The sequence below is a fragment of the Capricornis sumatraensis genome, chromosome 12, assembly GCF_032405125.1.
Source record: "Capricornis sumatraensis isolate serow.1 chromosome 12, serow.2, whole genome shotgun sequence".
In the NCBI taxonomy this organism is placed as follows: domain Eukaryota; kingdom Metazoa; phylum Chordata; class Mammalia; order Artiodactyla; family Bovidae; genus Capricornis; species Capricornis sumatraensis.
In genome coordinates, this window is record NC_091080.1 from 27,806,636 (window position 1) to 27,878,724 (window position 72,089).

Genomic DNA, 72,089 nt, shown 5'->3' on the forward strand with positions numbered 1-72,089 from the left:
ACTTTGTGAACTGGAAGAACCGGCCTCCCCACTGCATTTCTGTCTGCCCACACTGTGATGACTCCGGGATAATTTCAGTTTGTCTTCTGAACATGCACCTTTTGTCAGTGCATGAATTACACACGTGTGATATACTGAAAAGAACACAATCATATGGTTCATCTATCAGGGGGATAAGAGCATGGGATGTAGAGCTAGACTGCCTGGACCCAAATCCTGGCTCTATGGTTTGCCTGCTCTATGAGAAATTTCTTCAGCTGTTCATGCCTCAGTTTCTCTACTGTTTATTCATTTATTCTGCCCACGTGGCATGTAGAATCCTAGTTTCCTGACCAGGAATTAAACCTGTGAGTCCTGCACGGGAGCATGGAGTCGTAACCACTGGACTGCCAGGGAATTCCAATTTCTCTGTCTTTGAAATAGATGTACATCAAAACCAGCCCTAAAGTCATCATGCGTACAAAGTGAGTTAAATTGTATAAAAGTGCTTGAAACAGTGGCTGGAATAAGTGCTCGACAAATGTTAGCCCAAATTGTGAAGGAACATAAAGAAAATATGAAGCTAATAGTTCTGGAATCCAGATTTATTTCCGTTAAGATGGTTTCCATTGAAAAATGGATTATATTTTAGTTCCTCCCCTGAAACAGAAGACTGGTATGGTACCAGGATACTACAAGATTAAGCAATGCTGCGTTTCTCTGTGTTTAGTTATTAAGTGGAGCTGCCTGTTACAAACAACTCTACTACCATTGTCTTGAGAGCTCTTTGCCCTTCCCCTAGGCAGTACTAAGAGCAATTTAATTTGGGGTTTCCTGTAATAGAGAAACCCAAGGAGCCAGGCGACTAGTAAAACCAGTAATGTGAGTTTATGGTGAAGAACATACAATACCAAAAATTACCAAGAAGAAAGTAAACAGGGAATCTAGTCTCCCTCCTTTCCAACCCCTGCCAAACACACACACACACATACATATACATACAAGGTAAATGGTAGAAGTCACAGCAAGAAGTCCATAGGGTCGGACTCAGATAGTCGGACTCAGATACAGCTTAGCGACGGAACAACAATAGCAAGAAGCTGGTGTCTTTCCTCCATTCCCCACCCTAATATAACGAGGGTGTTACTTTAGAAAGAGGCTGAAACTAGGAGAGTGCAGTGATGTGTTAGAAGAATTTTCTTGTCAGAAATACATAGTATTTAGAACAGTGCCTCGTACCTGGCTCTCAAAACATATTACTTATTACTGTTGTCATTATTCTCATCTATAGTTCTTCAGTTTCCAAACAAATACCCCACTTAGGAATTACATGATTCTACTTAGAATATAGAACATAAGTGTAAGAATTTTGTCTTTTTCATTCCACTGGGACCTTTAACGGGGCTTCTCAAGTGGTGCAGTGGTAAAGAAACTGCTTGCCAAGCAGGAGATGCAGGTTCGATCCTTGGGTTGGGAAGATTCCCTGGGGAAGCAAATGGTTACCCACTCCAGTATTCTTGTTTATGAAATCCCATGGACAGAGGAACTTGGCAGGCTACAGTCCATGGGGTAGCAAAGAGTCGGACACAACTGAGCAACTGAGCATGCCTGCCTGCACAAAGGACCTTTAACAGTCAATTACGTATTTTAGACACTCAATAAATGTTCACTGAATAAGTCAATGACTTAATTAATGAAATTAACCCACACAGCAGGTTAGCTAGGTTGCATGGGTAATTTTCAGATTGTTGATTTGAACGTAAATATCAGTTTTGAGTTTATGAATTTTATCATGAAACTGGTAATGGAAATTTGTCATTTTAATTTCTTGTGTTTTTATTATCTGAGCAAGAATTTTATAAAGTTTATTCCGATAAGTAGTAGGACATTTCAGCATGGGGATGTTGACCTGATAGCACAGTTGGTAAAAAATCTGCCTGCAATGCAGGAGATCCTGGTTCAATTCCTGGGTCAGGAAGATCCGCTGGAGAAGGGATAGGCTACCCACTCCAGTATTCTTGGGCTTCCCTTGTGGCTCACCTGGTAAAGAATCTGCCTGCAATGAGGGAGACCTGGGTTCGATCCCTGGGTTGGAAAGATCCCCTGGAGAAGGGAAAGGCTATCCACACAGGCATTCTGGCCTGGAGAATTCCATGGACTGTATAGTCCATGGGATTAAAGAGTCAGACATGACTGAGCAACTTTCACTTTCAGCATGGAATTACAAAACCTTGGGCAAGTGCATTATAACGAAAGTATTTCAGAGTGGGATCCAAGCATTGTGAAAAACTGTTAAGAAATGGTTTGCAGCCATCCTATATATTGCTCAAGAACTGATCATAGAATTTACACATCAAATGAAACAGAAGTATCATTTCTATGACAAATCTACACAAGATAGTATACGCCTGAATTAACTGTTGCATCTCCTGTGTTACTTTTCTGAGGTTGTATCTAACTTGATAAATGAATTAATTTGTCTCCTGTACAGTTGATATCAGCAAGCATTTGAAAATAAATCCATTCAGACCTTAAATTTAACTTTAATTATTGTAGATTGACCTGTAGAAACATAACACATTTATATTACAAACTATAAAGGTACTTACGTGACAATTACCAATATTACAGGTAATTAATGCACTAAAAGAAAAAGATAACTCAGTTGAAAAATGGACAAAAGAGGTTTACTTAATTCTCAATGGAGTATAGGATATCAAAATTGTACATATATCCTATTCTAAATGAGCCTTTAAATTAACTCTCTGTTTAGGAAACTTTATCTAAAATTACTTCATAAGACAATTCCAAATGGTTTTAAGATTTGAAATCCATCTCATAAACATGAAGAATGGCTTCCCTTTGGCTCCTGGTCATGATAAGCGCTGTTGTATTCTTCGGTCCATTGCACCCTAAGTGAAGGATACAGAAGCGAAGGCAAAGTCTCTAATGTCCACTCTGTCGCCTATGAATAGTAACAGCCAGCTGGTGTGAGCCCTAACTCTTTGGCTCTGGTCCTGATAAGGACTAAGAATTCCAAAGGAGATAAGTTTACAATCATTATAAGAATCTAGGCTAGCTATGCAAAGCAGACAAAACCAGCAGTTCTCAAACTTTCTGGTCTCAAAATGCTTTTACACCCTGAGACTTGTTGAGGATCCCAAAGAATTTTTGTTTGTGTGGTTTTATCTCTCAATGTTGTGTACCATCTTAATTTGAATTGAGAAAATTTAGGTTTACTTTAAAAAATAACTAAAATAACCTATCACATGTTAACATAAATAGTATGCTTTTATGAAAAATAATTATTTCCAAAATAAAAAGCATTAATGAGAAGAGTGGCAATGTTTTACATTTTTGCAAATCTCTTTAATGTCTGGCTTAAGAGTAGATGTTAAACAGTAAGATCTCCGTATATATTTCTGCTTTCAATCTACTGCAACATGTGTTTTGGTTCAAGGGTATGAAGAAAACATGTACAGATATGTAATTGGGAAAAGAGGGGAATATTTTGTTATTTTTATTATTTTCAGATAATTATGGATATTTGTCTTTCACACTACCCTGAAACTCAAAGGATGATAGTTCCTTAAAGATGTGCTGCAACGTAGAATCTGAAACTATGTCAGTGAATTTCTCAGACTGTAAGTTTGAAGTCCATTGATCTATTGCAACTGTTGAATGAATCTTTACCTATGCATGATTTTGTACAGGCATGAATTGATCATTTGGAAAAAAGTACTGGTTCACTGAGTTATGTATCATTTGCTGCATCCAAAACTTAGCTCCTGGGTTTCTTTCCCAAGCCTGCTCCTCCTGAAAGTTAATGCCACGTATACTTTCCTAGTTACTCACATCCCACATTTTCTTGCATATCCAATCCATCAGCAAATTCTATTGACTCCCCGTTCGAAATACCTCTAGAATCCCACCACTTCTCAGTCCTTCCATTAATACCACTGTTGGGCTTCTCTGGTGTCAAGTGATAAAGAATCTACCTGTCAATGCAGGAGACACAGATTCGAACCCGGGTCTGGGAAAATTCCACATGCCATGGGGCAACTAAGCCCATGCACCGCAACTATTGAGCCAACACTCTAGAGCCCAGGGGGCAGCAACTACTGAGTCCATAGTGCCACAACTACTGAAGCCCAAATGCTTTAGAGCCTGTGCTTTGCCACAAAAGAAGCACCACAATGAGGAGTCTGCACATCACAAATAGAGAGTATCCCCCGCTTGCTGCAACTAGAGAAAAGTCAATGTGGCAACAAAGACCCAGCACAGACAAATAACTAAAATTAAAAAAAGAAATACCACTGTTGTCCAAGTCACCATCATCTCTTACCTGCATTACTGCAACAGCCTCTTAACTAATAACCCAGCTCCACCCTTGCTCCCGGCAGCCAAAGTGGTCCTGTGAAAATACAAGTTAGATCGTGCCACTTTGCACATCTTAGGGTAAAAGCCAGACTTCTTCGAAATGGCCTGCAAAGCCATGGTCCAGACCTACTAACCACTCAGACTGAATCTCCTGTTACTCTCCCTTGCTTTTTCCACTCCAAGCATGCCAGCCTCCAGGCTCTTCCTGAAACACATCAGGCATGCTTCTGCCTTGACCTTTAGACAGTTGTCATTCATTCCAACGAGAATGCTCTTCACCCATAAGCTGCCTGACTCACTCTCTCACCTTAAAGTGAAATGTAAAAAGAGGAGGGGAAAGGTCAACATGTAGGCCAGGAATAGCACTGAAAGTATGTTGGCAATAATAATCCCTATTAAGAAAGGACCCAAACCAGATCCATAAGGCTTTCTGTAGGTAACTAGTAAGTTATGTAATTTGATTGTAGATACATAAATAGGTCATTGCTCAGGGTCTTTACATTTGATATTAAGATCAGGCAAGAGTTTCTTACCAGGATCACTGTAAGGTCACATGGGACATAATGGAAAACATATTTTTCAGTTCTACTGAGAAATAGATATACATCACTATATAAGTTTAAGTGTAGAGCATGATGGTTTGATTTACATATATTGTGAAATGATATCACAAAAGGTCTAGCTAACATCCATCATCCCATATAGATACCATAAAAAGAAAAAACAGTCACTATAATGAGAACCCTTAAGATCTACCCTCGTAATGACTTTCCTATACACCATACAGCAGGGTTAACTATAGTCATCATATTTTATATTATAGCCCTAGTACTTATTTAACATTAACTGGAAGTTTGTAGCTTTCAACCACCTTCCTCTAATTCCCCCTACCCCGGCTCTATCCCACTGCTCACCTCTGAAAATCACAAAACTGATCTATTTTTCTATGAGTTTGGTGTGTATGTGTGTGTGAAGCTATTGTTTCTGAAATGAATTTTTTACAATATCGTTCAGTCATGTCCGGCTCTTTGTGACCCTGTGGACTGTAGCCTACCAGGCTTCTCCTGGGATTCTCCAGGCAAGAATACTGAAGTGAGTTACCATTTCCTTCTCCAGGGGACCTTCCCGACCCAGGGATCAAACCCGGGTCTCCCACATTGGAGGCAGACGCTTTAACCTCTGAGCCACCAGGGAAGATGTACACTATCCTTAGAGTAAGTAAAAAAAGCAAACTGGCTATCTGAGGAGGCCTTACAAATAGCTGTGAAAAGAAGAGAAGTGAAAGGCAAAGGAGAAAAGGAAAGATATACCCATTTGAATGCAGAGTTCCAAAGAATAGCAAGGAGAGATAAGAAAGACTTCCTCAGTGATCAATGCAAAGAAATAAGAGGAAAACAATAGAATGGGAAAGACTAGAGATCTCTTCAAGAAAATTAGAGATACCAAGGGAACATTTCATGCAAAGATGGGCTCAATAAAGGACAGAAATGGTATGAACCTAACAGAACCAGATGATATTACGAAGAGGCGGCAAGAATACCATAACTATACAAAACAGATTTTCACAACCTAGATAATCATGATGGTGTGATCACTCACCTAGAGCCAGACATCCTGGAATGCAAAGTCAAGTGGGCCTTAGGAAGCATCATCATGAACAAAGCTAGTGGAGGTGATGGAATTCCAGTGGAGCTATTTCAAATCCTCAAAGATGACACTGTGAAAGTGCTGTATTCAATATGCCAGCAAATTTGGAAAACTCAGCAGTGTCCACAGGACTGGAAAAGGCCAGTTTTCATTCCAATCCCAAAGAAAGGCAATGCCCCCAAATGCTCAAACTACCACACAGTTGCACTCATCTCACACGCTAGTAAAGTAATGCTCAAAATTCTTCAAGCTAGGCTTCAACAGTACGTGAACCATGAACTTCCAGATGTTCAAGCTGGATTTAGAAAAGGCAGAAGAACCAAAGATCAAATTGCCAACATCTTCTGGATCAGAGGAAAAGCAAGAGTTCCAGAAAAACATCTATTTCTGCTTTATTGACTGTGCCAAAGCCTTTGACTGTGTGAATCACAACAAACTGTGGAAAACTGTTCAAGAGATGGGAATACCAGACCACCTGACCTGCCTCCAGAGAAATCTGTATGCAGGTCAAGAAGCAACAGTTAGAACTGGACATGGAACAACAGACTGGTTCCAAATAGGGAAAGAAGTATATCAAGGCTGTATATTGTTACCCTGCTTATTTAACTTACATGCAGAGTACATCATGAGAAATGCTGGGCTGGATGAAGCACAAGCTGGAATCAAGATTGCTGGGAGAAATATCAATAACCTCGGATATGCAGATGACACCACCCTTATGGCAGAAAGTGAACAGGAACTAAAAAGCCTCTTGATGAGAGTGAAAGAGGAGAGTGAAAAAGTTGGTCTAAAGCTCAACGTTCAGAAAACTAAGATCAAGGCATCTGGCCCCATCACTTCATGGCAAATAGATGGGGAATCAATGGAAACAGTGACAGACTTTTATTTGGGGGGGCTCCCAAATCACTGCCTGCAGTCATGAAATTAAAAGGCACTTACTCCTTGGAAGAAAAGTTATGACCAACCTAGACAGCATATTAAAAAGCAGAGACATTACTTTGCCAACAAAGGTCCATCTAGTCAAGGCTATGTTTTTTCCAGTAGTCATGTATGGATGTGAGAGTTGAACTATAAAGAAAGCTGAGTGCCAAAGAATTGATGCTTTTGAACTGTGGTGTTGGAGAAGACTCTTGAGAGTCCCTTGGACCACAAGGAGATCCAACCAGTCCATCGTAAAGGAAATCAGTCCTGAATATTCATTGGAAGGACTGATGCTGAAGCTGAAACTCCAATACTTAGGCCACTTGATGCAAAGAACTGACTCATTTGAAAAGACCCTGATGTTGGGAAAGATTGAAGGCAGGAGGAGAAGGGGACGATAGAGGATGAGATGGTTGGATGGAATCACCAACTCAATGGACATGAGTCTGAGTAAACTCTGGGAGTTGGTGATGGACAGGGAGGCCTGGCGTGCTGCAGTCCATGGGGTCGCAGAGAGTCGGACATGACTGAGCAACTGAACTGAACTGAACTAGAGTAAGTGTAGTGTTAATACTCCCATGGAGCTGTTGCATGTAGCCCTCAATTCAAAGGTCAATTTAACTTAAGAAATAAAAACAAAACAGAGCAAAAAATAAATAGACATTGGAGAGGTGGGGAGAATAATACACTGATAACCCAAATACCCAGGATAGTACAGAGATTTACTTTGGAGCCTGGATTAGGAGGTGAACTTAATGTAGGTCTTTTTATCTCTTGACCTGGAACATCATTTATCTCTCATTTAATAAATTTTAAAAGACGGCAAGCTGAAGGTTTAATTGTGACCTTGAAAGAAGCTAGTCTGATATTGCCAGTTAAAGATCAACTTAGGGCTTCCCTGGTGGCCCAGTGGCTAAGACTCCATGCTCCCAAAGCAGGGGACCCGCATTCCATCCCTGGTCAAGGAATGATTGAGAGATCGAACAGGCCACAGCTGAGTTCTCATGTCACAACCAGCTAAGACCAGCCATAGTCACATACATAAATACATTTAAAAAGAAGAAGAGGAACCCAAAAGGTGTCTCCAGATTCTCCCAGTCACTCTTCAGTCCATCCTCCATACGGGAGTAATCAACGCAGATGTTGTTGTTGTTGTTTAGTTGCTAAGTCGTGTCTGACTCTTTTTTGACGCCATGGACTGTAGCCCAACCAGCTCCTCTGTCCATGAGATTTCCCAGGCGAGAATACTGAAGCAGGTTGCCATTTCATTCTCCAGGGGATCTTCCCAACCCAGGGATTGAACCTGCGTCTCCTGCTTGGCAGGCAGATTCCTTACCACTGAGCCACCCGGGAAGCCCAAATATAGCAAATTCAGCATCACAATAGCTTTTAGAGGTGCGGTTGTATTTCCAAGTATAAAGACCATCAGTGGTTCCTTGGCATTCCAAATCTCTTCATCTCCCAGCTCCTTCCACATTCTTACACAGTCTGGAGACTCACTGAACTCCTTACAGTTAGAGGTCTTTTGCAATTAAAGGTCATGGCCCTGAGGCCAGTGTACATGCTGTTCCCTGTCTTCCTCATCACTCTCTGGGCAACTGCCACCTCATTGGCTCTTAGGACTTAACACAGTGCATACCTCTTCTTGGAACCCTTTCTCAACTACCTTTACCTGCCTTTTCTCACACTCCACTCCCAACCAGGCTGAAGTTGAAGCTGCTGTGCTGTGTATGACTTTTCATGGTACATATCACATTATACTGAAATCACTCAAGGGTTTGATCTTTTTTCCTCTGAACTTAAGTTCTTTGAGGCGAGGCAAATTTTTATCTTTGGTGCTTAATTCAGTGCCTGGCAGCTGGTCAAAAATGAACTGTTGAATGGATGAAGGAATTCAACACAAAATATCTATTGATTGAATGTCAACTCTGCTCAAGCAGCTGTGGATCTGGGCACCTGGGAAAACAATGGAAAGCAAAAAATTAACACAGCATCACCTCTCATATGGCTTATACTCTGCTGGACGAGCAGGCATGAGCTAAATACCCACAGTAATGAATAAATAGCTGAAACTAAACTGTGTGTTTTGAAGATGAGGAACACAGTTTAACGAGAGCAGTTAAAAAGGACCCTGATCTAGACTATTATGTTCTGTTCATATTTGTATGGTTTTAGATGGAAAAGATGTGAGTATATTTAGATTGGATGGGAACAATTCAACTGAGTGAAAGAGGTTAAATAATATACAGGAGAGAAGACAATTAAATAACATCACACTTCTGGAGAGGGTATCTTACAACCCTCGTGGAGGGACGGGCCTCTTCTGAAGCCACAAGAGGGAGCATTGAGAGTGGATACGGAAGTAGCAGGGTGGCAGGTTTTGTACCAGAAAACTGAATGAGGTTTGATCCAAAAGCTTGGATTTTCTGAGGGAGAGGAGTCACAGCTGTCTACTGGAAAAAAAAGGCAGAAGGTGAGAAAGTCAGAGCTCTGAAGAGACTGGAGAGGCTTTGAAGCTTTCATCATGGACTGTAGGAAAGCAAGTCAAGTGAGAAGCCTCAGGACAGTTGGGCTGTATTAAGAAGAACCCATCTGAAGGAGGTGATGCTGACTATATACTGACAACAGTCTGCCTATTATGCCATTTTCTCCAGCAGACACGGAGGCTCAGGGGCAACCACAGAGACAGCGCACAGCTGGTTTCACTCCGGGCTGGGTTTTTGTCACATGGAGATGAGAAAGTGCGAGTGGGTGAAGGGAGTTTAGCATAATGTTAAGAATGTTATGGAACTAAGAAACCATGGAACCCAAGGAGAGAAGCCTGATGGATTAGAAAGTGGGAGGGGAGTCAGTGGACCAGGAGGCCCAAGGAGGAAGACCAGCTGCAGTGAGAGTGGATAAACAGACGGCGGGAAGGAAGGACACGGCAGAGCTGGAAGACAGCGGGTGGAGCAGCTACCCTTGATCACATCCTCCAAACACAGACCCTCTTCCACAGAACATAGATACGAAGAGATAATGAAACAATGCTAGAGGAAACAGCATGAAAACGAGGCAAAGAACCAAGCCATCAATCAAGTGCTTCTGAGTTGTACTTATTTAGCTTCCATTTTGCTTCTCTGTCAACCGTGAGCATAGTAAGCCCCAGGCCTCAGCCCACACACTACCCTTTCCCAGGTTTCTTCTCCCCAGTGTTGAGCCTGACTGGGCTGTTGAAGAGGGAAGGACACAATTACAGGTCCTTACACATTCATCAGGGGGCTTCCCTGGTGGCTCAGTGGTAAAGAATCTGCCTGCAATGCAGGATTCGCAGGAAACCCAAGTTCAATCCCTGGGTCAGGAAGATCCCCTGGAGGAGGGCATGGCAACCCACTCCAGTATTCTTGCCTGGAGAATCCCATGGACAGAGAAGCCTGGTGTCGGACATGACTGAAGTGACTTAGAATGCACACATTTATCAGTACTTAAATTTGTTACTTTGGAAATAGTTTCAAATGATGGTAAGAGTTGGGGTGTGGCTATAGGAGCTTGTAACAGAAGTGGAGAAAAGGCCACTGAAAATGAGGAAGCCAGAGTCTTGGAGGGTCATCCATAGAGGGGGATGGCACATGTGGTAGAGAAGGCCGTGAGTTGAGCATCAAAGTCTTCATTGAATGACAGAGTACAACCACAAGGTGGGCATACGACAGGGATTTGAAGACAGATGGGAGAGCAGATCAAAAGGCATGAACCTTAGTAAAGGAGAATTTTTTTGCAGGAGAGGGAGTAATGGTCTGGAAGAGGCAGTGAACAGAAGGCAGACAGAAACTTAGTCCCTCAGTGGGTCCAACTCTTTGCAACCCCACGAACTGTAACCCACCAGGCTCCTCTGTCCATGGGATTCTCCAGGCAAGAGTACTGGAGTGGGGTGCCATTTCCTTCTCCAGGGATCTTAACTCAGGGATTGAACTGGTGTCTCCTGCATTGGCAGGTGGATTCTTTAGCACTGGGAATGCTGATTCCTGAGGCCAGTGGAATCTAAGGGCATGAACAGCCAACATTTAATCTAGGCAAAGGCACACATGAGAAGAACATTCCCTAAACTGTGACCCAGTGGACTGTATCAGCCCAAAAGGCATGGCGTTCAGGTCTGCCAAATGCACCCTCCAGGTTCATTGTGACCTTGGCTGGGAAAGTGCTGACCCAAGGATGAGTCAGATTTCAGTTAAGACAAGGAGATGGAAGGGATGGCAGAGAAACGCTGATTAGGGTTTAGCCCAGGGTACAGTCTAATAAAAAGTCACTCACTCACTTAAGAGAAAACTTAAGACTAGCTCTCTCTAAGGTTTTATCTCTCGATTGAAACCTGGATGGACAGGCTGCATCTTGTTAACCACAGGGCCCAGCACTATCTCTAGCAGATAGCAAGTTCCTGAAATATGCTTGTTAAAAGTAGGAATGAATTTCCTGTTACCACAGGTGTAGTATGGAAGGGAATGGGGGACTTCCCTGGTGGTCCAGTGGCTAAGACTCCAAGCTCCCAGTGCAGGAGGCCCGGGATTTGATCCCTGGTCGGGGAACTAGCTCCCACATGCCACAACTAAGAGTTCATGTGCCACAAGTCAAGATCCCTTGTGCCACAAAGAAGACTCAACACAGCCAAATGAACAAATACAAATTTTAAAAAGGAAGGGAAATGGGTGAGAAAAAATAGTGATACACACGTTACACCTCCATCAGTAGAAATAAGGTGTGGATGTGACTGGTGATAGAAGCAAGGTCCAATGCTGTAAAGAGCAGTATTGCATAGGAACCTGGAATGTCAGGTCCATGAATCAAGGCAAAATGGAAGTGGTCAAACAAGAGATGGCAAGAGTGAACGTCGACATTCTAGGAATCAGCGAACTAAAATGGACTGGAATGGGTGAATTTAACTCAGATGACCATTATATCTACTATTGCAGGCAGGAATCCCTCAGAAGAAATGGAGTAGCCATCATGGTCAACAAAAGAATCCGAAATGCAATACTTGGATGCAATCTCAAAAACGACAGAATGATCTCTGTTCGTTTCCAAGGCAAACCATTCAATATCACAGTAATCCAAGTCTATGCCCCAACCAGTAACACTGAAGAAGCTGAAGTTGAATGGTTCTATGAAGACCTACAAGACTTTTTAGAACTAACACCCAAAAAAGATGTCCTTTTCATTATAGGGGACTGGAATGCAAAAGTAGGAAGTCAAGAAACACCTGGAGTAACAGGCAAATTTGGCCTTGGAATGAGGAATGAAGCAGGGCAAAGGCTAATAGAGTTTTGCCAAGAAAATGCACTGGTCATAGCAAACACCCTCTTCCAACAACACAAGAGAAGACTCTACACATGGACATCACCAGATGGTCAACACCGAAATAAGATTGATTATATTCTTTGCAGCAAAAAATGGAGAAGCTCTATACAGTCAACAAAAACAAGACCAGGAGCTGACTGTGGCTCAGATCACAAACTCCTTATTACCAAATTCAGACTTAAATTGAAGAAAGTAGGGAAAATCGCTACACCATTCAGGTATAACCTAAATCGAATCTCTTATGATTATACAGTGGAAGTGAGAAATAGATTTAAGGGCCTAGATCTGATAGATAGAGTGCCTGATGAACTATGGAATGAGATTCGTGACATTGTACAGGAGACAGGGATCAAGACCATCCCCATGGAAAAGAAATGCAAAAAAGCAAAATGGCTGTCTGGGGAGGCCTTACAAATAGCTGTGAAAAGAAGAGAGGCGAAAAGGAAAGGAGAAAAGGAAAGATATAAGCATCTGAATGCAGAGTTCCAAAGAATAGCAAGGAGAGATAAGAAAGCCTTCTTCAGAGATCAATGCAAAGAAATAGAGGAAAACAACAGAATGGGAAAGACTAGAGATCTCTTCAAGAAAATTAGAGATACCAAGGGAACATTTCATGCAAAGATGGGCTCGATAAAGGACAGAAATGGTATGGACCTAACAGAAGCAGAAGATATTAAGAAGAGGTGGCAAGAATACACAGAAGAACTGTACAAAAAAGATCTTCATGACCCAGATAATCACGATGGTGGGATCACTCATCTAGAGCCAGACATCCTGGAATGTGAAGTCAAGTGGGCTCTAGGAAGCATCACTGTGAACAAAGCTAGTGAAGGTGATGGAATTCTTATTGAGCTATTTCAAATCCTGAAGGTGATGCTGGGAAAGTGCTGCACTCAATATGCCAGCAAACTTGGAAAACTCAGCAGTGGCCACAGGACTGGTAAAGGTCAGTTTTCATTCCAATCCCAAAGAAAGAAAATGCCAAAGAATGCTCAAACTACCACACAATTGCACTCATCTCACATGCTAGTAAAGAAATGCTCAAAATTCTCCAAGCCAGGCTTCAGCAATACATGAACCGTGAACTCCCTGATGTTCAAGCTGGTTTTAGAAAAGGCAGAGGAACCAGAGATCAAATTGCCAACATCTGCTGGATCATCAAAAAAGCAAGAGTTCCAGAAAAACATCTATTTCTGCTTTATTGACTATGCCAAAGCCTTTGACTGTGTGGATCACAATCAACTGTGGAAAATTCTGAAAGAGAGGGAAATACCAGACCACCTAACCTGCCTCTTTGAGAAATCTGTATGCAGGTCAGGAAGCAACAGTTAGAACTGGACATGGAACAACAGACTGGTTCCAAATAGGAAAAGGAGTACGTCAAAGCTGTATATTGTCACCCTGCTTATTTAATGTTTATGCAGAGTACATCGTGAGAAATGCTGGACTGGAAGAAACACAAGCTGGAATCAAGATTGCCGGGAGAAATATCAATAACCTCAGATATGCAGATGACACCACTCTTATGGCAGAAAGTGCAGAGGAACTAAAGAGCCTCTTGATGAAAGTGAAAGAGGAGAGTGAAAAAGTTGGCTTAAAGCTCAACATTCAGAAAACAAAGATCATGGCATCTGGTCCCATCACTTCATGGGAAATAGATGGGGAAACAGTGGAAACAATGTCAGACTTTATTTTGGGGGGCTCCAAAATCACTGCAGATGGTGACTGCAGCCATGAAATTAAAAGACACTTACTCCTTGGAAGAAAAGTTATGACCAACCTAGATAGCATATTCAAAAGCAGAGACATTACTTTGCCAACTAAGGTCCATCTAGTCAAGGCTACGGTTTTTCCTGTGGTCATGTATGGATGTGAGAGTTGGACTGTGAAGAAGGCTGAGTGCTGAAGAATTGATGCTTTTGAACTGTGGTGTTGGAGAAGACTCTTCAGAGTCCTATGGACTTCAAGGAGATCCAACCAGTCCATTCTGAAGGAGATCAGCCCTGGATTTCTTTGGAAGGAATGATGCTAAAGCTGAAACTCCAGTACTTTGGCCACCTCATGCGAAGAGTTGACTCATTGGAAAAGACTGATGCTGGGAGGGATTGGGGGCAGGAGGAGCAGGAGATGACAGAGGATGAGATGGCTGGATGGCATCACTGACTCAATGTACATGAGTCTGAGTGAACTCTGGGAGTTGGTGATGGACAGGGAGGCCTGGCATGCTGCGATTCATGGGGTCACAAAGAGTCGGACACAACTGAGTGACTGAACTAAACTGATAGACCACAAAGGAAATGGAAAGTCTCTGCCTTCAAGAGAAGCTCTGCCAAGTGCCCTTGTTCCAGGCCAAAGTCATTGTTCCAGAAGCGGGCTGTACCCCGGGATACCTCCACCCAAGATGAGTTTTCAAGTACTGCAGTAGAGGCTGAGCAGTAGTTAAAGCTGGGGAGAGGGAGGAAGGGTAGAGAGAAAAGGAGAGAGAGTTGGATCTATTAGAAGAGGGTGTATTCAAGACCCAATTGATTTTACCCTGTTTTATATGAAGGAAGGAGAATAGATAGATAAGATGCTTATTAATTTTCCAGTGGTGACTTAGGAGAGGAACTGGAGATATACAGCATAAATGCTAACCATAGTCATCTCTGGCTGGTAGATTTGGTTTTCCCCTTTGTACATTTCTTCATGGCTACATTTTCTATATAGAATATACCTGACTGATTTTTTTTTAGAAAAACTGTAGAATAATATTATGCCTCTTCTAAATTTCTCACAGGCTCAGACTATCTACTCTTAGGGCAAAATTGGCTGCAAACTAAAGGGATTATAAGACTTCAAAAGAAATAATCTCTAGTCATTTCAGCAGTGGTGCAATTGTGAAGAATCAATAGATACCCATTTAATAAAATGAAATGTGTTAGAAAAGTAAACAACTTGCAAAACACCAGCTGTATGGCTTAATATTGATATTTACCTACAGTATAGAAGATGGAAAATTCAAGGCTACAAGAAAGTTTGCTACTCATAATGGGAGAAAGACACATTTTTAGTTAATCTCAGGCAATGACACGTTACCCAAGGGAAAATAACTCAACTATTATTATTATAAATAGTCTGAGTGATACAAGTTTGAAACTAGATGAGAAATTCTGAAATTAAACAGAAGTTTTTCTTACTTGAAGTATCTACAAGGATACATCCTTTATTCCAACGAAGAACAAGAATTATGTACTTGATTTCGCCAGATCATGCTGCAGTAACAAACAGCCCTGCAAATCTCAATGGCTTACAAGTGTATTTCTCATTCATATTACATGCGAAGGGCTGCAGGCTGGCTATGGCTCTCATCCATTTTGCTTCTCATTCTAGGACTGGTGCCAAAGGAATAGTCTTTATCCGGACCTGACATTCTCATGGCAGAGGAAAATATTAAGTGAGTTAGTAGAAAACAGCAATGGTTCTTAAAGTTTCTCCTAAGAACTAGCACATTGTAATCTCCTTTTGGTTTGGTTTTGGGTTTTGTGGAGTTTTGTTGTTATGCTGTTGTTGTTAAAGAAAGTGACGTGGCTAAGCCTAGTGACAGGCACCTATACTCCGTCCAGGGGATGCAGTGCCGTAGACAGGAGTGTATAATCATTTTACAAGGAAGGGATCTGCGGCTATTTGGGAATAACAATACAACTCTCACAAAACGTATTCACTTACACATGCCATGAAGACGCAAACATTCTTGTATCCTTAGGAGCACAAGGCAGAGCTACCTAAGAGTGCCTGCTGTGGGGCATTTGTTGTTGATGTTTAGTTGCTAAGTCATGCCTGACTCTTTCCAACCCCGAAGGTTGCAGCCCACCAAGCTCCTCTGTCCACGGGATTTCCCAGGCAAGAATACTGGCGTGAGTTGCCATTTCCTTCTCCAGGGGATCTCGCCGACCCAGGGATTGAACTCGTGTTTCCTGCATTGGCAGAGGGTAATTCTTTACCCCTGAGCTACCAGGGAAGCCCCACTGTGAGCCATATACCGCAGCAGACCCTCTACTCACTGTGTCCTATGTAAGTCTTTCAATAACCCTTTCAGCGGTCATAGGTACTCATTATTCTCATTTTACCTAAGAGAAAACTGGAGTTGGCTAACTCTACCAAGGTCTCTCTGGTAGATTATGAAAATGGCCACAGTCTTCTCTTGGCATCCACACCTCACAGTGTCAGTTGGCAGACGTTCCCATTGAGGAGCCGAGGCTATTTTCTCCGCTCTTAAATCAGGTTGGCCAGCCACGTGGCTGGCTTTGGCACATGAAACATTAATAAATGAAATGAGCTTGAAAAGTGCTTGTGCACGGGGACTTGCCTTTTTGCTGCTCTTGAATCACTCACCATGAGAACAAGTCCAGGCTGCCCTTCTGAATGATGAGCGACACGTGGCTCACTGCTCCTCTTGTCCCAACCCCAGCCGACTAATCACAAGTAAGGGAGGGCCCCCTACATCATCTAGTCACCAGACAAACCACCGCCTGACAACAGACACACGGAGTGGGTACAGAGATTGAGTTGGCAGTGCTGAAGCTTTATTGATGCTTCTTAAGAAACAGTGAGGGAAAAAGATTGAGCAGGGGAGCCATCAAACAATAACCTGACAAGACTGCTAACCCAGTAGGGAGCTCTGGAGCAAAAACGGCCTGTTAGATAAATTCTATGTGGGATAAAAGTGCCCTGTACGTCTGCCTCTAACCGTGATCTCAGTCACTGGCTGAGGAACACCACAAGAAGGTGACCTCAGTTGAAACACTGAGGGTGGGAGGACCTGAAGGAGCTTAACAGCTGGACGATGCTGGTTACCCACACTAGGGTTTATATCTTGGCTCTCTGTTCTATTCCTTTGGTCTATGCATGTGTGCTAAGTTGCTTCAGTAGTGTTTGACTCTTTGCAACCCTGTGGACCATAGCCTGCCAGGCTCCTCTGTCCGTGGAATTCTCCAGGCAAGCATACTGGAGTGGGTTGCCATGCCCTTCTCCAGGGGATCTTCTCGACCCATGGATTGAACCTGGGTCTCCTGCATTGCAGGCAGATTCTTTACCATCTGAGCCACTGGGGAAGATCAGATAAACTTCTGGTAAAAAACCTGACTCAATTATAATAAATAAATAGAAAATGTATAGAAAATAAACAGGATTTCATTAAGATAACGACGTATTGAAGTTGGACAAAATAGTCAGTCTGGAGGATTTCCAGCACCCTCCATGGTGGGCATTCAATACTTTTGCCTGGATGGGTGGGAGGAGAAGTGTGCCCTCCCAGGAAAGTCCTGGAACTGGGCATGGGAGTCCCCTGTGCCTGAGAGCCGTACCCTTCAGCTGAGAATCTAGGTAAACTAAGAAGAGATGCAGTGATAAGATCTGTCAGGTTCTAATGCTGCAGGAACTATTGGTATGCCCTGTTCAATGGGCTGACGGTCCTGCAGAAAGGAATTGTGGTATGCGGATTGTCTAATTAGAGTAAGTAACATCCATGTGGGCTGATTTATATGTCTCTTGTAGGACCCCTAAACATCAGGTCGGTGCCTTTTTCCTTTCATAACCATTTGTATTTCATGTCAATCAGCATAAAGATTTTGAGAAAATTTTTTTTCTAGTTTCCTTAAATGATAATGTGGACAGTAGCTTTTGTTCAAGTATTCAAGTATAGGGCACTTATGTGTTAAGTATAGCTCTGAGTACATAGTGCAGTGAGATCAAAGACTTTGATCAAATGGCTTTGACATTTGATGCTCTCTCAAAGCTCTCTGGCCTGATGCCCTTCTTTTTTCTTTATTCCTTCATAGGAGGGTAAACTCAGGCCCATCCTAACTCTTCAAGGCAAGTTAAGACAAGGCTGTAATGTATAAGCAGACTTTATTGAAGGCTTCAGGGTAGTAAAACGAAATTACAGCGTAGTAAGGGAAAACTTTGGGCTTCCCAGGTAGCACAGTGGTAAAGAATCCGCCTGCCAATGCAGGAAACAAGAGCCGTTCAATCCCTGGGTCAGGAAGACCCCCTGGAGGAGGAAATGACAACCCACTCCAGCATTCTTGCCTGGACAGTTCCATGGACAGAGAAGCCAGGCAGGCAGGCTATAGTCTATGGGGTTGCAAAGAGTTCAACAGAACTGGGCACAGAACAAAGGAATACTTCAAACTGGCTACTAAATGTGACTTCTTCTGAATCTCCTTATCTACCCACTCCTATTAGCCCCAGACTTCCTACTGTGTTTTAGGAGTAGGCTACCCTCCTTACCAAGAACCATGAACATCACCCACCAGAGCTCAGGCTCCCTGAATCTTCTAAGGCCCAGTGAGCAGGAAACTGCCTCCCCTTATCTCCAGTGTAACGCTAGCTTTCCAGGAGATGTCATCACTTCCACAACTCCATCCACAAGGATGACAACTTCAGGTATTGTTAATAGAGCAGTTTAGCTCTGAAATGTCTTTTTTTTTTTTTTTTTTGCTAAGCCGCCAGCATCTGGGATCTTAGTTCCCCGACCAGGGATTGAACCCATGCCCCTTGCATTGAAAGTGCAGAGTTAACCACCAGGGAAGTCCCAAGCTCTGTAAGATCTTGACTCTTACCATTGCTAAATTGCATCTTGACTTTTCCTTTCTCTGACTTCCCTGGTGGCTCAGACAGTAAAGCATCTATCTACAATGCAGGAGACTCGGGTTCAAGCCCTGGGTTGGGAAGATCCCCTGGAGAAGGAAATGGCAATCCACTCCAGTACTATTGCCTGGAAAATCCCATGGACAGAGGAGCCTGGTAGGCTACAGTCTACGGGGTCACAAAAAGTCGGACGTAACTGAGCGACTTCACTTCACTTTCCTTTCTTCAAGTCCAAAGTGCACTATGCTTTTTTGTTTTCTTTTAAGTCAGACTTAATGAGATTTAATGTACATAAAATAAAATTCATCTACTTTAGTGTATAGTTCTGAGCTTTGACAAACAGATAGCCATGTTACCACCACCACCACAATTAGGACAAAGGACAGTTACTTGACTCCCCAACATCCCTCAGGTCCCGCTGTGCTCAACCTCTTTACACCCTCAGCCCCAGGCCAAGAGTGCCCTGTATTGTGTCTATAGCTTTGCCTCTCTCAGAGTGTCATATAAATGGATCCAAACAGCAGGCAGCTTTTTATATGATTTTTTTCACCTGAGACCCATCCATGTTGTTTGCTCCTTGTATTGCTGAGTCATTTTCCATTGTATGAACATACTATAGTAGATTTATCCATTCACAGTTGAAGAACATTTGAGTTTTTTCCAGTTTTTGATGATTATGAATAAAGCTTCTGTAACATTTGCATACAAGTTTTTGAATGAACTTAAGTTTTCATTTCTCTTGGGTATACATCCAAGAATGGAACTTCTGGGTTGTGTGATAAGCATATGCTCAACATTATATGAAATAATAAGTTGTCTGCCATACTGTTCATACCATTTTGCATTCCTACCAACAATGTATGAGAGGTCTAATTAGTCTGTATGCTTACCAGTACTTGGTAATACCAGGGTTTTTTTGTATTTTATTAAAAATCTTATTCATTGTAACAGATATGTACAGGTACTTCAGTGTAGTTTAGTTTTTAATGACTTGAGCATCTTTTTATGTGCTTATGTGCTACCCATATTTCTTTCTGGTGAAATATTTTCAATTCTTTTCAAATATTTTCAATTCTTTTGACTATTTACTTATTGGCTTGTTTGCTTTATTGTTGGGTTTTGAGCATTCCTTACATATTCTTGTTCCAGTCCTTTAGCAGAAATATGCTTTGCAAATATTTTCTCCGAAGCCTATATTTAGTCTTTTCGTTTTCTTAAACCAGCCTCTATAATCCAATATCATAGACTGGGTGGTTTAAACGGCAGACAGTTATTTCTCACAATTCTGGAGCCTGAGAAGTCCAAGATCCGGGATGCCAGCAGGTTCAGTATCTGGTGAGAGCTTTCTTTCTGGCTTGCAGACTGCCACCTTCTGGCTGTGTCTGCACATGGTGTGGAGAGAGAGCTCAAGCTTTCTGGTGGCCTTGCTGCTGCTAAGTCACTTCAGTCGTGTCCAACTCTGTGCGACCCCACAGATGGCAGCCCATTTACATAAAGGTACTAATCCCATCATGAGGATCCCACCTTTATGACCTCACCTAAGCCTCCTAAGTGAGTGAATCATAGTCACTCAGTCACGTACCGACTTTTTTCAACCCCATGGACTGCAGCCTGCCAGGCTCCTCTGTCCGTGGAATTCTGGAATTCTGGCAAGAATACTGGAGTGGGTTGCCATTTCCTCACCCAGGGGATCTTCCGACCCAGGGGTTGAATGAACATAGGTTTCCAGCATTGCAGGCGGATTCTTTACCATCTGAGTTACCAGGGAATCCAAGCCTCCTAAAACCTCCACAATCAGATAATGGAGGGGGCGAGCCTCCAATATATGTCTATGGGGAAATACTATTCAGTCCATAGCAATGTCTCACAGAGTAAATTTTAAAGTTTGATGAATTCCAAATTAACAGTTTTTCTTTTATGGGTCATGTCTTTGGTGTCACTTCTAAGAAGTTTATGCCTAGTTCAAACTCACAAAAATTTTCTATTTTCTTCTAGGAAGTTTATACTTTCAGCTGTTCTTATGTAGGTCTAATCCATGCAGATGGTGATTGCAGCCATGAAATTAAAAGACGCTTACTCCTTGGAAGGAAAGTTATGACCAACCTAGATAGCATATTCAAAAGCAGAGACATTACTTTGCCAACTAAGGTCCATCTGGTCAAGGCTATGGTTTTTCCAGTGGTCATGTATGGATGTGAGAGTTGGATTGTGAAGAAAGCCGAGTGCTGAAGAATTGATGCTTTTGAACTGTGGTGTTGGAGAAGACTCTTGAGAGTCCCTTGGACTGCAAGGAGATCCAACCAGTCCATTCTAAAGGAGATCAGTCCTGGGTGTTCTTTGGAAGGACTGATGCTAAAGCTGAAACTCCAATACTTTGGCCACCTCATGCAAAGAGTTGACTCACTGGAAAAGACTCTGATGCTGGGAGAGATTGGGGGCAGGAGAAGGGGACGACAGAGGATGAGATGGCTGGATGGCATCACCGACTCAATGCACATGAGTTTGGGTGAACTCCAGGAGTTGGTGATGGACAGGGAGGCCTGGCATGCTGCGATTCATGGGGTCGCAAAGAGTCGGACACGACTGAACTGAACTGAATCCATTTTGTTATGTGTGTTTAGGCGCTCAGTCGTGTCTAACTCTTTACGACCCCATGAACTGCAGCACGCCAGGCTCGTCTGTCAATAGGATTCTCCAGGCAAGAATACTGGAGTGGGTTGCCATGCCCTCCTCCAGAGGGACTTTCCTGACCCAGGGATCGAACCCAGGTCTCCTGCACTGCAGCGGATTCTTTACAGACTGAGCTACCAGGCAAACCCAAGTATACAGGAGTGTGTAGCCCTTCCTTTCTCCCGGGGGAACTTCCTGACCCAGGAATCCAACCAGGGTCTCCTGCATTGCAGGGGGATTCTTTACCAGATGAGCTACCAGGGAAGCCCTGGTGTGACTTGTTAGATATGGTGCCAGATATAGATCAAGGCTCTTTCTTTTAACATTTGTATGTCACACTGTTCTACCGGCATTTTTGCTATTATTATCATTTTTTTAATGTCTTGCCTGGGACTTCCCTAGTGGTGCAATGGTTAAGGCTCTAGATCCCAATGCAGGGTATCCGGGCTTAATCCCTGATCAGGGAACTAGATCCCACCTGCCACAACTAAAAGATCCTGCATGCTGTCACAACCAAATAAATAAATTTTTTTAAAAACCCATATAACATAAAATTTATCATCTCAACCATTTTTAAGCATATAGTTCAGTAAGTGGCACCCTTTAATGGTTCCCGTTTGCTTGTTTCTTAAATCTTGAATGAGTACTGAACTTTATCAGATTTTTTCCTGCATCTATTAAGGTGATTATATTTGTTTCCTTTTTTCCCTTTTTTAGAATGGTGAATTACATTGAGTTTTCAAATATTAAGCCAGACTTGTATTTCTGGAAATAACCTCATTTAGTCATGATATATCAATAGTCTCCTTTTCATATGTTGCCAATTTTATTTGGGAAAGCATCACGGAGTATCTTTATGGACACAACACACTGAAGGCTGCTGAATTTCTGGGTGGAAGGAGAGATGCTTTAAAAATGTTTAATCAGTTCATTTACCATAACATGCAGTGTAAGCATATTACTTAAAAATATGTAAGCAAGTGTCAGAAATAACAGCTCAGAATTAAAAGTGAATGGAAGCAGAAGTAGAAAATGAGGTTATTCTTCCACTTTTTGTACCACCTGTTAAAATTATGTGCACATTATTTTAGAAGTAAAACAATTTAAAAAAAAAGATCCTCCCCAACCAGAAACCAAACAACTCTGATTCAGCTGAGATTATTTTTTATTGGTGCATACCATGCAAACTGGAAAGGTAAATAGAAAACTAATTTGTCCCAGCATAACTGATTAATTAGTCCTTAATTTTCTTCCCATGATTTAATACTCTTGTATCACGGTGTTTCTGTATTATTTGTCCTTGCTCGGATACTACACTGATTAGAAATACGGTAGAATGAGTCTGGGCTTCCGTGATGGCTCAGACAGTAAAAGAATCCGTCTGCAGTGTGAGAGACTGGGTTCGACCCCTGGGTTGGGAAGATCCCCTGCAGGAGGGCATGGCAACCCACTCCAGTATTCTTCCCTGGAGAAATCCACGGACAGGGCTACAGTCCAGGGGTCGCAGAGTCGGACACGACTGAGCGATTAAACATAGCATGAGTTAACTGTAGTGAAGCTCATTTAAAAAAAAAAAAAAAGATGTGCAAAGGCACAGAGGTTTATAAAAAAGTAGGTGGCTGGTAAGCACGAGGAGGAATCTGAGAGTAGATAAATAATGCACGTTGAAACATCCACAGTAAACGGCACTCGTTTAAACGAAAAACTCCGGCCGCGCAGTCCCCTGGGAGGAAACAAATATCACAATTTGAAAGGCGTAAATGAAGCAGAGACATAGAGACGCAAACCGCCGAGGCCAGGTTTGCAGGCCCTCACCTGCTCAGGCTGATTGGCAGCGGCCGCGGGGGCGGGGCCGGGGAGGGGGGCCGAACGTCACTTCCCGTCGCGGCCGGCCTGGTCCTCTCGCGCGATGACGGCCAGCGTGGAGCCGCGGGGGCGACGCCCGGGGGTCGGAGTGGGCGTCGTGGTGACCAGCGGCAGGCATCCTCGCTGCGTCCTCTTGGGAAGGAGGAAAGGGTCGTTCGGAGCCGGCAGTTTCCAGCTTCCCGGGGGCCACTTGGAGTTCGGGTAAGCAGCCGCCTGACTGACTGGGAAAACGAAACGGGCGCGCAAAGGACGACGTCGCCTCCTGCGTCCATCTGTGCGTGCGTGCGCGCTGACGCTGCGTCCTTTCTCGCGCGCTTGTCTTTCTCGCCTGAGGCCGGCAGGGGGTGCTGCTCTTCGCGAGGCGGGCGCAGGAGTCGCCACGTCCGCGTGCGAGCTGCCCTCGAGGGGTCAGCTCCTTTCGAGCCCTGACGCGGCCGGTTGTTGTGAGTTGTCTGTTTCCTGCTGCTTGCGCTTGAAAGGCCGGAAGTGCGTATTTACAGGCCTCGAATAGTGTAGTTGTCCTTTGAGACGTTTGCACGGTTTGCTGGAGATTTAAACGCAAGCGGTATGTTATTTTCCTGCTTCCGTAAGTCTCGTAGCGCTCTAACCGAGCGAATGGTTGACGGAAACCCTGGGCCTCTCTGCCTCCCTCGTTAAAACGGGGAAATCGCCCGAAGTACTCCCTATGGTCTCCTTCTCTGCTTTGACTTTCTGTGAATTGAGGTGTCAGAACGACAGAGAAAGTTTAGTTCTACACAAGGGTGAAGAAAAGCTGAGATTGACCTAGAAGGTGGGTTCACCCGGGCTCTTGGACTCTTTAATCGATAGAAATTGGTAAGATGCCAGAGGAGGAATTTAGGCAGAGCTTTGTCCGGGCTCGTGCTGTAGCCGGAGGGAGGGAGCGAGAGCAAGAAACAGGTGCCCTTGCTCGCTCTCCTGGAGCGGGAGGTGGTGGTGAGCTGGTTTCTTAAATGGAGTGGGGCGTGGGCACGGATCTGCCGGTTGCGCGGAAGGTGCAGCTTAGGTGGTCTGCCTGCTCCCTTGGTTCTGTGCGCGGAAATCATGCTTGGTTAACCCTGCTTCGCTCTGAAGTGAAGTCGCTCAGTCGTGTCCGACTCTTTGCGATCCCATGGACTGTAGCCTACCAGGCTTCTCCATCCATGGGATTTTCCAGGCAATAGTACTGAGCAGCTCACAAATGGCTGTAGGTTTGTGGCCTTTTTTGTAGTTTGCCTTTAATTTCCCCAACTGTGCATGCGTTATTTTTAGTCTCTAACTTTGTCCAGGTGCGAGCATCCCGGGAAAGGGTTCCATCCTATCTCAAAGTGAGAATAAGGATGACGTCTGCTGCAGATAAACAGCATCAGAAACGTTCAAGGGGCTTCCCAGATGGCGCAGTGGTAAAGAATCCGCCTGTGATATCCAGTCCAGCATTTTTTGCAACTGGCTTGAAAATGTCTTTTTACTGTTTTGTACCAATTTAGATCAAAGGGAGGGTATATATTGCATGTGATTAGGACTTCCCAGGTGCCACTAGTGGTAAAGAACCCGCCTGCCAATGCAGGCGATATAACAGAAGCAGGTCGGGAAGATCTCATTAAGGAGGAAATGGCAACCCACTCCAGTATTCTTGCCTAGAGAACCCCATGGACAGAGGGAGCCTGGCGGGCTACAGTCCGTAGGGTCGCAGAGTCGGACACAACTGAAGCGACTTAGCAGCAGCAGCAAGCTATTAATAAATAATAAAATTACTAGATTAAAAATGAAATTGCACAGGCAAGCACACCCCTTGACGGCGCTGGGTGCGGAGATCATGTGAGGTGCCCTGCTTTTGCTCCTGGCAGCCCACAAGTGGCAGTTAGGTTTTTGAATCTTGTTCATAATTTATGGCAGCTGTGCGCTGGTATAGTTATTTTTGGTCCCTCATTGTTTCTTTTTGTTCTGCCGGATACAGAGGAGAGGAGACGTAACCGGCCCCCAGGTCCCAGCCTGTCCCACCATCAACGGGATGGAGGGAGGGGGAATGTACAATTATGGCTGATGACATTGTTGTGCGGCAGAAACCAACACAACATCGTAAAAATTAAAAAAGAAAAAAGTAGTATTTGGGCGTTCCGGTCCTCTTCCTTCCAGGCGTTTGTTTCCTTTGTGGTGGGGAGAGGAGGTGCTGGCCCTTGTTTTGCGCTCTCGGCGGGTGCTTCTGATTTCTTTCTGGGTCGGAGGGGAGGGCGCAGAGCTTTCCCTGGGTCCTGCTGCTGCATGTGCTCTCTGGGTGCAGTATACACGTGTGCGGTCTTTCTGCGGGTGTGTTTGGTGCTGGTTGGAAGTCCTCCAGTCCTACAAGGATTTCTGCACTGCACAGTTACCTGACACAGGTGACCAAAAACTTCTGATGCTGGCCGCCAGCTCCTGGTGCTGGCGCCCCGCGCTGCGTTTTCTTCTGTCGGGTCCCCAGTAGTCTCACAGCATCTGCTTGGCCCGAGAAAACATGCTGCTTTCTCTGCTGCTCGTTTTCTCTGCTCAGCCATCGTGGGCTGCTTTCGCCAGGCTCCTACCGTGCAAATGCCGAGAGTGGGGACGAGCTTCTGTGTTCACGTGCATCCCACGCAACGCACTTCAGACTTCCCCAGCTCGTTGCCTGCTGGTCCTCTGCTCTGAGGCACCGGGCAGCCCTGTATGCTTCCACAGCTCAGCCCTTTAAGTGGGGGTGGCGCACCGGTGCCTCCTTGAGAGTCCGTGGTCACCCCGTCTCCGTGAGCGTTTCTTTCTCTTTGGAGCGCCTCTTGGTTGGTTTAGGGGCAGAGGTGGCCCCCCATCAGGAAGAAAGGGAACATTCCCACAGCCTGAAAATTCACAACTTTCCTCCCTCCACAAAGATCTAACGGGTAGAGTGAGGGTAGATTAGGTAATTAGAGAAATAGTCAAGGTACAAAAGATAGAGAAACAGTATTATTTTTTGCTGAATATCTCACATACTAAAGTGCTTCATAAATATAAGGAAATTTAATCTAAAAGTCAGTGAACCACACAGATTTCTTTTCACACTTGTTTTCACTTGTTTTCACTTTTCATGTACTTTATCTGACTATAAAATTCCATTTGGAACCATTTCTAAAGGGAGATGCTATATATATTTTTAATCTTGTTTCATGTATGAAAACTGAATAGTGAAATGTTTTAATTTATATGCAGGTTTTGGTAACTTTTAGAGTATCAGTTCTTGTCAGTATCTAGTTATTATGGATCATATGTTGAAGGTGAACTAATCACATCAGTGTATTTTAATATTTTGTGAATGCCTTTTGTTCTCAATTTTGAGGCATAAACTGAAATTCTGAACCTACTGGAAAAGACTTGACTTCTTGATACACTTGAAACAAGCCTGTGAGAAAGTAGCATTATCTTTTTACTTATCCAAGGTGGAACTTTGAACTCAGACCTAGGTCTAGCTAACTACAAGGCCTGTGCTCTTAACTGATACATCAGACCACCTCCTGGTTGCATGCTGCTTCCAGGCAAGTGAACTAGTGCTGAATTGGCTAAATGTTCATTTGTTGTTGTTCAATATGAAGTCCTTTTGGTCTTCAGATAACTAGATACAGGATAAACAGTATCCAAGGAGGGTTGTTGGTTTATTGTTTTAAAGCATGAATCAATTACAGCTTTTTGGGGGTTACACTGGAAATTTCTAGCCATGAATTTCACGGCTAAAAAAAAAAATGAATAGAATTGAATATGGTGGTGTGTTTCTGTTTTCCAGTGAAAGCTGGGAAGAATGTGCTCAAAGGGAAACCTGGGAAGAAGCAGCTCTTCACCTGAAAAATGTTCGCTTTGCCTCGGTTGTGAATTCTTTCATTGAGAAAGAGAATTACCATTATGTCACTATTTTAATGAAAGGAGAGGTGGACCTGACTCATGATTCAGAACCAAAGAATGTAGAGCCTGAAAAGAATGAAAGTAAGAGAATTACATACAATCGAGCATTTTCTACGAGAGCATATGTCTGAAGGAAGATTACTTTATGTCACCATATGAAGAGAGTTAGAATGTAATTATACTTTAATTAGAGCTTAAATCTGCTGAAGTTCTGAAGACATAAGGATAGAACAGGAAAGAGAATGGGTTGAGAGCCAGACTGCTTGGTTTGCATCCTGGTTCTTCCGCTTAGAGGTTTGTGACCACCAGCCAAGTTCTTTAGGTCTCTGGGCCTCTTTTCTCATTTGTTATAATAGTAGCTACTTCAGATGGGTTGTTTTAAGGATGAAATGAGTTATTACCTACAGTGGGCCCATCCTAATGAACAGTGTTAGTTTTATTGCTAGTGTTTAATTTTGTTTCAAACTGATTTTTTTAAGCAAAACATTTAATGTGCTTTCCTCAGTTTTCTCACCTGTGCAAGAGAGATAATAACTTTCTTTTATAGAAAATGATTAACTTGCAAAACACCCAACCTGTTACCTTCTGTGTTGAATTGAGTGCTCTGAAAGCTTTAATGACAGTAATTGATAACCTTTTATTTACTGTGTACTACACTTTGTCTCTGGGGCTTCCCTGCTGGCTCAGAGGTAAAGAATCCACCTGCCAGTGCAGGAGATGGGGTTTCGATCTGTTGTTCAGGAATATCCCCTGGAGGAGGAAATGGCAACCCACTCCAATATTCCTGCCTAGGTAATCCCATGGACAGAGAAGCCTGATGGGCTACAGCCCATGGGGTTGCAAAAGAGTCAGAGAGGGTTTAAACAACAACACGGGATGGTGTGGGGACGGGGGCATGGATGCACCACCCTCCCAGCAGCTTGACGTGTTCAGCTCTGAAGCTTTCTGAACCCAGTTTTGTGGAGTTTTTATGAAGCATCATTATGTTATGGGATTATTATTATTGTGATTGACTCAACCATTGCCTGTTGATTAACTCAAACCTCCAGCCCCTCTCCCCGCCCCTAAGGTGGAGTGTGGGGGTCAGCGGTGGGCTGAAAGTTCCAACCCTGTGATCATGCCTCTGTCTTTCTGGTCAGCACCCACTTCCCGAAACTATGTAGGAGCCACCAGCCATCTCATCAGCATTGACTCAGCCTTGGTTGAAAGGGGCTTATTATGGAAAACAAAAAGATGCTCCTCTGATCCCTGTCACTCAGGAAATTATTAATACAAAGGTTTTAGGAATCCTGCCAGGAAACAGGGATGAAGACCAAATACATATTTCTTATTTCATGATATCACATGAAGAAAAACACAAGAAGGATCCAGAGGCCTTCAGCTGGCCTAGGGTACAAGAAAAATTATTCACGCCTTAAGAATGGGAAGGCAGGATGGTACCAGATTAACTAGGGAAGCTGATGACTGGCCAAGGTACAGTGGCTCGGGGGTTTTGTTTTATTTATAATACGGGCATGCAGACTCTGCCCTGTGTTCATCAGGCCCTGGATCTGAACAGCCTGCTTCAGCCTTCTAGTCACCGCATCTTTCCTCCAGCCGACAGATTATAATTAGAGGGAATATCCAGATGCTTCCTTCTCTAGGAGACAGGGTAGAGGCTACTTCAGGTCTCTGGAGACTCAGTTAACTGAGCATCTTGCAACATGGTTAGTGTGTGCCTCCCCCACCCCCACCCTGTGTGGTCACAGGTGCTGATCAGCCCTTCCAGAACTTGTTCCAGGTCCATGGATTCTTTGTCCTCTGCCTTCCCAGAGTGCAGCTACATATCTGTATTTTATAGGCAGAGAGATGCTTAATGGAAGAAACAGTAATTACACATAGATATATACATGTAATCATAAACTAATTTAGAACAGAATTCTTAATAATCATTGTATTGCTGTCATTAATATCATAATATTTAAACATTCACCTGTCGTGAGCATCTGTGCACGCTCAGTCATGTCTCTTTGCGACCCCGTGGACTGTAGCCCACCAGGCTCCTCTGTCCATGAGATTATCCAGGCAAGAACACTGGAGTGGGTTGCCATGCCCTCCAAGGAATCTTCCTGACCCACAGCTCCTGCCACATACCCTGCATCACAGGCAGATTCTTCACTGCTGAGCCACTGAAAATTATGTTTGTATAGCCAAGATAATGCATAGCATCACTCTTGCGCTTCGTTTTATTAGTAGCAAATCACTTTTAAAATTAATTTTTCTTAGTACAGGTTACCTAGCCAAAATGAATATGCTTTGTTTCCTTTCAACTGAAGAAATTGCTTTAATGTCTGTCTTTTCTAGGTTGGGAGTGGGTTCCTTGGGAAGAATTTCCTCCCCTGGACCAGCTTTTCTGGGGACTACGTTGTTTAAAAGAACAAGGCTACGATCCTTTTAAAGAAGATTTGGATCATCTGGTAGGATATAAAGGAAGTCACCTGGAGGTGAACAAGGAGATTCACTGAGTTGTTTTTTTTTTAATGGATTGGCCCAAAAGTTCACTTAGGCTTTTTTATTGTACAATGACTATTGTGCTTAGTTGTCTCTAACTTCATTTAAAACAATTTTGTGAGATTGTATTGTGACACCTGTCACAGCAATGTGCATTTTTTAAAAGAAAGTTATCAAAATTGGTGAATTTGGGGGTAGCCATTTTAATATTGAAGATGGAAGAAAAAAAGCAACAATTTCGGCATATTATGCTTGATTATTTCAAGAAAGGTAAAAATGCAACAGATACCAAAAAAAAGATTTGTGCAGAGTATGGAGAAGGTGCTGTGACTGAGCGGACATGTCAAAAGTGGTTTGCCAAGTTTCGTGCTGGAGATTTCTCTCTGTATGATGCTCCACGGTCAGGCAGACCAGTTGAAGTGGATAGCAATCAAATTGAGACATTAATTGAGAGCAATCAACATTATACCACACGAGAGATAGCCGACATACTCAAAATATCCAAATCAAGCGTTGAAAACCATTTGCACCAGCTTGGTTATGTTAATCGCTTTGATGTCTGGGTTCCACTTAAGTTAAGCCCGAAAAACCTTCTTGATCGTATTTCCACATGTGATTCTCTACTGAAACGTAATGAAAGTGTTCCGTTTTTAAAACAAATTGTGACAGGCAATGAGAAATGGATACTGTTCAATAATGTGGAACGGAAGAGATCATGGGACAAGCGAAATGAACCACCGCCAGCCACGCCAAAGGCCAGTCTTCATCCAAAGAGGGTGATGTTGTGTATATGGTGGGATTGGATGGGAGTCCTTTATTATGAGCTCCTTCCAGAAAACCAATCAATCAATTCCAAGAAGTACTGCTCCCAGTTAGACCAACTGAAAGCAGCACTCAATGAAAAGCGTCCAGAATCAGTCGACAGAAAATGCATAATCTTTCATCAGGATAACGCAAGACCACATGTTTCTTTGATGACCAGACAAAAATTGTTACAGCTTGGCTGGGAAGTTCTGATTCCTCCACCATATTCCCCAGACATTGCACCTTCAGATTACCATTTATTTCGGTCTTTACAAAATTCTCTCAATGGAAAAAATTTCAGTTCCCTGGAAGACTGCAAAAGGCACCTGGAACAGTTCTTTGCTCAAAAAGATAAAAAGTTTTGGGAAGATGGAATTATGAAGTTGCCTGAAAAATGGCAGAAGGTAGTGGAACAAAATGGTGAATATGTTGTTCAGTTCAGTTCTTGGTGAAAGTGAAAAATGTGTTTTTTATTTTTGCTTAAAAATCAAAAGAACTTTTGGGCCAACCCAATACATAAAAGGCAGAAAGGTCCTGTTAAAGAACAAAAAAAATCTACATTTCAGAACAACTCCATTTTACTTGAAAAGTCCCACATGATGGACAGTTTATTTGTAGTCTCTTAATATACCCAACACCTTTTCATTCAGTACTTGTGAAAAATTTTCAGAGATTGTGTCATGAATTGTTTCAGAAAATGTGATAATTGGTGATGTTATAAATGGTAATTCCACTTTCTGTATTTCTCTGGTATTGATGTGTATGGAGGAGAGTGCAGTAGAATTTGTCTTAGTGTTTCGGTTCTAGTAGAGATCCTAATTCAAGTGCTAACACAGAATTTATCTCATTTGTTGGTTTTTCCTTTTCTGTTTGTTGTTGTTGTTGTTGATGTATTTTGACAGTTCCTACAACTAGAGCAGACAGGACAGGTCATTAGGGTGTACTTCTGATTGGGAATGTAAACCCAGGGAAGCAAGTTAAACCATCCAGGATCTGTATCCCATTGTTAACAGGCCTTACCATTTTGGATCTCAGTTGATCTCTCTCAAGGTTCGATTTCCTTGTATGTGAATTGTGACTAGACTAGGGCAGCGGTTCTCAGGATGGTCGGGAGAAGTCCTCAAGGCCTTTCAAGGGTCCTCGGGGTCAGAGTCGCTTATGTCACACCCTCATTCTTTGCTGAGTGTACAGAGGAGTTTTCCAGAAACTGCGTGTTATAGGTTACTCTAGTAGAGTGAATGCAAAGCGGATAAAATCTGGCTCTCTCGTAGTAAGCTAGATGTGGAAGAAATTGACAAAAATGTAAAACAATGCCATGCTTCTCACTTCTTTTTTTTTTTTTTAAGAAAAACATCTATATTTTTTAATAAAAATTATGTTAACATATAAGTTTTGTTATGGGTTTTTGTTATTTGTAAATAAATAAAACAATTCTTAAAATTTATCAGTTTTAATTCCTAGTATGACACTAGATAACATCCTACAAAAACTCTTTGGGGCCTCAGTTTGTTGTTTTTTGTTTTTTGTTTTTTTTAATGAAGTATAGTTGTTTACAATGTAGTGTTAGTTTCAGGTATATACCAAAGTGATTTAGATATGTATCAATGCGCACACATTTTCAGATTCTTTTCCATTACAGATTGTTGTAAGATAAATATAGCTCCATGTATTATACAGTATGTCCTTATTGTTTATCTGTTTTATACACATACAGTGTGTATTTGTTAATCCCAAACTCCTAATTTGTCCCTCCCCATCTCCTTTCCCTTCTGGTAATCATGCCTTTTCCCTGCATCTGTGAGTCTGTCTGTTTTGTAAATAGGTTCCTTTGTGCCATTGGTTGAGAGTCCACGCATTAGTGGTACCATGATGCTTGTCTTTCTCTGACTGTGGCCCCCATGTTGCTGCAGGCGGCATTAGTTCATTCTTTTTGTGGCTGAGTGACGCTCCATTGTATGTGTGAGCCACCTCTTTATCCATTCATCTGTTCATGGGTGCTTAGGTCGGTTCCACACCTCAGCTATTGTAAATAGTGCTGCTGTGAACATTGGGGTGTGTGAATTTTTTCAAATTGCTTTTCATCTTTTCTGAGTATCTGCCCAGAAGGGGGATTTCTGGATCATTTTCCTAAGGAACCTCCTTACTGGCCTCTTTAGTGGTTGCACAGTGTACATTCCCACCAACAGTGTAGTAGGGTTCCGCTGCCTTCCCCACCCTCCTCAGCATTTATCATTTGTAGACTTTTTGATGATGACCGTTCGGACTGGTACGAAGTAGTACCTCATCGTAGTTTTGATTTGTGATATTGAGCATCTTTTCTTATGGCTCTTGGCCACCTGTATGTCTTTGGAGAAATGATATTTAGGTCTTCTCACTTTTATGATTTTTTAATGTTGAGCTGCATGTCAGTTGCATAATTTGCAGATATTCTCTCCCATCCTGTAGGTTGTCATTTTGTTGTGTTTACGGTTTCCCTTACTGTGCAAAAGCTTACAAGTTTGACTAAGTCCCATTTGTTTATTTTTGCTTTTATTTCTTTGGCCTTGGTTGGGAAACTGACCTAAGAAACTAAGAAAACATTGGTACAGTTTTATGTCAGAGTTTTGCCTGTGTCCTTTTCTAGAAGTTTTATAATGTCACGTCTTATTGAAGTCTTTAAGCCATTTAGAGTTTATTTTTGTGTTTAGTAAAAGGGAGTGTTCTAACTTCATTGATTTTCATGCAACTTTCAAACTTTTCCAGCACCACTTGCTAAAGAGACTGTCTTCTCTGCATTTTTAATCTCCTTTGTCAAAGATTAACTGGTGTGGGTTTATTTCTGGGCTCTCTCTTCTGTTCCATTGATCCAGATGTGTGTTTTTGTTATTAGTATCAGCTTTTAGTATTAGTATTAGCTGTTTTGATACTCTAGTGTTGTCAGAAGTCTGGGAGGGTTATACCTCCAGCTTTGCCCTTTTTCCTTAGAATTGCTTTGGCAATTCTGGGTTTTCTGTGGCTCCATATACATTTCAGGATCATTTTTTTCTGATTCTGTGAAAAATATTTGGGTGATTTGATAGACATTGCATTAAATATGTAGATTTGCTTTGGGTAATATGGCCACATTAATAATATTCTTCCAGTCTGGGAGCGTGGGATAGCTTTACATTTTTTTTAAACTTCAGTTTCCTTTATCAATGTTTTATAGTTGTCAGCATATAAGTCTTTCTCCTCCTTGCTCAGGTTTATTCCTAAGTTCTTTTGTTTTTTTTAAAAATGTGATTTTAAAAGGGATTATTTTTCACTTTCTCTTTCTGATACTCTGTTTTTAGTATAAAGAAATACAACAGATTTATGTAATTAATCTTGTAATTAACCTTGCTAAATTCATTTATCAGTTCTAATATTTTTTGTTTAATGACAACCCACTGCAGTATTCTTGCCTGGGAAACCCCATGGACAGAGCCTGGCAGGCTGCAGCCATGGGGTCGCAAAGAGTTGGTCATGCCTGAGCACGCACATATGCACCTTACTAACTTTATCAGTTTGAGTGATTTTTTTTTTAATCTTTAGGTCCTCAGTAATTTTTAAGAGTGTAATAAGATTCAAAACCAAAGTTTGAGAACTGCTGAATTAGACCATAAACTCATCTTTTTTCATCATGAACCCATTTCTATAAAATCCCTTGCTTCTCCTAGAGCTGGTTATATTTGAATTTTGCCCTTTCAGAAGACTCAAGTACTGTTGTAATACATGCTACAAAAGAATCTTTCTCCAATGAATGACGATTATTTTTAAAGTTGTTTTAATTGCTTCCTTTTTCTAAATTATATGTGCACATATCAAGTTTACCATTTACAAATCTCATTTTCTGTTTTGACAAACTTGTTTTAGAGTGAGCTCAAGTAAAATTAGTGTATTTCCTTGAACTAATGAATTTCACAGTTTTTCCTACTCCTATTTGATTATTCACATCCTTCTTTTGCCTGCTCATTAGTTTTACTCCCTTCAACTGACTTAACCCCTTTCTGTCCCTGAAAGTGGAGTGAAAGTGTTAGTTGCTCAGTCGTGTCTGACTCTTTGCCACTCCATGGACTGCAGCCCACCAGACTCCTCTGTCCATGAATTCTCCAGGCAGGAATACTGGAGTGGGTTGCCATGCCCTTCTTCAGGGGACCTTCCCAATCCAGGGATCAAACTTGGGTCTCCCACATTGCAGGCAGATTCTTTACTGTCTGAGCCACCAGGGAAGCCTCCTCCTTGAATGGCAGATATGGGAGGCTTGATAAGAACCCAGGCAAGCCTTGTGGATGAAACTCCTCAATAACTTAATCCCAAGTATAGTTGATTAGGAATTCATTGAGATATATCTTTATGCTAGCTACTAGTACTTATATAAACAGGTGTTTTATAGTTTCAGAAACTTAAACTACAAGTTTCTTCCATTATCTCCTTTTAAAAATTTTTAGTAGACTTAAAAAATTTTTAATTTTTAAATTAATTAGGAGCTTGTGAGGTTTTCCATTTGTTTTAAATTCACCAAACTAGACATGAGGGTTTACTTCAATGGAAAGAGAAAAACCAATCTGGGCTCTTTATTTATAGCGAAAAGTAAAAAGGTAGAGGGGGATTGTACTTTCTCAGCATCTGACGTGTGCAGTGGCATCCAGTAGTCACTCTAAATAATTTCTCTAAAAGAGCGAATGGCCAGAATAGAGCTCTTGAGTAAGCAGTTAATTCTCAAATGGTTGAGAATTGCTTTTAATAGAAAAAACTAATAACTGACTACTAGCGATAGTCTCCTAAAATGAAATGTCTATACCTCACTCTGCCAGGATGCTGGCAAGTCTGAAACAGCTCTTCCTGTGTTTGTTAAATCAAGCCCCAAGGTGTCCTCTATCCCAGGCAAGTCCTCCTACACTGATCCTTGAAACGTCTGAGGGACATAAACGAGAGCTGTTTCTGTAAGTGTAGAGAGAGGAGCTAAAGTCTGAAATAGAGATGCCCTGAAGGTTAAAGACCTGTACAAAAGCCAAAACCAGGCGGGAGAGTGGAAATCCAATCATCAGTTTAACAGGAATAATGAGGACAAGTTCCTGTGTTGAGGAAATTGCTAAATAACATGTGTGTATATGAAATGTGCCTAAAATGAAGGTTTAATATGCGTAATTTATAAGATGCCTCTTCAGTTCTTGCTGGGGGTTTATTCTATAATATTCAGTATTTAAGTCCTGCTAACTTTCTAGAATATTTTTTAAAAATCCAAGTTCTGAGGTAATTCTGACCTAAAGGTTTTGGGTGAGAGGTTGTAGAGCTGTACAGATAAACACCAAATGAGCATGTGCACAGCAGTTTGATTTGAGGTACACATGGAACTCCCTTTTATTTTCCAATCCACTGGTCCACCAACACTCCGAGTCTAGGTATTCCTTGAGTCCTATTTTTCCATTTCGGTTTATTTTTTTGTTGTGGTGTTTGTATTGGTTTATAAGTGAAAGCCCCTCAAAGGAAAAGGTGCAAGATTCTTGGGTTGTGAATGGCAGTGACTGGCAAGGAGCTTAAGGGCTTTAGGGCCCCAGTACTTAGATTTGGATGTGAAGGCTTCACACAGATGCTGTTTCAGCAGGTTAAGAAGCAGATCCTCAATCTGCCGTCTAACAGCACCCAAGTGATTTTCATACGCTTGGCTTGTGGCCACACTGAGAAATACCACTTTGGAGATAAAGTGTAACTAGTTATGTTTGTTGTCCTCTGCACAAATCTAACATTGGTAATATGGGCTGGTTTTTTTTTTTTTTTTTACAAAATGTATATAGTGTGCCTTTTTTTTTTTTAAGAGAAGAGTCTACACCAGGAGAAACAGTAAACGATGCAGTACTGTCTAAAACTGACAAATCAAAATGTAGCTGTATAAGTGTATTATTTAAACAAGAAGGTTAACCACCAGAAAAAAATTAACAGTGATTCTAGGAGCTGCAATAAGAGGGAAGGTGAAGCCTGAGAGTGTTTTCCCTTCTAAAACCCTTCCTACAATTTATGTTTGTTACGACATTTCTATGGTAAGTTGTCAGAAAAAAACACCACTTCATTTTGTTTCTTCCAAGAAGGGCAGTCTATGCCTTTGAGAAACCTAAGCCAAATTTGGGATTCCTAGTTCAGGTGTGTATGCACTGCATCATATTTGCTCATCTTTCAGATTCTAACGTATGGACAAAACGCAACTGGATTTACAGACCTATCTTACCTACACTGGAAGTACATTTAAAAATTTTTAAAAACATACAAGAATACAAACAAGAATAAGTTTATTTACAAAAAATACAATAATTATAAAGTATAAACTGAGATGATTTCTCTTCCTGTGACAGAAAGTAACAGCCTTTACTTTCAAATGAAGGTTTCTGGTATACAGTGCACACTGAGTGACGTGCTGCTCTTGTTTATGCTTTTCTAAATAATTCCAGGAGGTCTATTAGTGATATGCACATGGGTCATTCCCCTCAAATCTTATTTCCAGTACTATGCACAAGTCCAACACAACTGGAACAGAACAAGGTAAGACAGCATTGAACCGAAAAAGCTGTACCCCAACAGTAAAGTGTGATTTTTCTTAAAGTATTAACCTAGTGGTTTAGAACTGAAACCATACTTTAGGGCTTTAAAAAGAAAGTCCACTATGATTTTTAGTGGCAGAACAATTCCACTACAGCCAACATCACCTGGCTAGCTTTCCACGTTTGCCCTTTAAGAAACAGATTTCTATAGTATTCAATTCTGTATGCTTTTTGTCTTACGGCCTCTAATCAGAGTCACTGCTGCTGCTCGAGGAGTCCGTTGACATAACCTCTACATCGTCCTCGTTTTCTTTGTTGTGCCCTGGAGGTTCCAGCAGGAAGTCGTGACTGTGGTTGGGTGGGAGCATGCTCATCGCCATGTCACTTGCCTGCCATGGGTACTGTGGAGCAAGGACATCTGGAGAGAGACGCACACAGGAGGACAGTGCAACTAGCAATTCATTCACTCCTTACTCTTTCCTTCATGCAGACACTTCGAAAAGTTTTTTAAAGGTTAAAAATCAAAATATACATTTGGCCAAATTAATGATCAAACTTATCAAGGAAAAATGTGATGTTTTAGTAACTAGAATCTATGATTTATTTTTTAAAATCATACTTTCCTACAGTCACTATTCAAGACGGTCACAATCACAAATCAAATGTCTCGTCTATATATGTAATAGGTCATGTATAGTACTTTCTATACACACATTATGAATAGCTAATGTGTACTATACTAGGTATTCCAGTTTAAGCTGCCTCTAAGCCTGCACTCTTCTCCCTGGACCCTAAACACGGTTCTCTGCCAGCAGCGACAGTGCTCAGCTCTGCCCGTAGAGGGCGCCGCAGGGGCTCCACAGGTGGCGGTGGTGGTATAGTCACCAAGTTGTGTCTCCAACTCTTGCGACCCCATGACTGTAGGCCACCAGGCTCCTTTGTCCATGGGATTCTCCAGGCAAGAATATTGGAGTGGGTTGCCAATTTTCTTCTCCAGGGGATCTTCCCAACCCAGGAATCTAACCCAGGTCTGCACTGCAGGCAGACGCTACTGACTAAGCTATGAGGGACAACCATAAGAGGAAAAGGCTTCTTCCCCTACTGGGGCCTGCATTCCCTCCTGTGGTGCCTGGCTGGTGTGCAGGATGTCAGTGGCATCCCAGTTGGAGAGGATGGTGTACTTTCAGCCTTCTGCCGGGACTGTACTGACATGATATGGTACAATCACAGTGAGAAAAATGAGGTGATACTAAGGAAAACTAATGCACAGTGAACTCCCAGTTTGTCTTAGCTAACAATGTTCACAAAAGCATTTTTAGTAACACAGGGACAGCCTGACAACGAAACGTTAAACATTAAAAAAGCATTATCTAGAGTACATTTTTAGCAATGTAAAAAATACAGGGTGGGCTTCCCAGTGGCTAGGACTGCCTGCCAATGCCAGTAACGAGGGTTCAATCCCCAGTCCAGGAACTGGGACTACACGTTGCAGGGCAGCTGGGCCCGTGCGGCACAACTACTGAGGCTGCTCTGCAACGAGAGAAGCCACCTCAATGGGAAGTCGGCCTGCCGTAACTAAAGACAGCCCATGAACCACAACAAAGACCCAGTGGAGCTGAATAAATGAATGAATAAATTTAAAATAGGTTATTTTTAAAAATACACGGAAAATCATGAGATGTGTAAAATATTAAGTGACTGCCCAAAAAGAGTCATTTTTTTCCTATCTTATGCCTTTTAGAAAACTTTTTTAAAAAGTTCTACCAGATGAAAACAAGTAGACTTCTATGTAAAACCTGAGGTGGGCTGAAGAGTTCAGAATGAGCTCTCATAAAAAACATAACTCTATTTAGATACTAAAAAGTCCATTAGAACCTTTGTTATTCACTTAATTTGGGGGGTTTTAACAAGTATGTTCACGTGGTATCCTTTAAACTGAATACGTCTTACTCTATTTATAAAGTATGGTTCATTAAAAAAAAAACTAAGTCTGGAGCTTAAGTTAATGAGAGGCCTGAGGAAAATGGCACAATATCACTTCATTCCAATTTCATGGGGCATCCCTTCTGGTTCAGCTGGTAAAGAATCCACCTGCAATGCAGGAGACCTAGGTTCAATCCATGGGTCGGGAAGATCCCCTGGAGAAGGGCATGGCAACTCACTCTGGCCTGGAGAATTCATGGACTCTAGTCCGTGGGGGTCGCAAAGAGTTGGACACGCCTGAGTGACTTTCACATCACATAGATTCTAATTTTATAGCCTCCATCTAGACCGGTCTTAAATGAGAAGAAGCAGAGCGCAGGACAAACTGGTAAAGTTAACTCTAGCAACTAAAATAAGATGGGTCCAGACCCTCAAACCTATTCAACAGCCAGACCTTTGTCTTCATCATCTCTGAAAAAAAGCCTTTATCTGGAAGTACTATTCTGATTAACACATACCGGGCAGTCTGCCAGCTGCAAGTGCGTCCCCTGGGAGATGACCGTTTACTCCATTAGTGGAAGGATTGTTCATCTGACCCAGTAATCCACTTCTCATCTCCAAATCAGTGGGGTATGGTCTCCGTGGGTCCCCTAAAAAATACAGCCTGCTTTTAATTCAATCACATATGGAAATATGCTTAAATACCTTATTTGAAATATTGATTTTCCTTGGTTCACTTTGAAAAACTCAAGCCACATTTTAAATTTTAGAATATTAAAGTCATCAGTTGCTATTAAGAACATGTTAAAATTTTAATTACATGTATTTTTATACCTTCTTTAGATCTTCACAACAACACTATATGAAAATTGTCATTTCAGCAACCATTTCAAATGACAAAATTATAATCCTGATTCCTCTAAATTAAAACCTTTTCCTAATCAACCTCTTTAATCATGTCATTTAAAGACTAATTCCTGGGGACTTCCCTGGTAGTGCACTGATTAAGACTCTGAGCTTTCACTGCAGGGCCCTCAGGTTCGATCCCTGGTCAGGGAAGTAAGAGGCCACATGCCACACAGGGCGGCAAAAGAGACTAATTCCTGTAACTTTCAGGTGGAGAATCAGAAGCCAATGATGTTTGTTTCCAAACATGAAGGCACACTCTTTAGTTCTGGGTTGATGAAAAGTTGGCCAGATTTGAACCAATACTGGGGGTATTTTCTCACCAACTCTAAATTATTTACCCTCCAAAACTGCAGCTACCCTTAATGTTTCAAGGTATGGCAAAATACCACTGTTAGGAGTGACCAAAAATAACTACTTCCCATCCTCCCAAAAGGCTGGAGCTCTACCTGAGGTCTCTGGCTTATAAGTGTTTTATCTGCCAATACATGTTGCAGTTTCTCTCTCTACTATTCCTTAGTTACTCCAGCTTTCTGCAGCCCTGTGCACCTGCTGCCTGGTGTTCAGTGCTTCATCTTTATACCCTGTCTGTTTCTCAGGCTGGAGCCCTTGTGGAAATCCCTTGAAAAAGTTGGCTCCTGGCCAGCCAGGGTTTTCCAGGTATATAAATAATACAGCTTTAGAATCATCACATATTACCTTGTATTTTAAAATATATACATTCTATATTTAAATCTTTTTTCCTATTTTTATGTGTAGTTACCTAAGAATTTTCAAAACCACATATATCTAGTAAAAAGGGAATCACTTTTACCTGGGACCCAGGTCAGTGGGGCACACACAGCATTACTTGCACTAATCCTATGTGCATACTTAATTATTTCTTCAGAGGAAATAGCACCTAAGAGAGTGGAGAGGAGAGTTTAATATTTCAGTCTACTAACATGCAAGTTTATCAGTGCGCATGTCACAGTTACGCTCCATACTTCTATTCATTTGGTTACAAAAGTGCACATAAGTAGTAATCTGTATACCATGACCTGGTTTTACGCACTATTATTATCACATATGTATCACACATAGAAGAATCTGGAAGCACACACATCAAACATTAACAGTAGTTAATCTAAAATAGGAAAAGAGGGAATTTAGATGTAAATCGTACCTATATATCATGAAAAGCAAACCACCAAGGTTTTCATTGCAATTCTGACTTTTAGTATCCAAACTAAAAGATCCAAAATGGAAGCCTTTTAAAGACAAAAGCAGGACAGGACAAGAAGGCAGACTGAGCGTCTCCCAGCACCACTAAACGGGCGCACACCCCAAGGGCTTACTCAGCTCTGACCTCATGGTGCTCTAGCCCTACTCGAGTCGCCCACTGCATGCCCTCTCACCCTCCATCCCGTCTTTCAAGGTCCACCTCAAATCACATTGCTTCCAGCCCATATTCTGGTCTGCCAACAATGTAAAAACCCCATTGTCTTTATTACACATTTAAGTAATAGCTATAACTTCTTCATCTCATTTTGTAACCTGCAAAAGGACGTGACACCTCCCTAACAATGCCCGGCACAGGGCTGTAACATGGCAGACATTTCACAATGAAAATTCACTGGAAACTTTTTAACAGCATGACGTGATTACCATTAATACTCTCATCAGTTTCTTGAAACCAAAACTTGAATCTTTCAGAAAGTCATTTAATGTTCCCACATTACTAACCTTTCCTTGCTTTTTCTATTGACTTGAGTTTTTCTTTTGCTTGGTAAACAGCTGTTGCCTAATTTAAACAACATTTTAAAAAGAAATACAGGTTATTCAGAACTATACCAAGTCCAGTTTTTGGCGTAATTCACAAAACCATTTATCCCATAGAAATAATATATAAAACCTGGAAATCCCCACAATTCATTGGTAATATTCTGAAATACCACTTGGGTATCATTTACATCAGCTATAATCAATGAGAAAAAACCATTATTTATGCATTTATGAATTAGCCTCCATTCACAAATTAGTTGTTGGAAACAAAACATAAATTGGATTGTTCGCTACCATTTTTGCTTTATGTCTTCTATCATAAGAATGTAGAAAACAGACCAGGTACTACTCCCAAAACAATCCTTACATCTGGTTCAAGGATAAAATACCAAAACTATTTTTTTTCTAGTTTACAAGATAAGTGTGTGGATTGAGAATGTCATTCATTTATACATTATCAATGCATAATGACTATTACAATGAACTCCTCCACGTACCCACCCTGGGCAAAGACAAACAGGGCAGAATGAAGCTGACCCTAGCCTATGCATCCTCAGCGATAACACAGTGGGTAAAAGTAGGCAGGCAGAGAGATCTAGGTTTAAGTTCCATCTCTCTATTTTTACCTTCTTGGGCAAGACAGGTATTCATTTAACGTCATGGTTTCATCTGTAAAAATAGAAAAATGGTACTGACCTCATAAAATTGTCAAGATTAAGCTAATACACTAGTGCACCAGGGTGCACTGGTAAAACTGTTAGTTACCATTATCTAACTCATAAGGTTTATTCTTTTTCTAGCCCTCATGTTCACTGTCTTTAGAGAAGAGCCTGCAAAGTCTGGTCCAAATGAGAATCAAATTCAGCTCTTCCTGCAATACCACCACGTAACAATTATGTTGGTCAGCATTGAGAGAAATAATTGAACAAACAAATTATCTCTTTGAAATAGTAGAACAAGAAAAACTAAGAGTCCTTGACATATCCAAATCCCACCTCATTTAAGATGGAAGATGACATAAATTAATGTAAATTTTAATCAGTTTATAAAAGTGGTATATATTTTTACTGATTGCAAAATTTCTAAAACTGAAGATTTAGACTATTAATAAATGAAACATTGAGGACAGGATAAAAATAAAATGTCATACTTCTGTGAATTCAATCTTGTGAAATCTTTAAATAATGAAAATATGGTTCTAAAGAAATGCAGAGTATCTGAAAACAATAATTAAAAAGTGAATGACATGGTGTTTCATCTAATGAAAGTGACAAGTTTGGTTAGATTTTAGACCTGGAAATTCAAGTTTTCTGCCACTTCAAAATTCTGAAAATAGGTTTATTTTTTGTAAATAGAGTAAATAATAGCCCTTTTTACATTAAGAACCAGCCTCTATCAGCTTACCAGTATCTGTTCGGCTTCCTTCAGCTGTTTTTGTAGTTGCTGAATATCACTGTCTCTCTTTTCTACTTCTTTTTCTAAAATTTGCATTTCATGATGGATTTTTCCCTGATTAAGTGCCAATTTCATTAGTTCCTGAAATTCCCCATCTCTGTGAATTAACAACTCCAGGACCTGTGAGGTAATAGTTGGTTAAAACAGACAACAGAATACTGAAGAACTACACTTCCAATGAAACAAAGAAGCCACACGTGAACTGGCTAGTCCTCAAAATTTTAACACCTTCTAAGTATTATTTTCTAATCATTATTAGAAATAAAAATAGCCTATCTATGATTATTTTAGAAAAGAGATTAATCAAGATTTTCTACTTTTTCTAATTATATGCTATTCTTTCATACAAAAGAAATCTTTCAGAACTAGCAATATGCCAAAATGAGCAGGCTTATTCATTTCTCAGGGAAGGAAAAATTTATTTCAGATGATTTTAGCTGATAGCCCTGGCAATCCACTCCAGTATTCTTGCCTGGAAAATCCCACGGACAGAGGAGCCTGGCAGGTTGTCCATGGCGCTGCAAGAGTAAGACACGACTGAGCAACTAAGCATGTATGTATGTATGTTAGTTAACACCAGGAACTGAACAGACATTTCTCCAAAGATACACAAATGAACAAAACCACAAGAAAAGGCATCCAATATCACTAATCATCAAGGAAATGCAAATCAAAATCACAACTGGGTATTACCTTGCAGGTATTACCAGCTAGGTGCTATCATCAGAAAGACAAAAGATAACAAGTGTTGGCAAGAATGTGGAGAAAGAGGAACCCTTAGTACACTGTTGGCAGGGATCTAAATTAGTGCAGCTGCTGTGGAAAACATTCCACGAAGTGTGGAGGATACTTAAAAAGTCAAAAAAACACACACCACCATATGATCCAGCAGCTCTATCTCTGGGTATTTATCCAAAAGAAATGAAATCACTGCTTGCAAAGAGATGTCCACACTCGCAGGTTCACTGCAGCATGATTCACAACAGCCAATGCATGGAGGTCATCCAAGTGTCCAGGATGGATGGACGGAAAAAGAAAGTGTGAGGTCGACCTATACACACGCACACACACACAAGGGAGCATCATTCATCCGCAAAAAGGAAACCTTGGCATCTGTGGTAACATGGATGGGCCTCACAGACCATCACATTAAAGGAAGCAAAGTCAGACAGAAAGACATGGTATCGTCTCAGTTACCCGAGGAATGCTAAAAAAGCCAAACACACAGGAAAAGAGCTCAGGTTGGTGGCTGCCAGAGGCCAGAGGGAAGGGAGTAAAATGGGTGAAGGTGGTCAAAAGGTACAAACTTCCAGCTATCGGACAAGTAAATTCTGGAAATGTGACATACAGCATGGTGACTGTAATTAAGAATACAGCACTGGAGATCTGAAAGTTGCAAAGAGTACACCTCAGCAACATAAAGTTCTTAAAAAATGTGCAGAATGCAACAGACATTTTTCCAAACACATACAAACTGCCAACAGGTACATGAAAAGGTGCCACCTCTGCCTTCCTTGCAATTTTCTTAAACAGTCTTATCATAAAAAAGACTTCCTTGGAAATCCAGTGATTAAGACTCTGTACTTCCACTGCAGAAGGTGCAGGCTGGATCCCTGGTCAGGGAACTAAGATCTCGCATGGTAACTAAACTTGTAGTCATTTTGCCCTTTGCACATATATCAAATCATCATGATATACATATTAAGCTAATCCAGTGTAATGTATTGACTATATTATTTATTTGTATCCAACATTTATTAACATATTAAATATAATGTATAATTAAATATAAATAAAATACTAAATATATTAAATAATGTATTAAATATAATTGTATGTCAACTATATCTCAATTACCTCTCACCTAAATGGTGCAAAAAAATCCACTTAAAAACTGCAAATAATAGTCTGATCTTCCTGTTCTCACAAAGTAAACATAAACAGGAAACTGAAGAAACTGAGGTTGTTTTTAATTCAAAAAGAAACCACTTACCTGGTTTTCCTCTCCAGACTGTAGCAACTTTTGGTTTCTTGAAATTGCCAGCATTTCTATAAGTTCTCTATAAAACAAAAACAAAGTCTGCAAAGTAAACACAACAGAGGCTCTCTTATCTGACTTCCACCCAAGTGATGTGCTGGACTGATGGTCCTCACAGCAAGCTGACTCAGAGCTACTGCCCCACAGGCCCTTTGACTGGACTTCAGCTCTCACCAGCACGGTGCATTCTCACCAAGACTCAGCTGTGTTCATTATCAGTCCCATTTATTCAAGTTTACTATTACTATAATTATATAAATCAACACGGAGTATATAAACACAAATGACTATGAATAGGAAGAACTGTTTCTATAAAAACCTAAGCTTGGAAATACTCAACAGAGGTGTTACAAAGGAAATCTATCGAACCAAGAGAAGTCAAGTCATAAAAACTCAGCAAGAGCCTACCCTAAGACTGCCTGATGAGTGGCCAAGGGCTCATTTCACTTTAAAGAAACTGAAGGAGAAAACGCAGATGATGAATTATGGGTGGTTTATGCAAGAAAAACTCCTACTCCATCAGTTCAGTTCAGTTCAGTCGCTCAGTCGTGTCCAACTCTTTGCGACCCCATGAATTGCAGCACACCAGGCCTCCCTGTCCATCACCAACTCCCGGAATTCACTCAAACTCACGTCCATCGAGTTGGTGATCCCATCCAGCCATCTCATCCTGGGTCGTCCCCTTCTCCTCCTGCCCCCAATCCCTTCCAGCATCAGTCTTTTCCAATGAGTCAACTCTTCGCACGAGGTGGCCAAAGTACTGGAGTTTCAGCTTTAGCATCATTCCTTCCAAAGAAATCCCAGGGCTGATCTTCAGAATGGACTGGTTGGATCTCCTTGCAGTCCAAGGGACTCTCAAGAGTCTTCTCCAACACCACAGTTCAAAAGCATCAATTCTTCAGCGCTCAGCCTTCTTCACAGTCCAACTCTCACATCCATACATGACCACTGGGAAAACCATAGCCTTGACTAGACAGACCTTTGTTGGCAAAGTAATGTCTCTGCTTTTCAATATGCTATCTAGGTTGGTCATAACTTTTCTTCCAAAGAGTAAGTGTCTTTTAATTTCATGGCTGCAGTCACCATCCACAGTGATTTTGGAGCCTCCCAAAAATAAAGTCTGACACTGTTTCCACTGTTTCTACATCTATTTCCCATGAAGTGATGGGACCAGATGTCATGTTCTTAGTTTTCTGAATGTTGAGCTTTAAGCCAACTTTTTCACTCTCCTCTTTCACTTTCATCAAGAGGCTTTTTAGTTCCTCTTCACTTTCTGCCATAAGGGTGGTGTCATCTGCATATCTGAGGTTATTGATATTTCTCCCGGCAATCTTGATTCCAGCTTGTGTTTCTTCCAGCCCAGCGTTTCTCATGATGTACTCTGCATATAAGTTAAATAAGTAGGGCCTACAATTCCAGCCCATCTGTGGTTTAGGTAAGTAGCTATTTTAGGAAGATAGCCACGCCTCTTCATTTATATATTGCCAAAAGCTGCTTTCTCATGACAAAGGCAGAACAGAGTAGTTGTGACGGAGAACTTGTGGCCTGCACATTTTTTAATTAACCAAACAGGTATCAACTCAGAGGGAGTTTTACACATAATAAATCATACATTTCTAAAATGCTTCTCTGTTAAATATGTTAACTTTCCTATGTGAAAAATAGTAGAATGATTGGGAGGAAATGTGCAGCAGGCATTTTCTATCTGTACATTAATTTCAAAACCGATGACAGATGGGACAATTCAGAACTTATCCAGGAAAGGACAGCTTCACAATTAGCCACCTGACACTACTGGTCAGTCCAGGGTTGCACCTACTTCTCTTCATCTTCCATTTCACCTTCATGTTCCCACCATCCACCTTCCTCTCACTAGCCTCAGGCCATTTCAGTGGATGGTACCAGCTGGACTCAGTATTCCCCACTACTACCTCCCTCCCATACACCATTACATATGAATTAATTAAAGCTAATTAATGAAAAAAGTGGTTAAGGGGGTGAAAAGTCTTCATACATTCAAATATTTCTTGAGTGCCTATTATGGGTCAGGCACTTTCTAGATGATTTGAGTTATAAAAGTGAATTAAATTCTAATACCGAAGTCAAGAAAATATATAAGTAAAACCAGAGTTGACAAGGATTAGGAAGAAAATTAAGTGGAGTGTTATACCAGCGCGTGTCAGGGAGGTAGTCTGGCTGCTTACACTATGTGGTCAGGGAGGTTTCTCTACAGGGCTCTCTTTGGAGTAAGCATGAACTAAACAAGAGAAGCCAGCCAGCAGATGTGGGAGGAAAGAGTGCTCGTCAAAGACACAGCCAGTTCATCAGCACAAAGACAGGCTTGAGGAAGCGCACAGGAGGTGCCAGGGAGGGCACAGAGCAAGGATGCGAGGCTGCACCGTGTGGGGCCAGAGTCCCCAGCCCGGGGAGAACTCTGAGGTCACTACAAAACAGAAAGTAAAATGCACAGTACGTGCAGTGCCTTCAAGTTATCCCGAAACCATACCCCTCTCCTTCCCCACCCTGTCCCTGGAAAAACTCTTCCACGAAACTGGTCCCTGGTGCTGCAAAGGTTGGCGCCTGCTGGTGCAGGGCCTTGTAGGTCAGGTTAAAGGTTCAGTCTTTCATTCTAAGTGCAATGAGAAGTTACTAAATTGTTTTAAACAGGAAAAGGACACAACCTGATTCATGCTTTTAGACAACTACTGAGCCATCTGGAGACAAGACTGTAAGAGAGCTAGAGTGCAAATCAGGTTAGGTGGTCTTTGTAGGAACTCAGGCAACAGAATGACACTGGCTTTGACTAGGTCGTAGGCATGAGGATTTAGTCATGGAAATGGGGAAACCTGGACAGATTAGGGTATATTTTGGAGGCAGAGCTGACAGGACTTGCTAAGATGACCAACTGTTTTAGCCCATTTCTGTACCCCATTAATGAGATGAAGAGAGTTGAGAACTCCTGGCCTAAATGCAAGCTGGCCTCTGGGGGCCGGGCTGGGGGTGGCTGCAGGGAGTATGGTGGGAGACGCAGAGAAAGGAAGTACACGGGGCTGACCAAGAACTCAGGCACGGACATCAGAGCGTGGATTCAGGCCTCTACTCCTTTCTTCTTGTGCGACCTGGAAAAGATGCTGGGATTGTCTGTACTGTGGATCCCTCATCAGCCAAATGTAAGAAATCATAGCGCTACCATATAGAGTGATTTTTAAGGAGGCGATGTCCGTATGTATCCGAAGGACTTAAAACAGCACCCTGGCTGTTGGCTGGAATGTAAATTGATATAACCACTATGGAGAACAGTATCGAAGCTCCTAGGATCCTACATGTGTGTGTCAGTCGCTCAGTCGTGTCCAGCTCTTTGCGAACCCAGGGACTGTAGCCCACTAGACTCCTCTGTCCATGGGATTCTCCAGGCAAGAATACTGGAGTGGGTTGCCATGCCCTTCTCCAGAGGATCTTCCCAACCCAGGGATTGAACCCAGGTGTCCCACACTGCAGGCAGCATGATGCCAATATAATTTTCATCAGGAGTCAAAGTAACCAAAGAGAACGTAGGGTGGGAAACTGCGGCCAATGGCGTTGGACTGGAATTGTTATAATAAATCACAGATAGCCGTTTCAAGACCCTGGGGCCATAGGCAACTCCCTAAGGCTAAAAACAGGCCCTTGAAGGAAGAAAACAGGATTAAAAATTAGAACTATGCCTCAGTATACACCTGAAATATGCAACAAGCATGCCAGTTCTTTTTGATACAAATTATTTGGATTTCCCTCCAATGGCTCAGATGGTAAAGAATCTGCCTGCATTGCAGGAGACCGGGTTTCGATCCCTGTGTCAGAAAGATCCAAATTAATAGGAATGAGAATTTGGAGGCAAATTATTATAGCCCTTAGTTGAAATCTTAACCAAATTCCAATTTAATAATCCATGGCAAACAGTATACTGGAAATAGTAGTGAACTGAGAGTACAGGACACCACAGTTCTCATCTCAATTCAGCCACTTACTAGTCACACATCCTGAACCAGGATCATAGTAAATACCCAGCAAATGGGATGTTAAATCCATAAACCTATCTTCTTTGAATCTCTACTTCATTTGTAATAGAGATCACTGGATTAAAACATCCTACATGTCACAGGGCAACCAACCCCGTGTGCCGCAACTACTAAGCCCATAAACATGGAACTCACCATGCTTTGCACAAGAAACCACAGCAATTTGAAGCCTGTGAACCACAACTAGAGAGTGATCCCCACTCACCATAACTATTAATACAAATAAGCCAATTTTTTAATAAAACTAAAACTACCCTGTGATGCTGCAATCCCAGTCCTGGGCCAATATCCAGAGAAAACCGTAATTCAAAACGATACAGGCACCCCAGTGTTCACTGCAGCACTGCTGATAACTGCCAAGGAAATGGAGGCCACCTAACTGTCCACTGACAGAGGAAAGAACAAAGAAGACATGACAACTGAATATTACTCAGCCGTAAAACAGAACAAAATAATGCCATCTACAGCAACAAGGACGGAACAAGACATTATCCTACTAAGTTGGACAGAAAAAGATGAGTATCATATGATATCGCTTATATGTGGAATCTAAAAAAAAATGAAACAAATGAACTCATTCACAAAACAAAAACAGACTGGAGAAACAAATTTAGGGTTACCAAAGGGAGAAAGTGTGAAGGAGGAGGGATAAATCAGGAGGTTGGGATTAGCACATACATACTACTCCATATAAAACAAATCATCAACAAGGATCTACTGTACAGAATAAGGAGCTCTACTCAATACTCTGTAATAACCTATATGGGAAAAGAATCTGAAGAAGAATAGATATGTAATAGGTAAAAACAAAATCTTGGTATTCTTCTAAAAGTTAAATCATTAAAGACACGTTGCCTGTAAGCTTAAATTATAAAAAATGTCCCATCTCTGGGAAGCCTGCCTCCCAGGTAATGAGCATTAAGCTAAAATACCTTGTTTAACTCACAGGAAACATCCTGACCAGGCCCACCCCTGAAGGACTGCAGGGAGGAAGAAATTAACAATTCCCCTCCGGAAGCTGTGGGAAACAGTTGATTTGCCTCCCTTTCTAGTATAAAAGAAGGCTGAATTCTAACTCAGACAGGTGGCTCTTTAGGGCACAACTCTACCATCTTCTAGGTTTGCTGGCTTTCTGAATAAGGTCGCTATTCCTCTGCCCCAACAATTCTCTCTATTGGCCTGTCATGTGGCAAACAGTAGGAGCTAGGGCTGGATAACTGATATATATACACACACACACATTAACTGAATCACTGCTGTACACGCGTGTGTGAGTGTGTGTGTGTTAGTTGCTTAGTCGTGTCCGACTCTTTGCAACCCCATAGACTGTAGCCCACCAGGCCCCTCTGTCCATGGGACTCTAGGCAAGAACACTGGAGTGGGTTGCCATTTCCTTCTCCAAAAGGAACTACAGAAAGAAAGTGAAGTCGCCCAGTTGTGCCCGACTCTTTGCGACCCCATGGACTGTAGCCTACCAGGCTCCTCCACCCATGGAATTTTCCAGGCAAGAGTAGTGGAGTGGGTTGCCAGTTCCTTCTCCACTGTACATCTTGAACTAACACAATATCTGACTACACCGAGGACAGGCCTTGGGGAGGCTCCGCGCCACAATCACTGTTGACACAGACGTTCCTCTGGGTCAGTGGGCTCTCCCCCATGACACCAGGCTCCTCCTCGTAGTCGGCACCGAGTCTCACCCCTGGGGACCGTCTCCCAGCGCGCAGCACCCACGGGAGTTCCTTATACGTCTCTCGAGTGTCGGTGGACGAAGGGACCCACACCCGGCGACCTCTAACGTCCGCTAAGAATCCCATATTCTGCAGATCCAGGGTCACTATCAGTATTAAGATGGACGTGAGTCTGAGCAAGCTCCAGGGGGTGGTGAAGGACGGGGAAGCCCGGCCTGCTGCAGTCTATGGGGTCGCCAAGAGTCGGAGACGACTGACCGACTGAACGATAACAACAAAGAGGGCTCTTCACCCCGAGTCCCTGAAGGTTGCAGACGGACTTCCACGGCGCTCGGGCACTGTCCCTCGGGGCGCAGCCCTCCCCTTCTAGCCCCGGGGAACCAGCCCAAGGCAGGCCGGAGGTTCCGACTCAGTCCTCCCGGCCCAGCCACAGCAAGGGCCTCGGGCCGACGGCCTCACCTCGACAAGACCTCCAGATCTTCCAGCGCTGAGAGCAGCCGCTCTCGCGTGCTGTTACCGCCGGCCGCTCCTAAGCCGCCGCCCGGACGCTCCTTCTTCTCCTCGCCGCTCGACGCCGCCGCCATGGTGCCCACGGGCAGGCGTGCGCGTAGCTGCGCACTGGCGACGAGAGGCGGGCTCGCCCGGCGGAAGGAAGGATCGCCGAGGCGGGGAGGAGCGACGGGCCAGAGCGCCCCCTGCGCGCCTGGCGGTACGCTGAGGGCGCCAGCGCCCCCTGCTGGTCAGTGAGGTCTTCTCCTTCCACCCCCTGATTCAGTTCAGTTCAGTTCAGTCGCTCAGTCGTGTCCGACTCGTTGCGACCCCATGGACTGCAGCACGCCAGGCCTCCCTGTCCATCGCCAGCTCCCGGAGCTTGCTCAAACTCGTGTCCATTGAGTCGGTGACGCCATCCAACCATCTCATCCTCTGTCGTCCCCTTCTCCTCCTGCCTTCAGTCTTCCGCAGCATCAGGGTCTTTTCCAATGAGTCAGTTCTTCGCATCAGGTGGCCAAAGTATTGGGATTTCAGCTTCAGTTCCACCCGCTGGAGGCAGAGCCAAACCGAGGACTGCGGGCCAACGCGGTCAGAGTCTCCTAGCCTGTGCTTGCTTAGTCGCTCAGCCCTGTCCAACTTAGAGTCTCCTAAGCCTTAAGTTATTCAAGCAGGAATGGGAAGCTTCCGCTCAACGGATTTTCAGCATTCGAAGGACTTGTAATGGCCCGCCTCTGTGTCAGTTTCTTCGTGAAATGGGCGGGCGGGGGGTGTGGGGTTGGGGGCCTCCTCTTACTAACTTCTCTCTAGTCTGCATTCCCATAACGCTGTTCCCATTCTCCTGTTTGGGCTCTCAGGAAGGCTGTAAGAAGTTTAGGGCAGGAACCGAAATCTATCATATTTTCTTCCTTTTTTTCTTGGTGGTAAAATACGCTTAGCATAAAATGTACCATTTAACCGTGTTTAAGCGCACAGTTCAGTGACATCAAGTACCTTCATATTGCGCTACCGTCCTTCTCTCAGTTCAGTTCAGTTCTGTCCCTCAGTCCTGTCCGACTTCTTGCGACCCCATGGACCTTTGTTGGCAAAGTAATGTCTCTGCTTTTTAATATGCTGTCTATCTTTGTCATAGCTTTTCTTCCAAGGAGTAAGCGTCTTTTAATTTCATGGCTACAGTCACCATCTGCAGTGACTTAGGAGCCCAAGAAATAGTCTCTCACTGTTTCCATTTTTTCCCCATCTATTTGCCATGAAGTGATGGGACCAGATGCCGTGATCTTAGTTTTCTGAATGTTGAGTTTTAAGCCAGCTTTTTCACTCTCCTCTTTCACTTTCATCAAGAGGCTCTTCAGTTCCTCTTCACTTTCTGCCATAAGGGTGGTGTCATCTGCTTATCTGAGGTTATTGATATTTCTCCCGGCAATCTTGATTCCAGCTTGTGCTTCATCCAGCCCAGCGTTTCTCATGATGTACTCTGCATAGAAGTTAAATAAGCAGGGTGACAATATACAGCCTGACGTACTCCTTTCCCAATTCGGAACCAACCTGTTGTTCCATGTCCAATTCTTAACTGTTGCTTCCTGACCTGCCATATAGGTTTCTCAAGAGGCAGGTCAGGTGGTCTGGTATTCCCACCTCTTGAACAGTTTTCCACAGTTTGTTGTGATCCACACAGTCAAAGGCTTTGGCACAGTCAATAAAGCAGAAATAGATGTTTTTCTGGAACCCTCTTGCTTTTTCGATGACCCAGCGGATGTTGGCAACTTGATCTCTGGTTCCTCTGCCTTTTCTAAATCCAGTTTGAACATCTGAAAGTTCACAGTTCGCGTATTGCTGAAGCCTGGCTTGGATAGTTTTGAGCATTACTTTGCTAGCTTGTGAGATGAGTGCAACTGTGTGGTAGTTTGAGCATTCTTTGGCATTGCCTTTCTTTGGGATTGGAATGAAAGCTGACCTTTTCCAGTCCTATGGCCACTGCTGAGTTTTCCAAATTTGCTGGCATATTGAGTGCAGCGCTTTCCCAGCATCATCTTTCAGGATTTGAAATAGCTCAACTGGAATGCCATCACCTCCACTAGCTTTGTTCACAGTGGTGCTTCCTAAGGCCCACTTGACTTTGCATTCCAGGATGTCTGGCTCTAGGTGAGTGATTACACCATCGTGATTATCTGGGTCATGAAGATCTTTTTTGTACACTTCTGTGTATTCTTGCCACCTCTTCTTAATATCTTCTGCTTCTATTAGGTCCATACCATTTCTGTCCTTTATCGAGCCCATTTTTGCATGAAATATTCCCTTGGTATCTCTGATTTTCTTGAAGAGATCTCTAATCTTTCCATTCTGTTGTTTTCCTCTATTTCTTTGTATTGATCTCTGAGGAAGGCTTTCTTATCTCTCCTTGCTATTTGGAACTCTGCGTTCAAATGAGTACATCTTTCCGTTTCTGCTTTGCCTTTAGCTTCTCTTCTTTTCTCAGCTATTTGTAATCCCATTTGTAAGCTATTTGTAATCCTCCTCTAGAGCTTTTTGTATCTTGCAAAACTGAAACTCCATATCTATTAAATAATAGTTTCCCATTCCTCCCTCCCTTCTTGTTTATCCATTCATCTGTCAGAGACACTTAGGTTGCTTCCACAATTTTATAGTCCATCTTTATAATCATATATCTCCCACCAAAATGTTTAGTTCACTGTTCAAGATGACCAGTGAACTGAGTCAATGAACGTGGTATGTAAGTGTGTGTGTGGTTAGTTGGTCAGTCATGTCAGACTCTTTGCAACCCCATGGTTTGTAGACTGCCAGGCTCCTCTGTCATGGGGTTCTTCAGGCAATGATACTGGAGTGGGTAGCCATTCCCTTTTCCAGAGGATCTTTGTGACCCAGGGATCAAACCTGCATCTCATGTACTGCAGGCAGATTCTTTACCGACTGAGCAACCGTGTCAGTGGTAGTTGTTGAAAATAGTTCGTTTGGGCTTTTCTTTTTTTTTTTTTTTGGTCTGTTCTCCGAGGCATGTGCAATCTTAATTCCCTGAACAGGGCTTGAACACACACCCCCTGGGCTGGAAGTGTGAAGTCTTAACCACTGGACCATGAGGGACGCCCCTGAAAACAGTTTAAACAGTTGATGTAGTTTAAATAATTTTAAAGTTCAATAATTTACATAACAATTTCAAATCAACCAAAAATGTGATTTAACTCACTTCTCAGCAGGGAAAACAATGTAGCGGAAGACCTTCCTTACTAGGAAAACCCAAGGGTAGACAGCCCTGAGTGTGGGAGCTCTGCATCTGACCCAAGCTGCTGTCCCAGAGAGTGAGCTGCAAAGATGTCACTTCCAGACAGCAGCTGGAAGGGAGCCAGGAGTGCCTGTGGTCCTGTCCTCTGGCCTGTCCTTTCTGGAGGTGCCAAACCTGATTCCTGCTGAAGGATTTCCTCAGGATTCATGCTGAATAAATTCATTCATTGCAACTGCTGAATAGTAATAATCCAGAATGGCATTTTATTATCTTAAGTTGAGCACAATTATATGCATAGACACACCCACACTGAAAGCCACAAATTATCACCAGAATGCTGACTGGTAAACCTGGATCAGAACAAATGAAGATAAACACAGATTTAATTGATGCAATCATCAGGACTTACAGCACCATGGTGTAGGGATATCTGTGTTAAAGAGATTGGCATGTTTGTGTTCATCGGTCAGAGTTGCCTTCTTCCCTACACAGGACGAGATTTATGGACAGCTTTTATTGTCCTACCACCCCCTACTTCTGCTGTGGGCTCACCTCTTCATTTCATACAGTCAATTCTCAGGCAATGGACTTAATTAGATTTAGGCTTTCTTAATTACAGTTGCATTCTAAGCATGCCTCCCAGTAGCTCTAGTCGATAATTTCTTATATTAAGTTTCCAACGGGCTAAACTCCTTCAATTTATGTGGATTTTGTTTGTCTTGGGCCAAGATTCTGGTGAGGGGATGAGGTAGATCATATTAGTGTAGCTTCCACGTAAAAATCCTGGGAGGATTCTAATTAGTTAAAAATGGCCAGTTACAAATCCTCCTTTACAGATAACCAGGGTCAACACGTGGACTGTCTGTGTGATGTGAGGGCTTCTCTGGTGGCTCAGTGGTAAAGAATCCGCCTGCAGCGTAGTAAATGCAGGAGACATGGGTTCGATCCCTGAGTTGGGAAGATCCTCTGGGTGAGGGCATGGCAACCCAATCCAGTATTCTTGTCTGGAGAATCCCATGGAGCTGGTGGGCTACAGTCCATAGTGCCGTACAGAGTTGGACACGACAAAAGTGACTTAGCATGCACGCATGCCCTTGTGTGTTGTGAACTACATAACTCCTCAGATGTGCGCGAATTCACATGTACACTGAATAGTCTCTATAGACTAATAAGCAATGGTACTTCCTACTGATACACTCTTTTGCAAACTGTAAAGACCCAAGTATGGTAAACAAAATATGAGCTATTTTATAATATAGAGTTGGCCATTGAGCAACGTGGTGGGTAGGGGTGCCAGTTGGAGTTCTGCTGCCTTTGCCTTGAAACAAAGAAACTGATAAGTGATTCACCCAGGGCAGAATTGAACAGAAGGTGAACGTGAGGTCGCTCAGTCGTGTCTGACTCTTTGCGACCCCGTGGACTGTAGCCTGCCAGGCTCCTCTGTCCATGGGATTCTCCAGGCAAGAATGCTGGAGTGGGGTGCCATTTCCTTCTCACCAAAGGCAGAATTGAACAGAGTCTGGACTCAAATCCTAGTTTTTTTAATTCCATATGTTGTGACCTAAAGCTTTTCCCCACATTCATTTAATTTAAAGATCTACACTCATTTAACTTAAAGATCTGTAAAAGGAAAATGCAGTTTCTATATTTATTGAAAAAATTCCACATGTAAGGGGACCCCTGCAGATCAAATCTGTGTTTAAGGGTCAATTGTAACTAAATATGAATATTTTATATATTTACACTGTTCTTATGATAACTGTTCATGGGGTAGATAGCATATTTAAAAGCAGAGACATTACTTTGCCAACAAAGGTCGTCTAGTCAAGGCTATGGTTTTTCCAGTGGTCGTGTATGGATGTGAGAGTTGGACTGTGAAGAAAGCTGAGCGCCAAAGAACTGATGCTTTTGAACTTTGCTGTTGGAGAAGACTCTTGAGAGTCCCTTGGACTGCAAGGAGATCCAACCAGTCCATCCTAAAGGAGATCAGTCCTGGATGTTCATTGGAAGGACTGACGTTGAAGCTGAAACTCCAATACTTTGGCCACCTCATGCGAAGTGTTGACTCATTGGAAAAGACTCTGATGTTGGAAGGGATTGGGGGCAGGAGGAGAAGGGGACGACAGAGGATGAGATGGCTGGATGGCATCACCAACTCGATGGATGTGAGTTTGAGTGAACTCCAGGAGTTGGTGATGGACAGGGAGGCCTGGCATGCTGTGATTCACAGGGTCGCAGAGTCGGACACGACTGAGCGACTGAACAGAACTGAACTGAACTATGATAACTGAATTCATGGTAACTTTGAGTGTGAAGTATTTTCTCAATCTATTGATTCCAAAACGATAAATACTACACTGCTGTATTTAAAATGGAGAGCCGACAAAGTCCTACTCTATAGCACAGGAAACTCTCCTCAATATCATGGGGCAGCCTGGACAGGAGGGGAGTTTGGGGGAGAATGGATACATGTATTTGTATGACTGAGTCCATTTGCCTTTAAAGGTAGGGCCTTTAATGAGGTAGTTAAGTCAAAATGAAACTGTTAGGGTGAGCTCTAATCCCATATGACTGGTGTCCTTATAAGAAGAGGACGTGGGGACACACTGAGACCAGGGATGTGCAAGCGCAGAGCAAAGATGGTGTGAGGATACTGCCGTCTCACACCCGGAAGGCACCTGCAGTGGATAGCCGTCTGCGAGCCAAGAAGAGGCTGCAGAAAAAACTAACCTGCTGCCACACTGGTCCTGGACTTCCAGTGTGTTTGTGTGCACACACGCGCATGGGCACACACACACGCAGCCGTGTCCAACTCTTTGCAGCTTCATGGACTGTAGCCCACCAGGCTCCTCTGTCCATGGGATTTCCCAGGCAAGAATACTGGGATGGGTTGCCATTTCCTCCTCCCAGGACTCTTCCTGACCCAGGTATCAAACCAACATCTCCTCTATCTCCTGCATTGCCAGGTGGATTCTTTACTAGCTGAGCCACTGGAGAAGTCCCCTGGACTTCCAGTTTCTGTAACAGTGAGAAATTTTTATATTGTTTAAGCAACTGAGTTTGTGGTAATTTCCATCCTTTACTCATTCTTATCATTCAGTTCAGTTCAGTCGCTCAGTTGTGTCCGACTCTTTGCAACCCCATGAATCAGAGCACGCCAGGCCTCCCTGTCCATCACCAACTCCCAGAGTTCACTCAGACGTCCATCCACTCAGTGATGCCACCCGGCCATCTCATCCTCTGTCATCCCCTTCTCCTCCTGCCCCCAATCCCTCCCAGCATCAGAGTCTTTTCCAATGAGTCAACTCTTCGCAGGAGGTGGCCAAAGTACTGGAGCTTCAGCTTTAGCATCATTCCTTCCAAAGAAATCCCAGGGCAGATCTCCTTCAGAATGGACTGGTTGGATCTCCTTGCAGGCCAAGGGGGCTATTTTTCCTGTCGAGAGAATCTTCTCTTGAGCCCACTTCCCTCACCAGCAACTGCTTGGCTTCTTTGCTCCCCTGAGCAGCAAAGAGATCAGATTATTTTGTTGCCAAGTTTAGCCCTTCCTCCTGTCAATTTCAGTTCGTTTTTCAGCTCTAATCCCCCACCTAAACGCAGCTTGTAAAGGTCATCAACGACCTCTGTGCCGCTGAACGTAAAGGTCAGCGCTCGCTGTGCTCGATCTCTCCGCCGCCTGGACACAGTCCATCACCCGCTTCTACTTGATGACCCTTTCTTCACTTGATTTCTAAGATGCCAGACTCTCTTCATTTTTCTATTTCCCCACTGATCTCTCTTCTGCCTCTCTCTGGCTGCTTCTTCCTGGTTCCTCCTGACCTCTTTGGAAGTGAAAAAGCGTGTCAGTCGCTCAGTCGTGTCCGACTCTTTGCGACCCCGTGGACTGTAGCCCTCCAGGCTCCTCCGTCCATGGAATTCTCCAGGCAAGGATAATGGAGTAGGTTGCCGTGCCCTTCTCCAGGGGATCTTCCCAAGCCAGGGATCGAACCTGGGTCTCTTGCATTGCAGGCAGGTTCTTTACCATCTGAGTCACTAGGGAAGCCCAAGTGGCCTATGTACAGAAGAGCATTTAGGGCCACTCCTAGGTTCTCATCTCCATCTGGCTCACTTCAGATCACGTCATTCAGTCCAGTGGCTTTAAATGCTACTTGTAAACTGACTCCCAAATTTTTATTTCCTGCCCAGATCTGTCCTCTGCCCTCAGACTTGCAAATGCAGCTCCTCCCGGCTACTTGAGAGTCCTCCACTTGGGTGTCTAAAAAGACATTAGCAAGCTGGGATTCCTCATCCGCACCCCCGCCCACCCAGCCACACTGCCTGCAGCCTCCCTCAACCCACTTCAGTCAGTGCAGTTACTCACTCATGTCCGACTCTGTGACCCCAAGACCGCAGCACACCAGGCCTCCCTGTCCATCACCAACTCCCGGAGTTTACTCAAATTCATGCGCATTGAGTCAGTGATGCCATCCAACCATCTCATCCTCTGTCATCCCCTTCTCCTCCTGCCCTCAATTTTTCCCAGCATCAGGGTCTTTTCAAATGAGTCAGCTCTCTGCATCAGGTGGCCAAAGTATTGGAGCTTCAGCATCACTCCTTCCAATGAATACTCCAGTGAATAATCAGCCCTGAGTATTCCTTTAGAATGGACTGGTTGGACCTCCTTGCAGTCCAAGGGACTCTCAAAAGTCTTCTCCAACACCACAGTTAAAAAGCATCAATGTTATAGTCCAACTCTCACATCCATACATGAACACAGGAAAAACCATAGCCTTGACTAGATGGACCTTTGTTGGCAAAGTAATGTCTCTGCTTTTCAATGTGCTATCTAGGTTGGTCATAACTTTCCTTCCAAGGAGTAAGCTTCTTTTAATTTCATGACTGCAATCACCGTCTGCAGTGATTTTGGAGCCCGAAAAAATTAAGTCTGACACTGTTTCCACTGTTTCCCCATCTATTTCCCATGAAGTGATGGGACCAGATGCCATGATCTTAGTTTTCTGAAAGTTGAGCTTTAAGCCAACTTTTCACTCTCCTATTTCACTTTCATCAAGAGGTTCTTTAGTTCCTCTTCACTTTCTGCCATAAGGGTGGTGTCATCTGCTTATCTGAGATTATTGATATTTCTCCCAGCAATCCAGCTTGCAATTCATACAGCCCAGCATTTCTCATGATGTACTCTGCATATAAGTTAAATAAGCAGGTTGACAATATACAGCCTGACGTACTCCTTTTCCTATTTGGAACCAGTCTGTTGTTCCATGTCCAGTTCTAACTGTTGCTTCCTGACCTGCATACAGATTTCTCAAGAGGCAGGTCAGGTGGTCTGGTATTCCCACCTCTTGAACAATTTTCCACAGTTTGTTGTGATTCACACAGTCAAAGGCTTTGGCACAGTCAATAAAGCAGAAGTAGATGTTTTTCTGGAACTCTTGCTTTTTTGATGACCCAGCGGAAGTTGGCAATTTGATCTCTGGTTCCTCTGCCTTTTCTAAATCCAGCTTGAACATCTGAAAGTTCACAGTTCGTGTATTGCTGAAGCCTGGCTTGGAGAATTTTGAGCACTGCTTTGCTAGCATGTGTGCAGGTAATGAGGATAATGGTGACCTCCTTCAAAAGGTCCTGCGCACAGACTGCTGCACTCAGTGCCCCAACCCTGCAGCAGTCTATCATCCACCCTCACCCCCACCAGAGACACCTGGACACTCACAGGCAAGTCTAGGTCAGTCTTTTGTGGAGCAATGCCAAAGAATCACAAAGAAAGGCAATGCCAAAGAATGTTCAAACTACTACACAATTGCACTCATCTCACACGCTAGCAAAGTAATGCTCAAAATTCTCCAAGCCAGGCTTCAACAGTACATGAACTGTCAACTTCCAGATGTTCAAGCTGGATTTAGAAAAGGCAGAGGAATCAGAGATCAAATTGCCAACATCTGCTGGATCATCAAAAAAGCAAGAGAGTTCCAGAAAAACATCTATTTCTGCTTTATTGACTACGCCAAAGCCTTTGGCTGTGTGAATCACAACAAACTGTGGAAAATTGTTCAAGAGGTGGGAATACCAGACCATCTGACCTGCCTCCAGATAAATGTGTATGCAGGTCAGGAAGCAACAGTTAGAACTGGACACAGAACAACAGACTGGTTTCAAATCAGGAAAGGAGTACGTCAAGGCTGTATACTGTCACCCTGCTTATTTAACTTACATGCAGAGTACATCATGCAAAATTCTGGTCTGGATGAAGCACAAACTGGAATCAAGATTGACAGGAGAAATATCAATAACCTCAGATAAGCAGATGACACCACCCTTATGGCAGAAAGCAAAGAGGAACTGAAGAGCCTTTTGATGAAAGTGAAAGAGGAGAGTGAAAAAGTTGGCTTAAAACTCAACATTCAGAAGAGTAAGATCATGGCATCCGGTCCCATCACTTCATGGCAAACGGATAGGGAAACAGTGGAAACAGTGTCAGACTTTATTTTTTGAGGCTCCAAAATCACTGTAGATGGTGACTGCAGCTATAAAATTAAAAGACACCTTGCTCCTTGGAAGAAAATCTATGACCACCCTAGACATATTAAAATTAGAGACATCACTTTGCCCTAAAGGTCTGTCTAGTCAAAGCTATGGTTTTTCCGGTAGTCATGTGTGGATGTGAGAGTTGGACTATAAACAAAGCTGAGCACTGAAGAACTGATGTTTTTGAACTGTGGTGTTGGAGAAAACTCTTGAGAGTCCCTTGGACTGCATGGAGATCCAACCAGTCAATCCTAAAGGAAATCAGTCCTGAATATTCATTGGAAGGACTGATGCTGAAGCTGAAACTCCAATACTTTGGCCACCTGATGCAAAGAACTGACTCATTGGAAAAGCCCTGGGAAAGATGCTGGGAAAGAAGGCGGGAGGAGAAGGGGAAGACAGAGGATGAGATTGGATGGTATCACCAACTCAATGGACATGAGTTTGAGTAAGCTTCGGGAGTTGGTGATGGACAGGGAAGCCTGGCGTGCTGCAGTCGTTGGGATTGCAAAGAGCTGGACACGACTTAGTGACTGAGCTGAACTGATAGTTGAGTTACAATGTTGTGTTAGCAACTTCAATTTTATTTATTAAAAAAAAAAAGTTATGGATTTATTTATTTATTTTCGGCGGTGCTGGGTCCTCCTTGCCGCGCGGGGTTTTCTCTAGTTGTGGCAGGCAGGGGCTCCTCTCTAGCTGTGGCTCACCGCCTCCGCACTGCAGTGATGTCTCTTTCTGCAGAGCGTGGGCCCTAGGGTGCGGGCTTCAGTGGTTGTTGCTCCTGGACTCTGGAGTGCAGGCTTAGTAATTGTGGTGCACAGGCTTAGTTGCTCCACACAGAGGGGATCTTCTGGAACCAGGGTTCGAACCCATGTCTTCTGCATTGGCAGGAGGATTCTTTACCACTAAGCCACCAGGGAAGCCCCTAGCAGGTGGATTCTTATCCACTGCGCCACCAGAAAAGTCCAGCAACTTCAATTTTTAAATTAATTACAAAGCCTAGGAATGAGCCATTTTAACTGCTTTTAATAAGCCGAGTTCTCTCTACTCAATCCAACTGGCGTTGCTCTACATCAGGAAAAGTTTTACAGGCTGAACAAGGCCCCGTATCTTCCTTGTCCTGGTTACAATGGGAAGCTTTCATCAGAAGAAACTTATCCTCCTCTTTCCAAAACACAACACGGCAAAAAAACTCCCACTGTCCAAAATTGCTCAGTGTTAATTAAAGTCATTAGCCCGGTGGAAAGTTAAGCAATTTGTCTTTTAACTCCCTACATTCTTGGGCCTTGAAAATAAAAAGGAGTTTAGGTTAAACATCTGCTTCTCTTTAAATATTCATGGTGTGGTTTCAATGAAAAGGTTTTCTAGAACTTATAAACCTTCTAATATTAGTCTCATCTCCTGCTAGAAATTCTCCAGGCATCACTGAAAACTTACCATTCTCAGTAACTCCAGAGAAGGTGGGCATCATCACTGGCCTGGTTTGATAGTTTCATTTATTCTCTCAACAGATATTCATTGAGCTCTTTATGTGCCAGGGATCACACTGAATGCTGGGCCTGCAGTGGTCAGGGAAGGCTTCCTGGAAGAGATGCCCTCAGAAACTCTTAAGAAGGTAGAAATTGGCTGGGCTAAGTGTTGGACATGGGGCAGGAAGGTAGGCAGGGATAGAAGGAAGAACTAGAATAAGGAATCAATGTCAGAAAGAGAATAGCTCAGATATCTCACCATTCTTGATTCAAACATGTAGTGAATTAAATGGAGAATTCAGTCCATTTACATGGAGGATTAAATAGTAAATTCACTACACATTTGAATCTCTTTGAACCTCCAAAGAGATATGTCCACGTCCCAGAATCTGTGAATGTGTATTTGGAGATGTGTGATATTCCAGTTAGCCCAATAGCCTTGACGTCTTCAAGAATTTTCTGGGACACAGCAGCCATCAATTAATAAATCAGTGCTGTTGGGGTGTGAACTATTAACCACAAAAATCCACCTACTCTACCATCACCCTGTCCATATTTCTTTGTTTGGTACTCGAGGAATTCATGATAGACTCTGCCAAATTCAAGAACTTCACTTACGATCATTTTAATTTTTTCTCCATTTAACATTCCTAAACAACAATAACAGCAACGAAACGAGGTTTGAGGAAAAGGAACATGCTTTTGTATAATACCCATTTTTGACAGAATACGTTTAAATTTGTTCTTACATTCAAGGACACATATTTTTAATTTCATAAAACCAGTACCTACCACAGAGCAAATGTTCAGTATTTTTACTGAAGCTTTTTGACTAATCTAGCATCTGAATGTGAAGGTCAGTGTTACATTCATTTTAACTTTTGTTTTCTCCCAGATCAAAATATTTGTTTTGGCTATACTGAGGGAGATTTCCCAGAAAAATTCTCCTTTTTGGCTGTTAGTAAGTTAGTTCACTTCCTGTCTCGAACTGTGGAGACAATTCAGAGAAGATTAACTATAATCTCCAGGCTGCCGGTTTGTTTTTCATTTCCTCGCATTTCAAATCCTGTTCATTTCTGTGTATCAGCTTTTCACATGATAGGCAGATCCTCAATCAATGTTTACTAACTTAATTGAGGAAAACACCGCGTGAGCTAAACGCTATAGTTCAATTGGCAAAATTGGCTTCAGATTGCTTTCATCCATCGTCTCTCTGAATGTTTCACAATCCGGAATGAACCACAGGACCATGTAGGCAAATGAGTGTGTGTAACGCCTCCCCGCAAAAGCAAAGAGATAAACACTCAAGTGTGAGGAGATGAAGCGTTGATGAAGAATGCTCAGAACCACCACATTTCGAGGCCGTTTAGCCGTCTTGATACAACAACATCATCATCGTTTCCCATTGTTCTGATAACTTTCAAATACATCTGCATTCGTGTCATCTGCTTCTGATACTGGCCAGATTTTTACCCTTAAAGCCATACAGATGAGTTTGCTGCTAATTGTTTGAGTAAAAAGCTTGAGGTCGAAGGCGGTTTCTTGGCCCTGGTCAGGGAGAACAGTGGCCCCTTTGTGTTTCCAGACTCTCTGGGGCTTGGCCCTTGCCTCTTCTTGGATAACTCGTTGCTCTTGGACATGCTGAGTTTCGGCCAGCTCTGGTCGCAACCCTCCCCGCAAGTCGTTCCCCTGGGGCTGCCCGGCCAGCGGTGAACACACTGACTCGCTGTCCTCCAGGGCTAGGCTTCCAGAATGTGCCCTGCCCATTTTGTGAACCTAACACCTGATGTAAAACTTCTAATTACAGACCCCAAATTCTCTCTCCTAGGAGATCTGAAACTGCAAGCCGCTCTTCGTTAAGAACTTGTATTTTCACTGGAAAGCCCGTTCCAAACGTTGGCCACAGTTCACTCCATCTGATCCATGCTTTTTATCTCTTCTCAACCAGACAATGCATAATAAAGCTTCATTTGCTGCATGATCAGGCGATCCATTTTCAAGACTGGATGTACACAAGCCCCTGCCGGGCCAGTGGGCTGTACAAAGTGCCCCAAAGGTATTTCTCCGGTTTTGCCTCGGGTTCTGGCAGAACAGCCATGACGTTCCTCAACAAAGGCTTTACAGTTTCAAAGGGAGCTTAGATCCCTTGATTTTAGTAGTGTCAGTGGTTCTTTTCTGAGTCTTCAGACATCCAGCCTGCTGTGTGTTTAGTGCTGGATTTTGATGTGAAGTGGTGGAATTATGAAACACAAATATCACTTGGCAAGGGACCATTCTAACAGATTTTTGCATATTTCAATCTCTTTGCAACCTATGCCTTTTGGATTACTCGCAGCCTGGTGTATTGGTCAGAAAACTTTACATCCCTAGCGTGAGTGAAGGGCCCATCCCCAGTCTTGCACCAAGGACAGTGAAGTGGGGAGAAGTCCAGGGATATAAAGCTCCAATCAGTCCTCTTTCTTATTCCAAGTCACACTTGATGTACATGCATTTTGTATTTGGCATGCACCCCAGGGGCCCAGGCAGGCTCAGGGTGGCCCAAAATATTAGGGGAAAGAAAGGGGGCTGAGGTCTGGCACTGCCCTGAATTACCAGAAGAGAAGGTCAAGTCAGAAATGGGGATGGCGGCAGGATGAGGGAGCCTGGAGGAGCCCCAGGGAACAGCAGATGACTCAGGGGCCTCGGTAGGGATAGTCAGCATATATGTGGCTAGACTGTCCCATTTTTGCATTTCTCTCGGGAAACTGTATTGCAGTAAAAAATCTGAAGAGGGTTCAAATAGAAGAAATCTTGTGCCAACTTTGGGCGCAAGTCTTCCTGTTCATTCATTCTTTCAGCAACTTATTGAGCAGCTATGATCCTGAATACTGCTCTAGATTCTGATGACGCAGTAGAGGATGAGTCAGATGAATTCTCTGCCCTCTTAGAGCTTGCCTTCTAATGGGGAAGGCAGAGAATTAATAAGCAAATATATCTGATAATTTTGTTGTTGTTGTTTCTGTTTAGTCACTAAGTAGTGTCCGACTCTTTGCAACCCCATGGACTATAGCCCGCCCGGCTCCTCTGTCCATGAGATTTCCCAGGCAAGAATACAGAAGTGGACTGCCATTTCCTCCCGCAGGGGTCTTCCCGACCCAGGTATTGAACTGCCCGAATCTCCTGCATTAGCAGGCAGATTCTTTACCACTCAGATTTTAATTTTAGTTTATGATAAATGTTATGAAGGGGTGGGTGACATGTTATACGGGGTGGGTGACATGTTATACAGGTTGGCCAAGGAGGACATCACTGAGGAGGTTGATTTTTAGCTAAGAACCAAAAGATGAAAAGGAAGTTCTCACTGTTTGATGATCTAGGGATCATTCTGTTCATTCCAAGCAGAATGAACAGGAAATGCAAAGGCCCTGAGACAGGGAATACCTGGGAGTGTTTGAGGAAGCCTGCAGGCTGGAGCACAGTGAGTGAGGCTGAGTATGTGGGATGAGGTGAGTGCCAGACAGAGGCCCCATCATGTGAAACCTTGCAGGTCCCAGCAAGGAGTTGGCATTCTAATTTTGTTACAATGGGAGTGGAGAGGGTGGTCAGTAGGTGGCTTTGGGTTGAACTTCATGGGGTCCCTACAACCTGGTAAAGTCATGTAATACTCAGGGTCATGAAAAGAGATCAGATTTTATGTGTTTGCTATTGTTGTTGAGCCACTAAGTCATGGCCAACTTTTTTGGGGACCCCATGGACTGTAGCCCGCCTGGCTCCTCTGTCCATGGTATTTTCCAGGCAAGAATACTGGACTGGGTTGCCATTCCCTTCTCCAGGTGATCTTCCTAACCCAAGGACTGAGCCTGGGTCTCCTGCATTGCAGGCAGATTCTTTACTGCTGAGCCACCAGGGTGCTGAATATTTCAACCATGTTGCCTATCAGGACGATAGTCCCTACCAAGGGCCGCTTTTCTTCTCACCAACCTACTTCAGGTCTGTCAATCAGAATTAAGGTGCATCCGCTTGTCACGAACTGTTCACATCCCCCAGTGCCTAACAGCACCAGTGACTTATGGTGGGGCCCTCACTCATTTATTAAGTATTTATTAAGTGCCTGTTATGTCCTGGGGATACAGTGATGAGCAAAATACACATGTTCCTTGCTTATTATGGAACTTAATGATAGGGAAAGTGCAGTGCTAGGGGAGCATACAGCCGCGTAGTCAAGTAACCTGGTCAAGGAAGACTTCCTGGAGGAAGCGACGTTTAAGCTGAGAGCTGAAGATTAAGTAGGAGAAGACCAGTTGTAGAAGTTTTCCAGTTGGAAGGAATGGCATATAGCCAGAGGTAAGAGAGAATGTGGTGCATTTTAAGAAATAATTTCAGAAAGACGAGAGGCAGAGTACAACATTGAGAAGTGGGAAGAACTGAGGCCGAAATGTACTTAAGGATCCAGGTCATGAGGCTAAATCATGAAGAGTCACATCAGGGTGTTAAAGCATCTGTACTTTATCATGAAGGTGATGGGAATTCTCTGAAGGGTATGGAAGATGGATTGGGAATGAGGGAAGACAGTGGTAGGAAAAGTCATTGTACTAATTTGGGGGGATATTTGTGATTTGACCAAAATTGTAGCCATGAAAATGGAGCAAATTTGACTGACTACAGATACATTCATCCACAGCTTAAAAAGATAACTTGGAGCCAACTCTCTCTGAGGAAATGAAGCCAAAAAAAATATGGGGAGAATGAAATTGATGTGGAGAAAGAATGAAGAGAACATGATGGGTTATGTAAGCTGAATTTATAAAGGAGCAAAACCCAAGCATGTGTCGATGCTATGAAGAAGATGAACGATCTGCAGAGAATAGGGAGAGAAAAGGATAGTGGGAAGAAAGAGATGATATGGCCCCTGAGAGAGGGAGGGGGGCGAGTGGTAGTCCCTGGGGCCAGCCCACTTCCTGGCAACTTTCTAGGTTCAGTTCCCATAAGCTTCAGCTTTATCACGTGCTCCAGTCATGAATTCTCATGACCCTGTCTCTCATATTGCTCCATATGGGGGAGCTTCTCCCCCTCCACATGCAGGCTAGCTTGACTGAGCTTTGCTCCTTGCAACTTAAAAGAATCTGAATCAAACATTCTGTTATACAAACTAATTCTTCAAGAGAGTCATTAATTAAAGCAAGGCAAACTGATGCAGTTATAATGAGAACTATAACTTCTGAGTGTTTGTAGATGTCCCGGTCCACAGATCAACTGTTTTTCAATTCGATGAGTCCAACTGCGATCAAAAAGTGCCTCGGAGAACAAAAAGCATTGAACGGTCGTGATGTCTGATCTCTCTCCAACTCCTTCTCCAGGGGTTGAATCACAAGAAACCACTTCTGAGGCCAGAGACCACAAATCCGGGGGCGGTGGCCCAAGGAAGGACGAGGAAAAAGAACAGGGGAGAAAAGCTGACTCTTGCCAAGAAGCACTCATGAATATTCTGGAGAAGTCAGGTCAAACAGCAAAAGGGAGTGAAGGCTTGATGGAAACCCAAGATGATCATATTGGACATGATGAGGATGGGATAGGATGAGATAAGGCTCAGATTGAACTGGCGGATGGAAATTGTTTGTGAGGTACAGCGTGAGAAAACTGAACAAGCTACCAAGTTTCAGAACTTGTGAGGGGACAAAAAGAGAGGATGGCCTGCTCCATGTTCTTAAGGACTTAAAGTCTGGTGAGGAACCCAGACATATACACAGATTACATAATGTGGTGAGAAGCAGGTTAGCACGGGTGCTATGAGTTTACAAAGTGCATTTAGATTAAGCTAGGGGTTCAGGGTATCACAGCTGGACACAGTTACGTTCGGTTATAACAGTTACATCAGATATAAACCTGAAACATAGTTATGCAGGGAATTTTAGGACCAGCAAAATTTTAGGTGTATCTGAAAAGTTCTGAAGCACTTGTAGCAGGCTGTACAATTAATGTCAGAATATAAAGTGGTCACAGCTGAAGAGAAGGCTGGGGATTTAAAGAGAAGCCATTCCATGAAGGGCATTTTTATTTCCAAGATAAAAATCTTAGACTTATTCTTTTTTATAGATAAATATTGGTAAAAGTTTTAGTCACAAGAAGATGCAAAAATTATGCAACAGTGTATCTTCCAACTTTAAAAAAAACTAGAAATGGAAATTTTTACAAAACACTGTTAAATTGTAGCTGTAAATACTTAGCTTTTAAAATTCCAAATATCAAACAAAAAGTGACCAACCAGACATTGCAGAATATAATCATAAAATCAATTTAGCATAAACAGGGTTAGGATATGAACACTGTAAATAGTGAATATATACTTTTCTTTCTGTAAATCAGAAACAGAAAATACACATCCTTTCCTATGTTGTTGGAGAATCTTCTAATATAGATCATGCATTTAGGTACAAAGAGAATCTTAATAACAGAATATCCTAAAAGAGATTTTATAGATCATTATTTTCTGATTAGATTCTAAGCTAGAAATCAGCAATAAAATTGGACGTGGTTTTATCAGTCACTGAAAGATGTTTAGCAAGAGGGTGACACAACCATGTGAGGAATGGGTTTGGAACAAGAGTTGGGACACACAGGAGGAGGGAAACCAGTTAAAGAGATATTGCAACAGTCTAAGAAAGCAAGACAGTAAGGCCCCTGCCTATGAACCTTCAAGCTACAAACTTTCAAAAATGCGAACGTGTGTTCACATGTCCAATAATGTAAGTCAGTTCACACTGTCTCACGTGCATGCACGCTCTACAGGGGGTTGCGCTTCTGTGTGCTTCACTCTGCAGGACTGTGTAGGGTACAGTGGTGCAGGAGCTTTATTTCAAGCCCAGGAAGTCCGGAAGCAAGTGGAAAAGCAGCAGTGATGTACTGGGTACTGCTAAGAAGCTCTTTTACCGTTGTACTGTACTACTGTGCTTTTCCAGGTTCTATACTGTAAGGTTTAGAATATTTTCTTTATTGTTTTTGCGTTTGTTTTGTACATATTATTTGTGTGAAAAGTATTATAAACCTACTACATTGCAGTACTATACAGCCCATTGTGCTAGCTGGGTTCCTAGACTAACTTTGTTGGACTGAATGAAAAAAAATTAAGACTTATGAACATGCTCTTGCAACAGAACTTATACCTATGTAGGGGACTTAGTGTAAGGTGAGTCTGAACCAAGACAGGAGATGTGGGGAATAAAAAGGGATAGACAATTTAAGACGTATTTAGTAGATAAAATAAAAAAGGACTGGCTGACTGAATTTAGGGGAGAGAGAGACAGAGAGGGAAAGGAGAGGAGGAGGAGGGCAAGAGAGAGAAAAGAGAGAGGTGAGGGGATGGAGAAAAGGTGAATGAGGGGGTTGGGTGGTGATCCAGTGGAGGCAGTATCATTAACTCAGGCGAGCAACACAGGGGACGGGAGAGCTCTTGGGGAAACAGGCAGCGCTCGTCTTCGGGCTGGTTCGGTTTGCGGAACACAGGCTGTAGCGCAGTTTGTGAGAAGAAAGCTGTAAACATTGCCACCGGCAGCAAGATTCTTCTTTTGTGCAGGGGAAATTTAGAACTCAGGCCATGAAAGGGGAGAGCGTGTCAGGGTTCGTCTTTTATTTGGTGCTTGGTTGGGGACGGGTGTGCTTATCAGAAGTACTTAATAGGACTTTATACCACCTGCCTCTATGCCCACCACTTACCTGACATGTTTAGGAGAATGAGGGGGTGATCATTGTCCAAGCCAGCTGGAAGACAAGATGAGGGACCCTACAACAAGCGCCACGAGGGCCGACTAATGCTATAGTGAATCCAGAAAAGGAGACAGGACTGTGGGTGAAATCAAGAGAGTGGCCTTGCTTTTTTTCATAAGTCCGGAGGAGGCACACAAGTCTTTTCGGTGCTGGGATGGATCACAGGCAGTGACCCACAGATAGGAATAAGCTTTGGGTGGAAAGATCAGGACCCAGAGGGTACACTGGGAGGGAGGAGGAAGGGAAATGGGTCCTGAAGCCCAGACAAAGGTTAGGACTCAGCAAGGCAGACCAACAGCAATGCGGCAGAGATTTGGGGTCTGTAGACTACAGTTATTTCATGGGCTCTTATGTAAATGGACTTCCCTGGTGGCTCAGATGGTAAAACGTCTGTCTACAATGCTGGAGACCTGGGTTCGATCCCTGGGTAGGGAAGATTCCCTGGAGAAGGAAACGGCAACCCACTCCAATACTCTTGCCTAGAAAATCCCATGGACGGAGAAGCTTGGTGCAGGCTACTGTCCATGGGGTCCCAAAGAGTTGGGCACGACTGAGTGACTTCACTTCACTTCACTTCTATGTAAATTGAAGTCATTAAAATTAATTTTGCCCTGTGAATTTTCTGAAGAGTTTCTCTACATCTTTGGATGGTTGATATCCAAGACCAAGGAGATTCAGCAGAGACCTTTATCTAACAAAGATAAAGCCTTGCTTTATGTGTTCACAGCTGAGGATTAAAGGACTTTTGAGTACTTGAGGGGGCTTAGTAAGTGTTGACTACAATGACTTAGAAAATCCTTAGGGCATCAGATGGTGATGCAGCCTGAGTCTTCCAGAACACATTCCACTTTGAAGCACGCGGTGCAGGGGGCCTGGAGAACGAGGAGGCAGTGATCTCAAGCAAAGGGCATGACCTTTTTTTATCTGCAGTTTTCTAGTCTGTAAAATGGGAACTGTAATTTCTTCCTTCACTCAGTGAATGCTTTATGGGCATCTTCTGTGTGCCAAGCAAGATTCTACCCACATTATAGAGTTATTTTGAGAATTAAATGAAGCAACGTAAGTGAAAGTGCTTAGTATAGGGTTTAGAATCTACCAGGTGTGAACTGTATTCACTTTTTTATCCAAAAGAATTTTTTTTTTTTCACTACAACATGAATGGGCATTTGAGCCAATATTGGGTCAGGCCAACAATGGGCCAAGCATAATCAAAGTGCTTGTTGTAAATATCAGGATGTCTTGCAGGGGGAAAGGACTGACTGCGTTGGGGATCCAAGAAGGAGATGACTTTTAATTTAAAGGTACATTTTAGAAGCAGTAGGATGAAGGGCAAAATGTTGCTCTTGGGAAAGCGAACCCTATGTCTAGGTCATTCTGAGAATCTACATAGGGTGTAATGAAGCAGCGCAGATGTTCCGAGTTAAGACCCGTTGGAAATATGACTGTCCTGCTGGGTCTAGAACATAGAGAAAGAACTATCAGGTAGCTTGCTTCATCAGCATGTTTAGAGTTAAGGTGCATGACAAAATAACTGTTCTTCTGAGACATCTTAACTGTAAACACTGCGATGCACTCACTGAAGCCTGGGAAGTGAGTTTAAATATTTGGAATTAACTGGTAAGGACCCTGATAATTCATATGTTAGCATTTCCCAGTGCTCTGGGTAATTCATTTTAAAGAG

General features: G+C 42.9%; 2 protein-coding genes across 2 annotated transcripts; one reads left to right on the plus strand and one right to left on the minus strand.

Moving 5' to 3' along the window:
• Nucleotides 1–23,459: 23,459 nt before the first annotated feature.
• On the plus strand, nucleotides 23,460–29,804 carry NUDT15 (nudix hydrolase 15). The gene is made up of 3 exons (XM_068984465.1): nucleotides 23,460–23,619; nucleotides 27,179–27,375; nucleotides 29,638–29,804. Exons 1-3 carry the CDS (start codon nucleotides 23,462–23,464, stop codon nucleotides 29,796–29,798), a joined length of 516 nt encoding a protein of 171 aa, XP_068840566.1. The 5' UTR covers nucleotides 23,460–23,461; the 3' UTR covers nucleotides 29,799–29,804.
• Nucleotides 29,805–36,941: 7,137 nt separating this feature from the next.
• On the minus strand, nucleotides 36,942–51,537 carry MED4 (mediator complex subunit 4). The gene is made up of 7 exons (XM_068984500.1): nucleotides 51,413–51,537; nucleotides 45,163–45,229; nucleotides 43,119–43,289; nucleotides 41,676–41,733; nucleotides 40,765–40,851; nucleotides 39,563–39,694; nucleotides 36,942–37,539 (listed from the first exon to the last, which is right to left on the minus strand). Exons 1-7 carry the CDS (start codon nucleotides 51,535–51,537, stop codon nucleotides 37,367–37,369), a joined length of 813 nt encoding a protein of 270 aa, XP_068840601.1. The 3' UTR covers nucleotides 36,942–37,366.
• Between the last annotated feature and the right edge of the window lie 20,552 nt (nucleotides 51,538–72,089).

Coding starts and splice junctions, on each gene's coding strand:
- NUDT15 (XM_068984465.1), top strand. CDS start 23,462: ATGACGGCCAGCGTGGAGCCGCGGGGGCGACGCCCGGGGGTCGGAGTG. Junction 23,620..27,178: donor GGGGGCCACTTGGAGTTCGG/GTAAGCAGCCGC, acceptor TCTGTTTTCCAG/TGAAAGCTGGGAAGAATGTG. Junction 27,376..29,637: donor AGAGCCTGAAAAGAATGAAA/GTAAGAGAATTA, acceptor TGTCTTTTCTAG/GTTGGGAGTGGGTTCCTTGG.
- MED4 (XM_068984500.1), bottom strand. CDS start 51,537: ATGGCGGCGGCGTCGAGCGGCGAGGAGAAGAAGGAGCGTCCGGGCGGC. Junction 45,230..51,412: donor GATCTGGAGGTCTTGTCGAG/GTGAGGCCGTCG, acceptor TTTGTTTTATAG/AGAACTTATAGAAATGCTGG. Junction 41,734..43,118: donor AGGAAGCCGAACAGATACTG/GTAAGCTGATAG, acceptor TGTTTAAATTAG/GCAACAGCTGTTTACCAAGC.